Source organism: Acomys russatus, chromosome 24, assembly GCF_903995435.1.
Source record: "Acomys russatus chromosome 24, mAcoRus1.1, whole genome shotgun sequence".
Taxonomy (NCBI): Eukaryota; Metazoa; Chordata; class Mammalia; order Rodentia; family Muridae; genus Acomys; species Acomys russatus.
The window spans coordinates 15,328,666-15,400,754 of record NC_067160.1 but is presented as its reverse complement, the minus strand read 5'-3'; the positions used below and the strand labels follow the sequence as shown (position 1 = coordinate 15,400,754).

Sequence of the window (72,089 nt, the reverse complement as noted above, 5' to 3'; positions counted from 1 at the left end):
GGACGGTACTTCCTCTGAACTGGAAAGGGAAACCAAGCAATATAACCGTTGACTTTATGCCACATCTACTAGCAATACAGCAGCAGCCACCAAACTGCATATCCCGAGAGCCTCAAGAGTGGAGCAACAGGAGACATAAAACACCCAAATTAATAGCCGGGCCTAGCAGCCTTTCTTGTGGAAAGCAGTAACGGCTCAACGTCATCTCAGCGAACCATTCATCATCCAACCTAAACCTTGAGAGCCGCCACAAAAAAAAAAAAAAAACCACACCGGGCACTTTCGACCATCCCGCAACCTGTCACGCAAATGTCAAGCAGAGCCCTGCGCTGTACTGAGGCCCCAAATAATGACAACACCCACCCCCTCCCCCACCGCGGATGCCCTGGGTATCCCCGGCTTTCCTGTCCACTTGCTCTCAGTCCCTCTCCGATGCTCTCCAACTCTGTGCTCGCAATCCCATGTACCTAGGGCAAAACACTGCTCTTTTCCTCCTCCCATCAGTGGTCCTCCCGAGCCCCACCAACTCCCAATCCCTCCTCCTTCCCCTCCCCCAGCCGGGCATCCTCTTCGCTCCGGTCCAAGCCCCGCAAAGCTCTTCACCCGCAATCTAGAGCCCCGGGACGCGCTGGCTTAAGGACCAGGCAAAGAAAGCAACGGAAAGAGGCAGGGGGCTGCACTAGGGGCCCTTGGAACGTCTCTTATGCAATAAAGGCAGCAGCAGAGAGTTGGAGTCACCTTGACCGCCATGCTGTGCTGGGAAGCCGGGAACGAGCGAGTGAGCGAGCAAGGCCGAGCTGTCAGGGCGCGCGCGCGCCACGGCCCGGGGCCGCGCCCGCGCTCCCTCCTGTCGCGGCGCCGCTCCCGTCTATATGCAAATGAGCTAGAGCGCCGCGGGGTGCACCGAGAGGCTTCGCCGGGTCCATTTGAGGGCCAGCGGGACGGTCGCACCTCTCGCCGGGGACACCAGAGTTCCAGTCACTGGATGCCGACGCGCCGCGTGAGCAGAGGCGCCTCCGGGCCAGCCCCAAGTCCCAAGGCCTGGCGGTGGGTGTGGCTTTGGGCACTGGCTTCAGCCAAAGTCGGTTCCCTCTAGGGGCTTAAAGGAACACTTGGGGCCTCAGTTGAGCAAGATTTGGAAGCATCTGAAAGCTTGTCCCATTAATAATGAGTTAATGACCACTAGTGACAAATACTGACAAGAAAAATGATAAGGAACTGCCTACTTAGGTTTTTTGTTTTGTTTGTTTTAAAAAAGAAAACCTAAGTAAACTTCAGAAATACGCTCCTAAATTGGCATTCCTTGGGGGTACCTTTAATAGTTTATTAATAGACTCGCTTCACTTTTTTAACAACCCAAACCCTTTGTGCGACGTATATAGAAAACAATTTTATTTATCTTGAAGCTGGCACTATGCTGCCTCACACTCTTACACAAACCCAGAACAGTTCTTCATTGAATCCCCAGCTCTGCCTAAAGCCAAAATAATGTCTCTAAAACTGAGTCTTGCCATTAAGATATCTGAGGGCCAGGCAAGTCGCCTTAGTTGGTGGAGTACCTGCCCAACATGCACGAAGCCCCGGGTTCCATCCCAAGCAGTACATAAACTCAAGCCCAGCATAGTAGTAGAAGGGAGGTAGCAATACGCCTGTAATCTCAGCACTGGGAAATGGAGGCACGATGATCAGAATGGCACTCTCGGCGCACGTCTTTAATTACAGCACTCCGGAGGCAGAGGCAGGCAGATCTCTGTGAGTTCAAAGCCAGCCTGGCCCACAAAGGGAAAAAAAAAATCCTATCAGGTCACATATTGATAATCACTCAAATATTTATGGAAATCCTCCTTATGGTAGACACGGGCCTATTTGTAAAGTGTGTATATAAATATACACATATACATACAAAGTGTGTGTCTAAGCAGTTTATTGCAAGGACTTTCTTTTTTTTTTAAAGATTTATTTATTATGTATACGGTATGCATCAGATCACATTATAGATGGTTGTGAGCCACCATGTGGTTGCTGGGAATTGAACTCAGGATCTCTGGAAGAGGAGTCAGTGCTCTTAACCGCTGAGCCATCTCTCCAGCCCCTGCAAGGACTTTCTTTGCCACCATTATCAGAACCTGTTATGAAACTAAATAGCAGTCCTAAACACTGTAGCTATCTGCCTTGTTCAGCCATCCTGAAGTGTTGCAATATTTGATTATCCACTGGGTTGTTGCAGGAGGACGTGTAAGGAACGGATGGTGTCTGCTATAGCAGGATATTGCCTGTTCTCCTGTGAGCTAGTCATGGATTCCTTCCTAATATCTTTGAAGCCGGGCAAGTGTATAAGTTTTTTTAAAAGAAACACGGTTTACTTGCTCAAAACCGATCATTAATGGACTTGACATCGGTTTTGTGAGTGGGAAGCAAATGAGATTTTAATTGGTTCTTCTCATTATAGTGTTAAAATTAATCTACTTAATTCATAAAGTCATATTCATGCCCCCCGAATACTTACATCTATCAATAAATATGTGATATTTGAAAATATAGAGCCAAGTAAAAGCCAGACACTTAGAGAACGTGTTTTCCCAGAATCTCAACCATGTAAGGGATTTTTTTGTTGGTGGTGGTTGTTTGATTTTTGTTTCGTGAGGGTTTGGTGGCTTTTGTTTGTTTTTGCTTTTTGCGAGGGGGTTGGGGGTAAGACAGGGTCTTTTTAGCTCAGGCTGGCCTAAAGCCAATCAAAATCTTTCTGCCTCAGCCTCCAGAGTACTGAGATTATGAGCATCCGCCACCACACCTAGCTTATGTATTCATCTTTCTAGAACTATTTTTTAAAAGACTGGGTGCACTCCTTTATCTCAGCACTTGCGAGGCACAGACATGAAGGTGTCTTTGAGTCTGAGACCAAACTAGTCCACATAGAGAGTTCCAGGAACTATGTAGTGAGACCATGTCTCCAAAAAAAGTTACAAATAATGTAAAGGTCCAAAAATCGCTGAAGGAAGACCCAGACTCAAATAGCGTGTAGAAACAAAGAGTGGTTAATTCTTCAGAGACAGCCTGCATGCAGAGGTCAACCAACCATCCATACAAAATGGTGGTGACCATGAGGAGAAGCTCAAAGGCTCTTTTAAAGGCTTCTAGGGTGTCGCAAGTCGAGGGAAGAACCTCAAGGAGAAGGTATTGAGATTTTTACAGATGCTTTATTAGTCACACACTGGTCACACTTCACTCAGACATGCCGATACGTCTTCTAGTCTTCTGAGTCCAGCTGTAGTCTGGTTGATGGCTTCACATGTAAGGCTATCTGTCTGTCCTGGTGCACTGAATGGTCCACAGCGGGCTTCCTTCTCTGCGTCCGGGCCCCAGTCTGGTCCGGTCTCTGACTGGTCTTTGGATTTGCGGAAGTGTATCCAACTTGATCAGCACAGTGGCAGGTCTTAGTTGGTAAACATCATGGCCAGCCTGAAGTGCTCTTATTTTATTTTTTTATTTTTTGGGTTTTGTTTTTTGTTTTTGTTTTGTTTTGTTTTGTTTTTGAGACAGGGTTTTTCTTGTAGTCCTGGCTGTCCCGGACTCTTTTTGTAGACCGGGCTGGCCTCGAATTCACAGAGATCTACCTGCTTCTGCCTCCCTAGTGCTAGGATTAAAGGCGTGCGCCACCATGCACAGCTCTGAAGTGGTCGTGTACTCAGCTTTTATGCCCTGTCTATGTTGGAAGGAGTTGTACCCTCTTTTAGCCAATGAGATATTGGGTTATGTCACTCGTTTTACGTTATGTTCAGGTGGATAACTTATGTCATTTCTTAATCATAGGAAGCACACTGTTTCACTTTATCACTACCAACATTGGGGTTTTTTTGTTTGTTTGTTTGTTTTACTATCTCCTCTTTGTTTTACATGTTCTCTTCATAGGGGAATCCTATTTGTGGCTAGTGACTGCATTGAGATTGGCTAATGCTAAGAGAGGCTACATGGCTCCAGCTGGGATTGGCTGGTGCCAGTGACAGCTACATGACTCTAGTCATGGGCCTTTAAGCAATGTCTGACTCTCTCATTGCCCCCTCAAGACTGTTCCATCTCAAATCCTTGAGTGAGGTTTAAGAGCTGATGTGGGGATTGAACATAGGGATCTGATTGTACTCACTCAGGCCCTTCATTAATATAATTTTTTAAAGATTTTTTTTGTGCCATATATATGTGTGTGCATGCCATATGTGTGTGTGTGTACACATTATACATATATGGGTCTGAGCAGGCCAGAAGAGAGCATTGAACCTCTGGAGCTGGAGTTATAGGTGCCTATGAACTACCCACCATGGGTGCTGAACTCAGGACCTCTAGAAGAGCAGTGAGCGATCTTAACCATTGAGCTGTCTCTCCGGTCATAATAAATCTTAAAGAGCTGGAGAGATGGTCCAGGGGTCAGCCCTTGCTGCTCTGGCAGAACATTGCTGTTCAGTTCCCAGAACCCATAGTCTGTGCCTCATGATTGCCTGTAATTCCAGCTTCAGGGGACCTGATGCTCTCCCACATCATCTGTCATCCCCAGGCATTAGCCCACGTGCACCGCCACCACCATTTAAAATCATATAATTTGTAAAAACCCTTCGTCTTGTGTCAGGGGGAAGGCAGCTGTAGGTAACAATGGAGTAGGGCTAGGATGTTGCTCCATGGTAGAGTGTGGGGCTTAGCATGTGCAGGGCCTCGGGTAGAGGCTCAGACACACAACATATGTGCAAGCAGTGGAGTAAATAGTCTCAGTCTAGGAAAAAAATAATATAGCTGGCAGAACAAACATCCTCTTCAGTCCTTCTACCACCTACCCGCTCCTACTCCTGGGAATTTACTTGGATGCTGTTTTTACTCTCTTCTTGCAAGAGACCGGTGTAGAAGATGCTTTAGAGCTGATTCAAACTAAAGAAAAAAGTGTCACTTGAAAAATCGTATGTGGGCAGGAGAGATGACTCGGCAGTTAGGAGCCCTGGCTGCTCTTGTAGAGGACCTGGATTCAACCCAGCTACCTGTAACTCTCAGTTCCAGGGGACCCAGTGCCCTTTTCTGGCCTCCCTGCACACCAGACACACACGGTGCACAGACGTATATTTAGGGAAAACCACCCATCCCCACAAAAATAAATAATAAAATCTTACAAACAAACACAATTTAGTCAGGCAGTGGTGGTGCACACCATTAATCCCAGCACTCAGGAGGCAAAGGAAGACAGATCTCTGTGAGTTCCAGGCCAGCCTGGTCTATAAAGTGAGTACTAGGATAGCCAGGGCTACACAGAGAAACCCTGTATTGAAAAAACCAAAACCAAAACCAAAACTAAATATATTTAATCAAGAAAATCCCAGCACTTGGGAGGTACAGGCAAGCATATCGCTGTGAGTTTGAGGCCGGCCTGGTCTACAAAGTGAGTTCAGGACAGCCAAGCCTAAAGCACAGAGACCTTGTCTCAAAAAAAAAAAAAAAAAAAAATGTCCATTAAGAGACCTGCACCAGCTGGGTATGGTGGTGCACGCCTTTAATCCCAGTACTCGGGAGGCAGAGGCAGGTAATCTCTGAGCTCAAGGCTAGCCTGGTCTGCAAATCAAATCCAGGACAGCTAAGGCTACACAGAGAAACCCTGTCTCAAAAAAGCAAAATTTTAAAAAAGTGAGAGACCTGCATCTGCTAAGTGTGGTCATACATGAATGATGAACCCCAGCACTTTCAAATCTGAGCCAGGAAGACAGTGAGTTTAAGGCCAACCTGGGATCACATAGTAAATCTGAAGATAGCATAAACTGTGAAGTGAAATCCTATTTCAAAAAAAAATTTTAAAGACCTGTACAAGAATGTTTGTAAAAAGTGGAAATAGCCCAGATGCCTAAGTATGGTATATTTACAGAATGAAATATTATCCAGAAATTTAAAAAAAGAAGCAGATATTTTGTTTGTTTTTTTGTTTTTCTAGACAGGGTCTGTCTGTGTATCCTTGGCTATTCTGGATTCGATTTGTAGACCAGGCTGGCCTCAAACTCACAGTGATCTTCCTGCCTCTGCCTCCCAAGTGCAGGAAGCAGATTTTTGATAACACACAACAAGGATGAGGAAAAACCATGTCAGGTGATGACAAAGGTTTTACATGGCATCATAATGTACAAAAGAGCTAACACCAAATGTCATTTATGTAAGGCTCTAAAGATTTATTTATGTATTATTATGTATGCAGCCGTCTGTCTGCATGTATGCTTGCACACCAGAAGAGGACGTCAGATCACATTATAGATGGTTGTGAGCCACCATGTGGTAGCTGGAAATTGAACTCAAGATCTCTGGAAGAGCAGTCACTGCTCTTAATCTCTGAGCCATCTCTAGGCCCTATGGAAGGCTCTAAGACAATCAGAACTAAAGTATGATGGAAAAATGAGCCAGAACTGTGATTGCCAGGACAGAGGAATAGACAGGGAAAAGGCAGGTAACATGTGTCTGGGTGATGATCACACTCTTTGCTTTGCAAGGGGTTGAGTACAGTTTTCTTTTCTTTTTCTTTTTTTGAGACTGGGTTTCTTTGTTATCTTGGATGTCCTGAACTCACTTTGTAGACCAGGCTGGCCTCAAACTCACAGAGATCTGCCTGCCTCTGCCTTCCGCGTGCTGGGATTAAAGGCGTGCACCACCACACCCAGCAGCCTCCCACTTTTAAATTGGTTTTTTAAGACAGGGTTTCTCTTGTAATCCTGGCTGTCCTGGAGGCCAGACTGACCTCAAACACAGAGATCCACCAACCTCTGCCTCCTAAGTGCTGGGACTAAAGGTGTGCTCCCCACACTCAGCACTAGCATAGCAATTCTATGAAGTTGTATCTTACGTTTATTTATTTATTGAGACAGAGTGTCCCTATATTAATTACCTTGGCTGACATGGGACACACTGTATAGACTAGGCTTGCCTCTACCTCCCAAGTGATGGGATTAAAAGCATGTGCCACTGCATCCGGCTTAAATGTATTTTGAAATGCATTGAAGAAATGAGAAATATTTATGAATGAGCAGAGAGAGATATATGGGGGCATATCTACTATGAAGCATATAGGAGCTTACTGAAATATTTGTTCTATTTTTCCAACTTCCTGGAAAATCTCACAAGAGTGTCAGGGGAAATTGTGCCAAGTTTTTACATGACTAGTGGCAACATATTCCTGTTAGCTGGGAATGGTAATGAAACCTCTTTCTTTTTTTACATTTTTTAGTTATGTGTATGTCTGTGTGTGGGGTATGTACATGTGTACATGCAGGTGCCCCTGAGTCCAGAATACCCTGGAGCTGAAGTTACAGGCAGTTGTCAACTGCTTAACATGGGTTGTGGGGATCGAACTCGGGTCCTCTGCAAGAGTAGTATGTGATGTTAACCACAGAGCTATTACTCCAGCTCAGAGACCTACGTCTTAACCACCGACAGATTTCTTACTTTGCTGGAGCAGAGGGAAATAAAACTGAAATTACCTGGCAAACAACACACCTCGGGGACAGGGGAATCTGTAAAGATTCTATTGCACTGAGTGGGGAGGGGTGTGGTTTCGTTCGCACAGATTCAGACAATTATTGTATGCCATTGGGCAGCGGCAATGCTCGGGCAGCTGTGTGTGTTTAATCTAACCACGACCTATGGGGAAAACCCAAGTGAGCTTGTAGAATCTTATTTCCATAGCCAGTGGAGGAACCAGGTGCGCTGTCTGAAGCCTAAATTGGAACGCTCCTGTTGGACTGCCAGGGTGTAATTCTAGAGGAAGAAACTCAGGCTTTGGTAGGCAAGACTCTGCAAAGGGGCATTGTGACCTTGGGTTGCTAAGCCAGGAGAAAGATGATAGATGAAACCAACTCCTTTGAGTAAGAAGTTTCCAAAAGGGGAGGCAGGCTTGTCCCTGGAAATGCGACCGTCTTCCAGAGGGAAAAAGAGAAGGTGTTTCACTTCTTTGTTGAGAGATAAATGTCATGGAGCAGAGACCATGGAGGAGTGCTGCTTCCTGGCTTGCTCCCAGCTACCTTTTTCATACAACCCAAGACCACCTTGCCTAGGGATGGCACCGCCCACAGTGGGCTTGGCCTTCCTCTATTGATTAGCAATCAAGAAAATACCCAAGACACCCCCACAGGCCAATCTATTGGAAGCAAGTCCTTAACTGAGGGTCCAGCTTCCCAGACACACACACACACACACACACACACACACACACACAGAGTGGTGGAGCCAGTTTTCAGAAAAGGAAGTAGGAATAACTACACTACAAAGAAATTCTTAAAAAATGAAGTCATGAGTGTGTGTGTGTGTGTGTGTGTGTGTGTGTGTGTGTGTTTAGGGGACAACCTGGAGGACTGGTCTCCTTCAACCATGTGAATCCCAGGGATTCAACTCAGGTCGCCAAGCTTGGCAACAAGCACATTTATCTGCTGAGCCATCTCACAGGACCAGAAATTCTTTCTAAAATACGACGTTAGAAGAATGGGTGCAGTGTTGTGTCATATGCCTACAATCCTAGTACTCGGGACATAGGAGCAGGAGGAGCAGAAGTTCAAGGTCATCCTGGGTACCATGAGACCCTGCCTCAAAAAAAAAGAAAATGTTGGAACAATAATATAGTCCCTATCGATTTATACTGATCCAAACAGGATGCGCAGCATGTGCCTATAATCCTAGCTTTTTGGAAATTCAACCAAAAGCATTAGGAGTTTAAGGCCAAGGCTAGTCTCGGGTAGTGGGACGTCAACTCAGAAAAAGGAAACAAAACAAATTGTACTAATCAGAATAATAGCAAGAGCATTGAAATTAGAATGTTCTGCAGAAGCAGAATGAAGCAGGTGAAAAGTGGTAATTGGACCTGCTGGTTATGGGAGCCAAGGGAACAGGTCTGTGGAGCGTTTAATTTTTTCTTCTTTTTTTTTTTCCCTCAAGACAGGGTTTCTCTCTGTGCAGCCTTGGCTGTCCTGGACTCGCTTTGTAGACCAGGCTGGCCTCGAACTCAGAGATTTGCCTGCCTGTGCCTCCCGAGTGCTATGATTAAAAGTGTGTGCCACCGCGCCTGGCTCAAGTTAATGTTTTTTATCCAGAAAGAAGGGAAGCTGAGAACAAAGGACAAACTTGACTGAAATTAGAGGTCTCAGTCAAAGCTGCTCTCCCTATGTTTCGTTTCCAGCTGTCCTGACAATATGATTCCATCTAAGGTCAATGGCGCTATATAAGAAAAAGTATGCCAGGTGTGGTGGCACCTTTAATCCCAGCACTCGAGAGGCAGAGGTGGGTGGATCGCTGGGAGTTCGAGGCCAGCCTGGTCTACAAAGCAAGTCCAGGACAGCCAAGGCTACACAGAGAAGCCATGTCTCAAACACCCCCCTTTAAAAAAAAAAAGAAATCAAAATCATGTATTCATGGCAAGAATAAGCGTACCCACTAATCTGAATATTTTAGACAAAGCAGAGTCCAGATAATTGAATTATCTCTAAATCACAATTTCATGTGAGGTGAGAACTGACCAGATACCTAAACAAACTATTTTACTTCTTTCTGTTATTTATTTAAGGTTTACAATAAGCTCAGTTGATGATTGCTTTTTGTAAACCTACCTTGGATGATGGATTCTTGGCTACACTCTGTGACCATATAAATTGTGGGGGTTTTTTTGTTTGTTTGTTTTGTTTTTTGGTCACTTTTTCAAAGATTAACACTCGAGTGTTTCAAAGAGGTAGACTAAATAGTATTTCCTCAGTTCTTCCCCGTTCCACCAGAAATTGAATATTATGCTTGGCTTTTCCCATTATTAGCAGTCATTGCAGTTTGCAGGGAGCCCATACATGTAATTGTTAATATTACAGGTATTTCAGAGAACGGGTCTTTGAACAATCCAGCAAAGATTCTTGTGGCCCACCTGATGTGAAATCATCTATCCCAAACTGTTCTATTTCCAACACCAATTTGTGTGCGTGTGTTCATGTGTGTGTGTGTGTGTGTGTGTGTGTGTGTGTGTGTGTGTGTGTTGTGTAGGTGTAGGTGCGTGTGCCTGCAGAAACCAGAAAAGCATATTAGGTATTCTGTTCTATCACTCTCCACCTTCTTTACTTGAGACGGGATCTCTCATTGAACCTGAAGTTTGCTATTTTGTCTAGATCGGCTGCCAGTGAGTTCTGGCTATCCACCTACCTCCACCCTTCTATGATAAGGTTATGTGCATACATGGCCATGCTGGCCTTTGTTTTTTGTTCTTGGGTTTTTGTTCTTTGTTTGTTTGGTTTTGGGGTTTTTTGTTTTGTTTTATTTTTGTTGTTTTTGTTTTGTTTTGTTTTTTGTTTTTTCAATCCAGGGTCTCTCTGTGTTAGCCTTGGCTGTCCTGGACTCACTTTGTAGACCAGGCTGGCCATGAACTCACATCTATCCACCTGCCTCTGCCTCCCGAGTGCTGGGATTAAAGGCGTGTGCCACCACGCCTGGCTTGTTTTTTTGTTTTTTGTTTTTTTAAAACATGAATTCTAGGAATTAAACTCAGGGTGTCATGCTTAAGCAACAAACATTTGGAGCTGGCTCCACAGCCCTTCCAATTCCAATTTTTAAAAAGATTTATTTATTTATTATTTATACAATATTCCTCCCACATGTGTGCTTACATGTCAAAAGAGGGCACCAGGTCTCATTGTAGATGGTTGTGATCCACCGTGTGGTTGCTGGGAATTGAACTCAGGACTTTTGGAAAAACAGACAGTGCTCTTAACCTCTAAGCCATCTCTCCAGCCCCACCCCCCATTCCAATTTTAAAAAAACTTTTAAATTATACTATTTTTTGTTTACATAAACATTTATATTATTACACGTACATAAAATAAAGTACATACAGCAAGAAGAACTACGAAACACTCAGGAATTATATAAATGTTACAGTCATAGTGATTTGGCTATTTGTATTTGGCAAACTTGAAGAAAACATCCTTCCTAGCTTGGTGAGTCTAAAATTCTGAATGAAAATCAATATCATATCTCTAGCAACTTAGGACATCTATACTTTTATAATCTTTGCACTTGAGGGGTAGAGTCAGAAGGATCAGACATTCAAGATAATCTTTGGCTGCTTAGTGAATGAAGTTTCATGGAGCCAGCTCGGGCTGGCTGAACACTGAACTAACTGATGCCAGATGGCAGGATCTTATGGCATAGGAACAGTAAAATGATGAAATCATATATTGTGAACAAGACAGACAAGACTCCTTTACTGAGATATGGACTTGAGCTGCCAACTTCAGCTTGGGCCAAAGGGAGACAGCATTGAGCCAGAGTGGGATGTGCTGCTATTGCTTGCTGAACGAAAGAGACTGACCACCAGTCACCGGCATAGTTTAAAAGATGGTTTCTGCTGGGCAGTGGTGGCACATAGCTTTAATCCTAGTGCTGGGGTGGCAGAGGCAGACAGATGTCTGAGTTCAAGGCCAGCCTGGTCTACAGAGCAAGTTCCAGGACAGCCAGGCTACACAGAGAAACTCTGGACGGGGGGGGGGGGGGGGGGGGGGGGGGGGGGGGGGGGAAGATGAGAGGAGAGAAGAGGAAGGTTTTTTGTTCATGAGCACCCTTGGCTTCGTATTTGGTACACTGAAAAGCAAACTATTCGGTAACTGTTAAGTTACAGATGGGATCATCGACTTGCGTATTTCTGGCTTTATGATAGGGCTAGAAGCCTTCTCTTCTTGGCTACTGAGAAAGCACATGGCAGGTTAGAAGGGACACATATCTGCTTTGATGGACAACTGGCCAAGTTAACATCGTATTATAGCTGTTGTCAAAACCTTCTCAGGAGATCAACATGGCTTTATGAACAGCTGACTAGAGTCTGACTCAAGGCTGAGGCAGTGAAGAGGATGGGCAGTCTCAACATGGAGATGGAGAAGCAAGCCTTTCCTCCCACTGTAGCCACCTGTCAGATAACTTTCAGCTCTAATAAAGAGTCAGTGCTTGCCAGGCAGGGTGGCGCACGCCGTTAATCCCAGCACTTGGGAGGCAGAGGCAGGCGGATCGCTGTGAGTTCGAGGCCAGCCTGGTCTACAAGGCGAGTCCAGGACAGCCAAGGCTAACACAGAGAAATCCTGTCTCAAAAAACCAAAAAGAAAGGGGGAGAGAGAGAGAGAGAGAGAGAGAGAGAGAGAGAGAGAGAGAGAGAGAGAGAGAGAGAGAAGGAGTTAGTGCTTACAGCAAAAGTAGCGAAGGAGTACAAGGCTTGTGCAAAATACCCTAGGCAGTTGCCGTGATAACACATGTCATAGGCCTGTCTACAGGGTTGAGCTATAAGATCTCCAGAAATGGTTATCTCAAGCCGGGCATGGTGGCACATGCCTTGCGGATCTCTGTGAGTTCGAGTCCAGGACAGCCAAGACAACAGAGAAACTCTGTCTTGAAACAAAACAAAACAAAACAACCAACCAAACAAAAGAATTGGTTATCTCCAAGCCCTGTAGGAATGCGTGACTCTAGAGGGTTCACGGAGGCTTCTCTTTGGTCACAGTCCCCTCTTATCTTTGTCATTTGTGCAGTCATCTGGGACCCTGTTACTTTTAGCTTGATTTAGTCATAAGGGGCTTCTACTCTGTAAACATTCTGGCCTGGTGTCTCATTAGGTGTTTTATAACAAAGCTGTTGAAAACACACATCACAAAACAAAACACACATCACACCTTTTTTTTTCCAGGCAGGGTTTCTCTGTGTAGCTTTGGCTGTCCTGGACTCACTTTGTCCTGTCACTGCCAGGCCACACGTCACACTTTTAACTGGCAACAGGCAGGGATGTGGAGGCAGGAGAATCAGAAGCACAAGGTGCTATTCAGCCATGTAGCCAATATATGAGACCTTTTGTCGAAAAACTTAATAAAAAGAAAGAAAGAAGGGGCTGGACAACTGGCTCAGCAGTGAAAAGCATGTACTGTGTGCAGCTCCTTTAATACCAGCTCCAGTAGGGCGGGGAGCTGGCACCGTGGGTTGCCTAGTCCACTAGGACCAATGTTCTGGCACCATGGGTTGCCTAGTCCACTAGGACCAATGTTCTCTTTCTCTCTCACACACACACACAGACACTAGATTTAAACAGTAAAAGTATAATCTTAAACCAGGCATGGTGGCGCACACCTTTAATCCCAGCACTAGGTAGGCAGAGGCAGGCGGATCGCTGTGAGTACGTGGCCAGCCTGGTCTACAGAGCAGGGCGAGTTCCATTAGAGAACCCTGTCTTGAGAAGAAAGAAAGAAAGAAAGAAAGAAAGAAAGAAAGAAAGAAAGAAAGAAAGAAAGAAAGAAAGAAAGAAAGAAAGAAAGAAAGAAAAAGGTGGTTCATTAGAATGACAGATTTTGAGACAGGCCAATGGCACTTGGCTGTCATTCCAGCTCTCAGGGAGGTAGAGGAAGAAGAATCAGGACACAGTGAATTTGAAGCTTGCCTGACCTGCATGAGACTCTGTCTGAAAACCAAAACAAGAAAATGACATATCTCTGGAAAAATACTGTCACTCATTCCCTGACACCCTGTAGTATTAATAATTTATTAAAATTACAATTTTAAACAAAGTTTTGATCACAATTTTCACTCGTTAGTCTTTTGTTTTGTTTTGTTTTGAGACAGGATTTCTCTGTGTTGCCTTAGCTATCCTGAACTCCCTTTATGGATCAGGCTGCCCTTGAACTCACAGAGATCCGCCTGCCTCTGCCTCACTGAGTGCAGGGATTTATTTATTTTATGTATATAAGTCCTCTACCTGCATGTACCCCTGCAGGCCAGAAGAGGGCATCAGATCATTATTACAGATGGTTGTGAGCCACCATGTGGTTGCTGGCAATTGAACTCAGGACCTCTAAAGGAGCAGGCAGTGCTCTTAACTGCTGAGCCATCTCTCTAGCCCCATGTCAATATTTTTTTTAATGACGGTGTTGAGGCAAGTAACTAATATAGGCCTTTTCTTACATTAGGATGGAGGCAGAGGTGGGAAAATCTCTGAGTTCAAGACCAGCCCACTCTACATAGCAAATTTCAGGCCAGTTAGGGATCTGTATCTCAGACAAGCTAACAAATGGCAAAGTAGTAGGCCATGAGCCTGCATATGTGAGGCCGGGGGCGGGGGGGGGGGGGGGGGGAGCCAGCTAAACAAACAAGAAACAGAACATTTAAATGTCAGTGATTTATAATGCCTGTAAGCTTTTCCTTTTACAGTATTTGTATACTTTTTCTTCTCTCACAGTAGTGTGCAGTATGCGCTGGTCTGTTTCTTCTTTCCCATTTAGAAGTCATCTATGTGGAAAGGGTTCCTGAATAATTGTTCTCAAACCGATACTTGTACCTTCTGCCCTTAAGTCCTCATGGCTGCTGCTGCTTCTTCTTCTTCTTCTTCTTCTCCTTCTTCTTTTTTCCCTTTTTTTTTTTTTTTTTTTTTTAATGGTTTTTCAAAACAGGGTTTCTCTGTTTAGCCCTGGCTGTCCTAGACTTACTTTGCAGACCAGGCTGGTAAGCGAACTCACAGAGATCCACCTGCCTCTGCCTCCCTGAGTGCTGGGATTACAGGTGTGCGCCACCGCCCCCAAACATTATTACCCACTGAGCCATCTCTTCAGCCCATCCTTTTTTTTAGGTGTGTGTGTGTGTGTGTGTGTGTGTGTGTACAGGTGCATATATGTGTGGGTGCTCATGTACAGGTGTGCATGAACGCGAAGAACAAAATGCTAAGCCCAGCATGCCTTGGTCCTAGAAACAAGACTAGAGACATCAAGAGAATAAAGAAAGGACAGACAGCTATACACAAAAGCTGGGATCAGGTGGGCCGTGGGTACTCTGATAGAGTGGCATTGACTTCTACTGTACACATCCAGGAACCTCGGTGTGTTTGTTATGTCGGGAGCACAGTGAGGAGGGGTTAGCTACTTGTAGAAGGCGTAGAAGGCTTTACCAATTATCTGTGATCCAAGGCCCCGGTCCTTGACATGGCCATGTCAATGTCACCAGCACACATTTCACTCAGGATTTCATTTGCTCTTTACACATTCGCTCAAGGCTTGCTAGGCTCCCCGTATTAAAAGACAGCTTTGGAGTTGATGTGACGTCATGTAGTCAAGCCACGAGGACCTCAGGCAAGCCCAACTCAATCAAGCCACTTGAGGTGATGTTAGTAACCATTTTGATGAGCTAAATGGTTGACTAGACAATTTAAGAGCAAAAGCAGGTATTTTTCTAAATTTTAGTTTTACTAGTTGAACATGCAAGCTTGTGTTCTAACTTTCGGGAGTCTTCCATCTTGGGGTCCTGAGTTCTTTAATATGACACTATTTTTCATATTGAAAACATACATGGAGTTTATAATGGATTAGTGGCAGAGTGTTTTGTCCAGCATAAGCCGGAATCTGAGTTGGATACACAGCTCCATAATATAAATAAAAGTCACAGAGGGAAAAAAAAATTTTTTTAATGGATTATGGCAAAGTGGAAACATGTAAAAAGTTTAAAATTTCGGTATGGAGCCTGGCGTGGTGGCGCACGCCTTTAATCCCAGCACTCAGGAGGCAGAGGCAGGCGGATCGCTGTAAGTTCGAGGCCAGCCTGGTCTACAAAGTGAGTCTAGGATGGCCAAGGCTACACAGAGAAACCCTGTCTCGAAAAAACCAAAAAAAAAATTTTTTTTTCGGTATGAAGCCCCCACATAAAAACTTGCGTTCGGGCCAAAAGGGAGAATTTTTACTCTCTAGGAGGGTGGGAGGAAAAGAAAGTCTCTAGCTGCCAGCAACCACGAAGACCAGCGAGGCGGTTAACTGCACTAGCGGTGGCTAGGCAACCACCCGCGCCTTCTCACAGTACTAGCCCCGCCTCCTGGAGCACTTCCGCCGCCGCGCTCCTGAAACGTCCTCATTGGCTCGTGTCCCGCCGTAGATGGGCGGGGAAATACATCACAGTTGAGGTCATTTCCGGCCCGGGAGCGCGCGGGTTGATTTGTCCTTCCTCAGCCGCAGGCGCTCGCAGCTCGAAAATGGCGGGTAAGTTCCCGGGAAAAGTTTAGCAAGGGGAGGAGGCAGGTTGTTCTGGGGAAGAACGTTGAGGCGGTGATGACAGTGGCCTCCTGGAACCTTCGAGCTCTAGCCGAGGTTCCAGAAGGCCTCTCCCTTCCCGCGAGGCACGGAGGGTCGGCCGCTGGCTCTTGGTGGGCCGCGCTCCGCAACGCCGCCCCCAGTGCTCGCGCCCTGCGCCCCCCGTTGGCCGGCGAGCCCCGGGCCGAATGCGCGATTTCGTCTGGTGAAGGGCGGCCAGCCTCGGGGCCTGTTTGTTCTCGCTTCTCCTTTGCCCACTGCTGCCCTAATGTAGTTCATCGGGTCCGGTTCCCGCCAGCTCATCTCCAGGGCTCTGCCCACCTTCCCCGCAGCCAGGTTCTGAGCGAGCGCGGTGCTGCCTTGGTTCAGGGCACACTCCGGGTTCCTTAACCCTTCAGGATTTTTGAAATCATCTTTAAGATGTCCGTTGAGAACGACCATTCTATACTGCCAAACTTTTCTTTTAGAGTGAGACTTCTGTACTGTATGTGGTAGAAATCTCTTTTTCTGCTTTATTCATTCGTTCGAGATAACTAGCCTTGAACATTTAAGAACGTTTCAATTGCTATTACTCTGGGCTTGTTTTAAGAATGTTTTGATGTATTTTTTTTTTTTTAAGTTACTTATCTTTTGACGTTCTGGGCAGTTTTCTGTCATTTTCTCCCTAGTGCCTTCACATTAGTATCATTACATGGTACACACTCCACTTTTATAGATATGCTGGATTAACAAGCTATGTATTTGAAGTTTGCACATATTTAAGAAATGGTTTTTCTATTAGATGGAGCTATCAAGTAGGAAGTGGAGTACCTTGGTATCATAAAAGGAATGAGAGTTACATTAAAGTTCATACCGGAGTCCCACCCCTTCGAATCTGCTGCCCTTCAATTAAGCGTGTTCCTTAGCCGGAGTTAATGAGTGAGAACTGGGGTTGATGCAGTACAGACTTAAAAGTAATTTCTATAACAGAAATCTTTGAACTAGGTTCTGTAATCTCATATGCAGGGCAGGCTGCCCTCCACCTTAGATATTGTCTTCTCAGCCTCCTGAATGATGGAATTACAGGCCTGTCTCAAGTGGTTGTATTTTTGAGACAAGTTTCTCTGTGTAGCCTTGGCTGTCCTGGACTTTGTAGACCACCCTGGCCTGGAACTCACAGTGATTGCCTGCCTTTGCCTCCAGAGTGCTAGGATTAAAGGCGTGCATGACCCTTAGCTTACTTCTGATAAAAATCCTACTTATAGGTATTTAAATTACAACCAACCTTTTAAAACCTCTTCCAGGATTTGGTGCAATGGAAAAATTTCTGGTAGAGTATAAGAGTGCGGTGGAGAAGAAGCTAGCTGAGTACAAATGTAACACCAACACAGCAATCGAGCTGAAATTAGGTATGTATGTCATTTCAGAATGATTTCATGTGTACACCTGAGTGTGTATATAACGTAGCCTTTTACATTTTGAAATAAAATTTTATGTTAAGAATGATGATGTTATTGGAAAAGGTAGGAATGATTTTGCTTCAGTCTGCCTACCTGTGATGTCATTGCCTACCTGCCACAGGGGTGTGGCCCTGCCCAGGGCTGTATATAAGGACAGTCCTACCTCAGCCCTCCTTCTTCCTCTGTCTCTGTGTCTGTGTCTCTGTCTGTCAGTCTGTCTCTCTCTCCTCTCCCCATGCTCATTTAATGAACCTCATATATTCTTGGTATTTCTGCATTTGTTGAATATTGAGATTTTATGCAGTCATGAGTTATGTTGTGGAATGGGTAGGTGAAAGATACTGTGGCAAAAAGTCACAGGCATTTGTGATCTCAGCTTCTTTTTTGTTTTGTTTTGTTTTATTTTTCAAGACAAGGTTTCTCTGTGTTAGCCTTGCCCGTCTTGCACTCACTTTGTAGACCAGGCTGGCCTCGAACTCACAGTGATCCACCTGCCACTGCTTCCCAAGTGCTGTTTAAAGGAGTGTGCCACCACACCCAGCTGTGATTTCAGCTTCTTAAAAGTATTTACTTTTTGCTTTTGAAAATGACAGACAAGAGCTGGGCAAAAGTGGCACACCTTTATTCCCAGCACTTGGGAAACAGAGACAGGCAGATCTCTGTGAGTTTGAGACCAGCCTGTTATACATAGAAAATGATAGGCTGGGCAGTGGTGGCACACGCCTTTAATCCCAGCACTCGGGAGGCAGAGGCAAAGGCAGTGGAATCGCTGTGAGTTCGAGGCCAGCCTGGTCTACAAAGTGAGTCCAGGACAGGCAAAACTATACAGAGGGACCCTGTATTGAAAAACTGAAAAAGAAGAACTTAAAAAAAAAAAAAAAAGAAAAAAGAAAAAATGAAAATGATAGATAGTAACAGGAGTTGGTTAGGATGTGAAAAAAAAAATCATGTATTGCTGGTGGGTATCTAAAATGATAACTTTAAACTCAGGTAAAACACCAGTGGGTAAACAGATAAAGTATGTTATAGCTGTTCAGTGGAATACTATCTGACAATAAAAAGAAACGTAGTTCTGATACTTGTCACACACACAATGTGGAGAAACCTCAAAAACATGCTAAATGAAAGAAGCCAGGCAAAGCCACCATAGTATATGATTCTATTTGTTTGGAATGGTGAGAAAGCTGGGCCAGGTGGCACAAGCCTGTAATTCCAGCACTCAGGAGGCAGAGGCTGGCAGATTTCTGAGTTCAAGGCTACCCTGGTCTACAAGGTGAGTCCAGGACATACAAGTCTACACAGAGAAACCCTGTCTAAAAAAAAAAGAAAGAAAGAAAGAAAGAAAGAAAAGAAAAACATTTAGAAAAGACATCTGTAAAGAACTATTACCCCAGGCCAAATGTAGGAACAGGGTAGGCTTGGATTTGTTTGTTTTGTTTTTAGTTTTGATTTTTCGATACAGGCTTTCTCTGTGTAGCCTTGACTGTCTTGGAACTTGCTCTGTAGACTAGGGTAGCCTTGAACTCACAGAGATCCACTTGCTTCTGCCTTCTAAGTGCTGGGATTAAAGGCATGTGCTACCACTTGAGATTTCTTTTTGTACACAATAGAATGAATGTTTTAAAATTAGTTTGTGGCAGCACTAAGTTTACTACATTGTGTGCTTAAGTAGAAAAGCATAAATACATGTTTGTGAATCCTGCTTACTTTGCTTTCCGTACCGTAGTTTCTTCTTATTAAAATGTAGTTAGTAGTACTCAACTTGAATTATGAAGTTCAGTGCAAATATACTTGATGTAGAAAATGTCTAGTAATTACTAGCTGCTGTTATTGAAAGAAACATTGCCTTAGCTTAAACTTTGACACAGCCTAGCATCACCTAAGAAGGACCCTTAATTTAAGGATTTGTCCTGTGGGCATGTCTATGGGGGATTGTCTTGATTGTTGTAAGAGGGCCCACTCTTGTGTCTGCAGGTGATTCTAGGCTACATAAGGAAGCTAGCTGAGGATGAGCTTGGGCTAGCTGTCAAGCAACATCCTCCACAGTTTCTGCTGTACTTTCTTGACTGAGTCCATAGTTAGAGATAATGTAGGCTTGTCTTTGAGTTGCTGTCCTCAATGATGGGCCTGAAACCATAAGCCTAATAATAAATCCTTCCCTAAGTTGTTTTTGGTCAATGTTTTATTACAACACCAGAAATGAAACCAGAACCAATATAACAAATACAAAGAAAGTGACAGAAAGTAATAGTTTACTGAGCCCTAACTACACAGAGACTTCTAATCTAAATCATATTCTTTGTGCATACGTTATTTTTCTAAAACTGGCATTGTTTTGTATAGGCCACTTTCTTTTGAAAATATCCACGTGTGGCGTGTGCACATAAGTTTGTGGGTGTGCACATTTGTGCATACATATGCAGAAGTCAGTGGAAGACATCTGTTACCTTCCTCTATCACTCTCCACTGTATTCCTCGACACAGGGTCTCTAGCTGAACTAGAAGCTGGCCATTTTTGCTAGGATGGCAGTGAACTCTTGGGGTCCACATATTTCTGCTACTCAGTGCTGAGGTTTACAGATATGCATAGCCATGTTCAGCAGTGTCATGTGGGTGTTGGAGATGGGAACTCAGGTCTTCATGTTTGCAGGTCAAGTGCTCTTACCTACTGAGCCATCTCTCTAGCCCTCTTAACGATATCTGGAAGTGCCTTGTAAGTTGCCTTAAAGAAATTGTCTCAAAAGCCTAATGACCAAGTTTGATCCATGGAACCCACAGTGGAAGGAGAAAGCTGACCCAGAAAGTTATCCTCTGACCTCCACACATACATACATGGTGTCATGTGCCTGTCTGCAGTCACACATACACAGGAACACACTGTAATGCTATCTAGAGGATTATTCCCTTCTCTCACATATCATCTGTCTTTTTGTTTGTTCATTTGTTTGTTTTTTTCGAGACAGGGTTTCTCTGCGTCCTGGACTCATTTTATAGACCAGGCTAGCCTCAAACCCACAGAGACCTGCCTCTGTCTCCCAAGTGCTGAGATTAAAGGAGTGTGCCACCACATCCTTACATCTGTCTCTTACCTTACATACCCATGACTGTGTTATGATTCAGTTTAGTTGCTTCTCTTTTGCTATTACTTTTTTATGCCAGTCGTGGTGGTATGTACCTATAGTCCCAACACTTGGAACAGGGAGACAGGTGAACCAGGAGTTGAACGTCAGCTGCAGCTGCCTAGAGAGTTCACAGTGGAAGGGAACGGGATACACCATCCTTTAGTAGTCACTGACCTTGCCGCCCACAGAAGGATCTATACTAATACCAACATTTTGTTGTTGTCATAACCTGTTTTCATGGTTAACATAATTTGTTGTTTGTTACTTTCTTTTTTAAGACTGGGTCTCTTGTAGCTGAGGATGGCCTTAACTACCCCCAACTTCTACTTCCCAAGAGCTGCACTACCGTACCAGCTCTTTTCTTTTTTGAATCATGTATATGTTATCTTTGCATTAACTGTTTCTGTACATGTGTTTTTAAAAAAGCATATAGTATAAAATCTACTACCTTTACTATTTTGTTGGTTTTTTGAGATGGGATTGTGCTGTAAAACCCTGGCTTAATCTCAACTCTTACGTTCAAGTAATCCCTCTACCTCAGCCTCCTGGATAGTTGAGACTACAGGTGTGCATTAGTATACAGTAGCATTTGGTCATTACCATTTTTTTTTATGGGTAGATCTACAGAACATTTTCATCTTGTTAGACTGAACCTGTGTTTGCTGCTTGGCCACACTGGCCCATAGGGTATGGCACTACTAGGCATTGTTGGAGGAAATGTGTTGCTATGTGGGTGAGATCAAGTTATGTCCAGTGTGGCAGTTTCCTTCTGCTGCCTGGGGCAAGACATAGAACTCAAGTCCATCTCCAGCACCATGTCTGCCTGCACACTGCCATGTTTCCCACCACAGTAATTGATAGTTACAAGCCTATGAGGGCCAGACTTTAGTTGGCCCCCCACAGGCTCATAGGGAGTGGCACTGCTAGGAGGTGTGACCTTGTTGGAGGAATGTATCAGTGTGGGGTGGGCTTTGAGGTCTCCTGTGCTCAAGCTATGGAGAACAGTGCTTCCCACCATGATGATAATGGACTAAACCTCTGAAATTATAAGCCAGCCCCAATTGAATGTGTTTCTTTATAAGAGTTGCTGTGGTCAACTATACCTCCTCCCTCCCTCTCCCTTTTCCTCTCCCCTTCTGTCTCTGTCTCTTTCTGGGATATCCCTTTCCCCCTTTCCTTCTCCCCTCCCCCCCACTCATTTAATAAACTCCTCTAAACATTAAAAAAAAAAGTTGCTGTGGTCATGGTGTCTCTTTATGGCAATAAAACTCAAACTAAGACAATGCCTATTAAATATCCATTTCTCCCAGACTCTAGCCACCATCATTTTATTTTCTGTTCCTAGAATTTGTCTGAGATGTCTCATAAATGAAATCATACGGTATTTGCTTTATGTGACTAGTTTTTCATTAACATGCTATCAAGTTTCATTCACATTATAGTATATGATATAATTTCTTCTTTCAGAGATGAATTACTAGCATCCATTTGTATGTGTGTGTGTCTGTCTGCCTGTCTGTCAGTCCTCCCATTCACGTGTCCATGTGTGTCCATCCATCCATAAGATTTACTTATTTTATGGTTTGAGTTTTGCCTATATGTGTGTGCCTTACATGTGTGCCTGGTGGTGTCCTTGGAGGTCAGACAAGAGGGTTAGAGCTCCTGAAATAGATGGTTGAAAGCTACCATGTGGGTGCTGTGAACTGAATCTAGGTCCTCTGCAAGAGCAGCAAATATTCTTAGCTGCTTAGCATCTCTCCAGCCCCATGATAATTTTTTTTAAAAGATTTATTTATTTATTTATTTATTTATTTATTACATATACAGCATGTACTCCTGCCCCCCAGAAGAGGGCACCAGATCTCATTGTAGATGGTTGTGAGCCACCTTGTGATTGCTGGGAATTGAACTCAGGATATTTGGAAGAACAGACAGTGCTCTTAACTTCTGAGCCATCTCTTCAGTCCCCTCATGATAATTTTTTTAAAAAATTTATTTATTAATTATTATGTATATAGTACTCTGCCTGCTTGTACCCTTGCAGGCCAGAAGAAGGCATCAGATCACATCATAGATGGTTGTGAGGCACCATGTGGTTTCTGGGGATTGAACTCAGGACCTCTGGAAGAGCAGTCAGTGTTCTTAACCGCTGAGCCATCTCTCCAGCCCCCATGATACTTTCTTAATAATTTGCATCTCTATTACTGACCTACATCCTCTAGTCTAGTCCTTAGATTAAGACTTGTGTCTTTTTTTAAAACATCGACTTAAAATTTATTTTGTTTTTGAGATGGGTTTTATTTGGCCTAGGCTGGTCTTAGACATGATATGTAGCTCAGGATGACCTCGAACTTTTGACTCTCCTTCCTCCATCTCTTGAGTGTTAGAATTATAAGCATGTGAATCCATGTCCAGTTTCTGTGGTACTAGGAATCAAACCTAGGGCCTTGTGCATCCTAGGCAAGCAGTATAAAGTATTTATCCTCTCTGATAATAAGGACATCTAGTCATCTCTGTCACTTCTTTAACTACTCATCTTGCTTTATATGATGTCTATTTTATCAGATACAAATTTTATTGTAAGATTTTTATTTTACTTTAATTTTGGTTTTTTTGAGACAGGGTTTCTCTTGTGGTCCTGCCTGTCCTGGACTTGCTTTATAGACCCTACTAGCCTTGAACTCACAGAGATCCACCTGCCTCTGCCTCTTAAGTGCTATGATTAAAGGTGTGTGCCACCATGCCTGGCTGATCATTTTTAAAAGACTTTATTTTTATTTATGTGTATCTCTGTCAGTGTCTGTGCAGATGGAGGCTAGAAAACGGTTTGGGATTCCCTGGAGCTGGATTTATAAGCAGTTATGAGTAGCCTGATATGGGAGCCTATCTGCTCAAGAGCAGTAAACACTTTTTTTTTTTTTTTAAAGATTTATTTATTATGTATACAGTGCTCTGCCTGCATATATACCTGCAGGCCAGAAGAGGGCATCGGATCACATTATAGATGATTGTGAGCCATCATGTGGTTGCTGGGGATTGAACTCATGACCTCTGGCAGAGCAGTCAGTGCTCTTAACCGGGGAGCCATCTCTCCAGCTCCCAAGAGCCGTAAACACTTTTAACCACTGGGCCATCTCATTTTAATTGGGACAAAATGAAAAAGCTGGGCGGTGGGGGGAAACAATAGCATGTTCATATGTTGATGCAAGGAATATCAGATAAGGAAAAATTATTGGGGAGAAAAGGGGTATTTATAGATTTGATATATTTGAGAATATGATAGGGGAAAGTACTCTATTGTTGATTAGCCTTAAGTAGTGTCTTAGTTACTATTCTTATGCTGTGAAGAGACACCATGACCAAGGCATTTTGTAATAGAGAGCATTTAATTAGGGGCTTGCTTATACTTTCATAGGGTGAGACCATGGTCATCATGTTGGGAAGCATGGCAGCAGGCAGGCAAACATGGCACTGGAGCAGTAGCTGAGAGCTTACATTTGATCTACAAGCAAGAGGAGAGGGAAAGAGAGAAAGACAGACAGACAGACAGACAGACAGACACACACAGAGACTAGGCCTAGGCCTAGCATGACCTTTTAAAACCCCAAGGCCCACCCGTAGTGCCATAACCTACTCCAACAAGATCACACCTAAGCCTTCTTAAATACTCCCTGCACTTGGAACCAAACATTCAAATAAATGAGCCGATGGGAACGGTTCTCATTCAAACCACCACATTCCACTCCTGGCCCCCATAGGCTTGTAGCCATATCATAATACAAAATGCACTCAGTCCCCATAGTCCTTTACAGCCTCAACACTTAAAAAGAAGTCCCTAAGTTCAAAGTCTTCTGAGACTCAATTAATTATAGCCCCTGTAAAATTAAAAATAAAAAAAAGCCAATTCCACATTTTCAATGTACAGCATGACACAGAATATGCATCACAAAAGGTAGTATTGGTTACAGTGGAAATACTGGACCAAAGCAAAACTGAAGCCCAGCAGACAGGGCAAACTTCAGATCCTAACAACATGTCTGATGTCAAAGGGCTCTTCAATTTCCCACTCCTTCCAGCTTTGTTGACTGCAACAAATTAAGTGCACTCTCTCACCAGATAACTCTGTTAGCTCCAACACAATCCAAGCTTCACTTTCGTAGCTTTACACAGTGACCCTCTGGGCCTCCATGAAGGGACTCCCTTGCCATAAGCCTGACATCAGCAGCTTTCTTTGACCTCAGAGGAAGCCCCTTTCCATACTCTTGTATCCCTGAGGAAGCCAGGACCCTTCCAAAAAATGCCTGCTTGGTCTGGAACCTGGCCTCCTCCCTGAATTACAATATTTTCATTTGTTGAATAACAAATTGGAAACTTAGATGAGAGGGGTCTTGGCTTGAGGGTACCACTCCCTTTATTCCATTTCTCCCTAAACTTCTCATCTGGTTGAGTACAGGGTTTGGCTCCAACATTAGATTTCCTGGTGTTCTTTTTCTCCTCAAACTGTACATCTTGGTTTTTTTGTTTGCTTTTGTTTTTTTCTTTTTCATTGTAGATATGCATGATCATTAATAACCATGTGACATAGCCAATACTAAGCTATCTTAATCTCTGTCAACACTATTAATCCAAAAACTGTTGGATTTAGCCTCCAGCAGATTCTTAGGACAAGGGCAAAATGCAGCCACATTTCTTTGTCAAAATATTAAAAGAATGGTCTCTAACAAAGTTGCTGATGTTGGTCTCCTGAAACCTCCTTAGTTCACATTGCTGTCAGCACTGCTATCTTCCACGCTAATACTAGGATGGTCCATTTATCCCTGATCACAGCATTCAACAGCTTTCCTAGTTTAAAGGCCCAGAGTCCACATTCTTCGAACAAGCAGCATGGTCAGTCAGGCCCTTCATAACAATATTTTAGTTGCTGGTACCGACTTCTTAGTTTCTTTTCTATTGCTTTGAAGAAACACTATGACCAATGCTAGACTATTAAAAGGTAGCTGACCTTAGGTGGGACCATGTTTATTCACAGTGAGGAGACACTTTGTTACTCATATGTATGGATGGCCAAGATGCCTGTAGAATAAGATGGGGTGTGACTCTTCATAAGGGTGGAAATGACTTCTGTAGTCTGCAAGGGAAGCTGGAAATGTAGTCTTTCAGCAAGAAACTAACATTCGTAACTCTTGAAGATCTTAAAAATGCAGAACTGTTTTCTGCTGAGGAAGGTCTTTGTCAGGAGGGGGATACATTTAGGGTCATTTAAGAGGGGGTACTTTGGCCATGTATGGCGGTGAGGGTGTGTGTTCATATACCAGGGGAGATTCTTGGTGGGTTGCAGTGGATCAGGTGATTGGCATCCTGTGTTCGTGAAGAAACTTGGAAAATAATTATTAGAGGCCTGTAAACAGATGATTTAATTACAGAGTAGAACTGAGATTTCCCAGGAAAGTTGAGAGATAGGGAGGAACAAAGATGGCAGAAAGTGGGCATAGAATTGGTTCAGGGTGACAGTGACTGGTTCCGTTGCCAAGGCTGTTGCACCAAAATGAGGTACCTGAAGTAGCAGGGAGCTACAAGGGAACAAAGGAAGGGAACAGGAGAAAATAGGGGAGTAATGTAAAGAGTTATATCTGGCTGAGGGTGAAAGGGATGAAGGTCCCTTTTAACCAAGTTTCTCCATAGCATGTAAAAGATCTTTTTGCTGATGTGTTGGGAGCAAATGGAACTGTTATGGGGTGCCAGCTATTGGCAGAGCTTGCAGGAAACATTATTTGGGTATACGGTGAAGTTCAATAAGTAAAACATTTTAAAAGACGGGAAAACATAAGCATAAGGATAGTGAGGAGGAAAGAGTGATGAAGGCAATGAGCCAGATCGGGAGGGGCCAAAAGCCCATACAGAGGATGTGCTGGGGAGAAGATGTCTCCATAATACCCAGCTGTAAGCCATTTTCTTCATTAGTGATTATGGGGGACGGCCCAGCCCATTGTGGGTGGTGCCATCCCTGGACTGGTGGTCCTTGGTTCTATAAGAAAGCAGGGTGAACTGGGTATGGTGGCGCACACCTTTAATCCCAGCACTCAGGAGGCAGAGGCAGGCAGATCGCTGTGAGTTCGAGGCCAGCCTGGTCTACAAAGCGAGTCCAGGACAGCCAAGGCTATACAGAGAGACCCTGTCTTGAAAAACCAAAAAGAAAGCAGGATGATCAAGCTAGGGGAAGAAAGCAGCACCCTTCCATGTCCTCTGCATCAGCTCCTGCCTCCAGGGTTATGCCTTGTTCCGGTCCTGTCCTGACTTTCTTTAATGATTAGCAATGCTGTGGAAGTATAAGCCAGATAAACTTTTTTCTCCTCAACTTACTTTTTGGTTATGGTTTTTGTTGCAGCATTAGAAACCCTAAGACATAGAGGAGGCTTATTGTTGAAATTTTTCTGGTCCCTGTCTGTAGGCCCCGTTTCAAACTGGTTAGGATTTGTTGGCCTGGAAGCAGTATGTTCACAAAGGAGAGCACAAATCCCATTTCACTAGTCAGATATAGTCCCTTTTAATTTTAGAGTACCGCAGCAATCCAGGACAGCCAGGACTACACAGAGGAACCCTGTCTTGAAAAGCCAAAAAGAACAAACAAACAAAATTAAATGAGTTAAATGCACTAGTAGTACTGGCTGGACTAGACTTCTGTAGGATAAGGTAACTGTAATTAGCTTTTTGTTTACATCAGACTCCTGGAAGCTTTGTAAAAGAAGTCAGCCTCTAAGGAATGAGTCTAAACATGAAGCATCTAAGTGATATTGCTTGCTTTTACATACAATGTACTTCTTTTATATACAATGTTCTTATATATTTGTTTTTGGTTTTTTGTTTTTGGTTTTCGAGACAGGGTCTCTCTGTATAGCCTTGGCTGTCTGGACTCACTTTGTAGACCAGGCTGGCCTTGAACTCACATCGGTCCACCAGCCTCTGCCTCCTGAGTGCTGGGATTAAAGGCGCGCGCCACCACGCCCAGCTATATATTTGTTTTAAATAGTAACAGTACCAGCTGCTATTAATGAACAAAACCATTATCAAGTAAAACAAAATCTTTGCTTAGAAACAATTCAGTAAGGTAAAGTTTTTAAAAAATTGGATTACCTTAAATGATCATATATACTATTTGAAAATACAGGACATATTTTTGTTAACATTAAATTGTTAAACCTATATTCTAAGAGACAATGTAAGTTCTATTTCCCAAAAAAGATATTATTTTTAATTTTCAATATAAAAAGTATACTTCCAGGTACTTTGCCTTGTTAAGACTAAATGATTCACTTTACAAAGTTTTCAAAAATTATTGCTACTAACAAGACCTTGTAAAAAGTTTTACAGTTTTGAGCAGGGTGGTGGTGGTGCACACCTTTAATCACAGCACTTGGGAGGCAGAGGCAGGTAGATCTCTTGAGTTCGAGGCCAGCCTGGTCTACAGAATGAGTTCCAGAACAGTCAAGGCTACACAGAGAAACCCTATCTGGGGTGGGGGTGAATTTACATTTTCATTCTCTATACTCAACCAACAGATGAAAGGTGAAAACAGTCATGTCAAATCTGTAGTAAATAATTTATATCATAGACTGAATTAACAAGGCTAAACCTCCTTCTGCGGTCACCATGTACTGACAGCAGTAAGCACATTTCTTAACATCATTCTGTTTAAAAATAGGTTGGTTGTTTAGAGGCATAATTTATAAAGCAAGATAACCAAATTCAATAAGCTTTAACAAATATTGGCCTTGGGAATTTTTTAGAAAAGTATGCTAAAGCCTGCATACTTCTTGTAAGAAATGCAGGCAAGAGTGCAGGCACTGGAGCTCATTATCTCGGTAGATGCTAGCTTATAGTCTCACACCACAAGTGAGCCCAGGTTGGAGAGAATCTCCTTCATCTAAGTCATCTCCTGAAGAATATAAGAGCTAGCAAATCACTTAATAGAATCATTTGTTGACTACAGATAAAAGAGTATCAAAGGTACCATTTGGGTATTCTGAATAATTTTTCAAAGCTGTGAGTTTGATGACAGAATATCTGGCATCCTCCTTTAATGAAGGAACATGGGTAGTTAGGGTTTGGACCCTGGAATTAATTTTTGCTGAGAGGAAGAATTGAATGCAAGGGTGAAGGGCATGACCACCTAAACTAGCATGCAAATCTCATCCCAGTCAGGTGGGATAGGCTTACATGTACAAGGTACAGAATCCTCATATGTCAGTTCCAGAGACATTGAGGGCAGAAGAATTGTTATTTGCCTCTAAGTTTGAGATATTTAGGATGTGGGTATAGACTTTGAGATCCTCCATTAGGCAAGAATTCATCCTCCTGTTATGAGAGACATGAGAATTAATTCATCTTTACATATGGAGGAGGTTTTTTCTTGTTTGGCTTATATATCCAGAGCTGGTCAGACCCATGCTGCTGGAGGCAGAAGACTTCTGGCAGGTCTTATTTTCCAAGCATCCTTGTTGTGTAAGGAGACTAGCCCACAACTTAACTATGGTGGGATAGTGCCCGGTCCAGGGGAACTACTTGAGCCTGAACGTTTCCTCCCATTGCAAGTGTATTATAAATTTAGCCCATTTTACTTCAGCCAGTCAATCTTTTATAACCAATTTTAAAAAACCAAACCTGTTTTTTAATATTATTTTACATTAAAAATCCCTTAAATTTAAATTTGTTTTGACTTGTTTCAGGTTTAACTTTGACAACATGTACAGAATACTGTATGGTGGGCTATAACAAGACTATAAGATAGGAAATTAAAAAAATTGGTCTCGGCTGGAGAGATGGCACAGAGGTTAAGAGCACTGGCTGCTCTTCCAAAGATCCTGAGTTCAATTCCCAGCAGCCACCTGGCTCATAACCAGCTATAATGAGATCTTGTGCCCTCTTCTGTTGTGCGGGTATATATGCAGGCAGAATACTGTATACATAATAAAATCTTTTTTTAAAAAATGGTCTTTTCTCCCAAGCTTGTCTTTATAAGTAAATTACGTTTGTACATTCTATGACCACAAACATAGTTCTGAGCATATTAAAGAATTCAGTCATTTAGAAGGTGATTGAGCATTAACTTGCACATCTTAATTATCTTTAACAGTTTACAAACAAGTTGGTATATTTTAAATTTTTTTCCTATTAAGTTTGAGTCTTTTTTTTCCCCTCCCCCTCCCTCCTCCCCCCCTTAAGTTTGAGTCTTAATTTTTTTTTGAAATAAACATCATTTAGTATCAAAATAAACTTTAAACCGTAAGTAGAGTCCACAGGGAAACTGGGAACCTCATTTTCCTGATCCTTTTATAAGTACTTTTACAAAATGCCAATTTTTATATGACTCAGTTTCAAAACAAACTTGGTAGCTTGGTGATGCTTCCTTAGTCTAATAGAAAGGAATACAATGAAAAGGAGAGAACATAGTGGGTCTGCTTGTGTTATGGGTACTGCCTTATTTGATTTATACCAGGTGGTCATCTTAACCAAGATGTGATAATATGGCATGCCCTTTTTTAACCTTAGAGAAGGTGGTGACTGAGTCACATGGATGCCAAGATTGCAGCAAGCTACATCGTTACACTCCAAGGTGGTTATCAGCCACGCAGTACTCAAAAGTGAAGCCATCAGGCACACTTTTCATAAACAGATGTTGAATTTAAGTTACATACATGGTCTGTCACAGCAAATTAAGATTATACAGTCCTTTAAAGTTACACTCTATGAACTTAAAAATTCTAAAATACTAAAAAAAGGTTTCAGCATAAGCTCTAAAGATCATTAACAAAACAAACAAAGGGGGATGGTGGGTGTGAGAATTAAGAGTTAAACACCTTGCCAGTTATAATCTCTATAGGAATTAGGTTACTTCTTAGTTGTTCTCAAGCACAAAGTGTCTTTCCGTGGAGTGTTCTGCTTTTCTCTCCTTTTCCCTGTCAGAGTGAGCTAGGTGGCTTTCCTGACTTAGGATGGAGACTTTGGAGGAAACTTAAACATGCCTGAGTCTGGGGCAGATTGGCCAAAATCCAAATCTAGAGCCCACGTTCTCAGCAGAGTAAGACAGCCTGAAACAAATTTAATATGGCCCATAGTCAAAGGACATTTGGATCACTGTAGGCTGAACTGGGTGATCTACATATGCATAACCAGTTTGTGTGTGTCTGCAGTTGGGACACACAACTTGAAATGCTTTTACTTCTTGGCTGTTAAAGGTACAAGTACACCAAAAGCCTAAGGCAAAAAGAGTTCTATGAAGATACTGGTTTGGGGGCCCAGTAGATACAGTGTCAGGCATTCTGGCTCTGGGTGTGGTTGCAAGCTAGAGCCTTGAGAAAGATTAGTGAACTGTAAAGTGTGTGGGCGAGGGGCCTTGGACCAAGCTATCATTCCATCTTACGGAGTTAACTAAATCAGTTTAGGTAATCAAAAATTCTGAACTGGGGCCATTAGTGGCCATTTATCCAATATATATTGAAGCTAAGTTTGCATTGAAAGGCTAAATTCTAATTGGCGCTACTTTAACTTAGCCCTCAAACAGGCAGAGGAGTTTGTTTTGGTACAGGATATTTGGAACCCATGGCTGGGCTCAGGACCAAGGTACAAACAGGATTCCAATATCCAGTTGCTCAGCTCATCCTCTACATTTGGAAATGACCAAATGCACCTGGAAAGTAAGGGGGTGTCCAACCTATATAGTGACAGGGTTAGGCCACTGCAGAGCCAGTGGAAGGTAGTCAACTCTTGATTGAGGGGTAGGCCAGTGGAGAATTTAGAATTCAGTCAAACTTTGTTCCAGCTGGTGGAAAGCCTTTGACTGATAAAAGCTCCCATGAGCCCCTAGCAGGGTACCCCTGAGTTAGGTCTGTGATTACCCTGACCCAGTGTTTGCTATTTGTGTGTGTTTTGGCTAACTGCATGTAGACTGACCTAGAACTCAATATGTATCAAGTCTAGCCTTGAACTACTAATCCTCTGCCTCCATCTCTCAATGATGTGCCACCATTCCCAGTTTAACTTTCCTGTAGCTAAAATAAGACAGGATAAACTATATCTTTTCTGTATTTTTTCTAAAAATTGCAGAAGTGATTTTGTGTACTAGGAATTGAAGAAGCTACATGTTTATAAACAGTGGGACAATCGGCACAAGTCACAGTCAAAGGAGAGAACCTACTGCACAGTTAGTTGTCCTCTGACCACACACATACACACACACACACACACACACACACACACAGAGTGATAACATCTCTCCTTGTCCCCCCACCTCCTTCTCTCCCTCTCTCCCTCCTCCCCTCTTATTAATGATGGCATGTTAGAGACATCATCAACTTATTATCCTTGTTAGAATGTTTTGTACAGTATTGTTTTCATTTCCTATATGCTGTAGTTTTTTGTATCTCAAAGTATCCTGTTTTGGGTTTGTTTTCTCCTTTCACTGTGTATAAAATATAGGAAAGTAAAAAATAAATCACATTCCCTCTGGCATACTGAGTTTCTCAATTTTAGAATAAGATTTTGATGCTGAAGTTTAGTATAGTCTACTTTTCAGGGTTTATCAGTCTCATGAAAATCTAGTGTAATCATACAAGGAGAAGAAACATTTTTAAATAAGAAAAATATTGGCAACAGCTGTAGTGGAATTCTTGAAATAGAAATGTCTGTCACCTTTAATGTCTATATGTTTTATTCTTTTAAACAGTTCGTTTTCCTGAAGATCTTGAGAATGACATTAGAACTTTCTTTCCTGAATATACCCATCAGCTCTTTGGGGATGAGTAAGTAACATATTTGCCAAATTAATATGGCAAAAAACCCAAAAACCTATTCTTTTCTTTTAGGATTTGAAAGTCAGACTATATATATAATCTTAAATTTTATATTAGCATATTAAAATTCATATTAGCACTTTGTATGTTTAGTGTTGCAAACATGTATATTTTAATTCTCAATGCAGTTTTAACCATTGCATTTGCTGCTTTGTACATTTGTGGAATTGAGTAGTTGCCTAAGAACATGTAAGTGGCTGGAGTTCAGATTCAGACAATCTAGAGTTCATATTTATTATTACTAATTTTTAGTTCTGCCTACCTCTTGTCATACTTTCAATATAACAGAACCCCTAAAGTTACACTCAATAATTAAATAAGCAATTCAAGAAGTGTGTGTGTGTGTGTGCGCACACACATGTACCCTGTGTATGTAATAGTGCATAGAAAGCAGAGGAGTGTGTTGGTGTCCTGCTCTCTCACACTCATTCCTTTGAGACAGGGTCCCAACTAACCCTGGAGCTAGGGCAGTGGCAGCAATCTCCAACTATTATCTTTTTCCACTCCCCACAGCACTGGAGTTATGGGTCGATGCATGGCTTTTTGTTTTGTTTTGTTTTTTGAGACAGGGTTTCTCTGTGTAGCCTTGGATGCCCTGCAACTTCCTCTGTTGACCAGAATGGCCTTGAACTCACAGCGCACATATATTATTTTTAGTTATGTGTATGTGTGTGGGTATGAACACATGAATGCAGTGCTCATGGAGGACAGAAGAGGGCATCTGATCCTTGGAGCTGGAGTTGTAGGTTCAGTCTGAGAACCGAACTCTGGTCCTCTGGAAGAGCATTGTGTGCGCTTAACAATTGAGCGATCTCTCCAGCCTCTTGATCCTGAATTTTGAGACTTAGCTTAAAAAAATAACCATGGTGAGATTATTTAACATTGATAGAGTACTGTTTTCTAATATACAGTGTGTATGGTTCTTTTATTATTATTATTTTATTTTTTTTTTTTTTTCAGTTTTTCCCAAGACAGAGTCTCTCTGTGTAGCCTTGGCTGTCCTGGACTCACTTTGTAGACCAGGCTGGCCTCGAACTCGCAGCGATCCGCCTACCTCTGCCTCCCGTGTGCTGGGATTAAAGGCGTGCACCACCACCGCCCCCCGTATTTTTTTTATTTATTTTTTTTGAGACAGAGTTTCTCTGTGTAGCTTTGGCTATTCTGGACTCACTTTATAGACTAGGCTGGCCTAGTACTAGGATTAGTTGCAGTATTTCCTCATCCTCCTTTCAACTGAAGTGGATTTTTAGCCTTTGTGTAGACATCTTTGTGTAGACACATTTTACCGAACCCTCAGTTTGAATTTGTTTCTCAAAAATTCAGATAGTGCCTGTTTTTTCAGTTGTACGACCAAGGTAGTATTGTATCTGTAATGTCACACCAGGAGGTCCATATGTAGTTTGTTTCATTGTTGGTTGAAGTAGCCTGGCTAATTTAGAGGAGTCTGGAAATTTTCTTCACTATACAGGTAAAGTTTTTTTTCCTTTTGTAAATTGTAAGTAGTTTATAGGGAGATGATCTGAAGACTGAAGATGTCTGTCCATGTGTGGTGGTTTGTGTTTTTGATCTCAACTGGGGAGGCACAAGTGCAGATCCATAGGTGAATCTCTGTGAGTTCAAGGCCAGCCCTGTCTACATAGTGAGTTCCAAGACAGTCTCAAAACAACAACAACAACGAAAGATTGAAGATGTCCTTGCAGTAGTTCTAGCACCCATTAATCTAATCAAAATTTTAGTATGATAAGGTGGGGATTTCTAATTCAGTGCCTTCTACATTTATTATTTGACATTAGCATAAAGATGAACTTCCAAGTATTCCTTTGTTAATATTAGAGTCAATTCATGGATTGTTTTGTTTTGCTTTTTGAGACAGGATTTTACTTTGTAGCCCTAGCTGGCCTGGGATTTGCTATGTAGACTAAGCTAACCTTGAACTCAGCAGAGATCCACCTGCCTCTGCCTTCCCAGCACAGGGATTAAAGGTGTGCAGGTCACACCTGGTAAAGATTTTTTTCTTTTTCTTTCTTTCTTTCTTTCTTTTTTTTTTTTTTTTTTTTGTTTGTTTGTTTGTTTTTGTTTATCAAGACAGGGTTTCCCTGTGTAGCTTGGCTGTCCTGGACTCGTTTTGTAGACCAGGCTGTCCTCGAACGATCCACCTGCCTCTGCCTCCTGAGTGTTGGGATTAAAGGTGTGTGCCACCACTGCCTGGCTTAAAGATTCATTTTTAAAAAACATTTAAGACATTTTAAAACATTTTTAAAAAACATTTTATTTGTTTGGGTGAACAAATTGAGTGTAAAGAACAGTTTGCAGAGTTTGGTTTATTTTTTCTACTTCACTCACAGGGCACTCAGTGGCTTCTTGGGATACTGTTCTCACAGGATACTCATATGCCTGTGGGACACACGTAATTAAAAATATAGCAGATTTTAAAAATGGAAGAATTCATTTTAAAAATAAAAACAAAACCCAGCTTTACTGAGATAAATTGCATCTATATAATCAATTTTAGAATGTTTTTATTACTCTGGCCAAAAAGCCCCATTCTGAGTCTCTTCAGTCCTAGGCATTCAGTAACCTACTTTCTGTCTCTATAGAGTCATCTGAGCCAGGTATTTTAGAATTTGTCTCCCTTTCCCAAGATTCTATGTGATCTAGAAAAGGGAATATCAGTGCTTTATGCTAGTAGAGAACAGAGTTGGAATTCACAGAAGAGTTGGGTGATTTAATGCTTTGAACAGTATGGATGCTAGTGATGAAAGCAAGTGGTAAACTGAAAGAACCTGCGTACGGCTACCTGTTTGCCTACCCTTGTTGGAAACACCTTCTAGTAATAGTAGCAGCAGCAGCAGCAGGCATAGTAACAGTGGTAGTAATGTCAGCAGTTAGTGAGTACTCATAGTGTGCCAGTTACTTAACATACTCATTGACCCCAAACAGCTTTCCTAAGTTAGGTGCCTTGATTCTCTTTCCTTCTCCCTCCCTCCCTCCCTCCCTCCCTCCTTCCCTCCCTCCCTCTACTTTCCTTCCCCCTTGGCTTTTTGAGACAAGAGTTTTTCTGTGTAGCCTTGGCTGTCCTGGATTTCGATCGATCTGTAGACTAGGCTGGCCTCAAACTCAGAGATCTGATTGCCTCTGTCTTAAGAGCCCTGGGATTAAACGTGGGTACCACCACTGCCTGCTTGGTTCTCTTTTTTACATGAAGCTGAATACAGTTTTATTGTGAGTGTTCATTTTCTTTAATTTTTTAAACAAGTAAAATAATTTAACTTCACTGGCAACCTTAAGATTTTACTTTTTGTGTGCGTGTGTGCGTGTGTGTGTGTGTGTGTGTGTGTGTGTGTGTGTGTGTGTGTGTGTATTAGTATTTTTGATGACTTGGCAAAATTCATTTGGGCTGTTTTTTTATTTTTGCTTTTCATCTCAGTGAAACTGCTTTTGGTTACAAGGGTCTGAAGATCCTGTTGTACTACATCGCCGGTAGCCTGTCAACAATGTTCCGTGTTGAGTATGCATCTAAAGTTGATGAGAACTTTGACTGTGTGGAGGTAAGAACAGAAAGAAGTACATATATTTTAACTTAGCTACTTGAATGATCTTAAATGTTAAGGTTCTAAGAGGAGAAATCAAGATGTCATAGCTTCAGAATCAGTCTTTCAGGTATACGTGATGTGTCTTTTTTCTAGTTCTGTGCTCATGATCCTGAGTCTGTATCTCCTGGGTGAGCCTTCTCTATGAAAACTGCACTTGGATGATCAGAGCTTTACTTACTGACTTATTTTTATTGTAGACATGGAAGATACCAATCCCAGCACCTTTGGGAGGCAGAGGCAGGCAGATCGCTTTGAGTTTAAGGCCAACCTGGTCTACTAATTGAGTCCAGGACAGCCAAGGCTACACAGAGAAACCCTTGTCTCAAAACAAAACAAAACAAAACAAAAAAAAAAAAAAAAAAGAAAGAAAGAAAGAAAGAAAGAAAGAAAGAAAGAAAGAAAGAAAAAGTATTCTGGGGGGCTGCAGAGATGGCTCAGCTGTCAAGAGCACTGACTGTTCTTCCAAAAGACCTGAGTTCAAATCCTAGCACCTACAAGGCTATTCACACTGTCTGTAATTTCCAGTTCCAGGGGATCTAACACCTTCTCACAGATATACATGGAGGTAGAATACCAAAGTAAACAATTTTTTAAAAAAAGGACATACCAGATAGTTTGTTATGTTTAATGAAGTGACAGATAATGTACATATAACATGAAAGAAGCCTTAAATACTCTTAGTTTTAGAAAAATTTTTGTTGGGCACATAATGTTGAATTAAAGTTTTTTCTATGCCCACTCTAGCTCCCAAATGATGAAACAAAGACCTATTTTATATATGTAATAAGCTTTAAAGTGCTCTCTCTCTCTCTCTTTAAAGTGCGCGTTCTCTCTCTCTCTCTCTTTCTCTTTTTCTCTCTTTTCCCTCCCTTCCTCCATCTCTCCTTCTCTCCTCTCCCTATGGGAATGGAAGTTCTGCCTCTGTCTCCTTTGCCCAGTCATAGGCTCTTTAGCCTATGGGGAGTAAATCTTACACAACATTAAGATTGGAGATTCAATAGCAATGACAATACCAAAATCTGTTATCATTCAACTCACTGCAGGTTTGACGGTTAACAGCGACACACCTAAATACAACGTAAATGAAGGTCACCTCTACACATCGTAGCTTTATATATTTATGGGTACAGCATTGTACTGCATTCAATACATGCATACAGTGTGTAATGTTCAGTGCAGAGAAACATGTATCTTTTACCTCAGATATTTATCAAGAAATAGTCTCAGGTTAGACATGTGGCTTAGCAGTTAAGACTACTGGCTGCTATTGCAGAAGACCAGGGTTGTATTCCCAGCACCCTCAAGGTAGCTAGCTCATAATGGTCTATAACTCTATAGTTTCAGATCTGACACGCTTTTCTGATCTCGGTGAGCAAAACACACACACATACACACACACACACAGTGTACAGACATAAACGCAAGTAAAACGCCCATACACAGAAAATAGTAAAATATTTTTAAAAAGAAAAAGTCTCATATTCAATATTAGTGTTAGAAATATTTTGAGTACTATTTACTTTTTTAAAATTTCTCAATCATATTTAAAATGATCAAGCTTGACAGATAAATGATATGTAATTGTACTTAATATATGTTTTATCTAGTAGTTTGTAGCTCTTAATTTTTCTTTTAATTTTGCTGATGGAAAGGTGATTGTGAATAGTGCTGTAGCTAAAATAAGTGAACGTTTGCAACTAAATTCCATCTAAGCCAGCACTGCCTAAATTACTAAAATAGAGGTTTTCAGTAGATGTTTCTTATTAGATATGGTTAAATTTCTCCAGAATCCAGATATTTCATACTAATTATTTTGATTTCAAATACAGCTAATGTGCAGTACAAAATTCACTGTCATTTGGAATATCTATATATGTGAGTGAGTGATTTAATGCTGTAGCTGATAGTGCTAAATTGATTTCTTCCAAAGGAACTATTGACTTAGTTATTGATAAATCTTTCAAATACTGTGTGTAGTGAAAATAGCTATTTGCACTAACTTCTAATTGTTTTGTTTCTGAAAACCAGGGTTTTCCATTTAGAAGTACTATGTTAAGTATAAGAAATCAATCAACCTTGTATAGTTTTTTTTTTTTTTTTTGGTAGGGTTACTTATTTGCTTCACAGTCGAAGGCCATTTGTTTAGTATTAAGGAAAATTTCCCTTTAGTTTGTTTATTTTTAAAAGAATGGTATTTAATATGGATATAGCAGACTGGCCTCTTCTGTTTTAGTTTGCAGCTGGCGCTAGAGTTAGAGGCAGTTGTGAATCGCCCAGTGTGGGTACTGGGAACTGAACTCAGGTCCTCTTGCTTTTAACATTGGAGCCATCTCTTCAGCCTGGCCTCCTTTACTCTTGATGTCAGGAATATAATAAATAAAATATTCTCTGCTCTTATAGAACTTATCATAAACAAATTGTAAACTTAGAGGGTTAGAAATATTTTGCTGGGATGGTTGAAGAGGATGGCAAATCTAGAAAATGCAGAGCCTTGGGACTTTCTGTGCCAAGGTAAGGGGCAAGACTAGTTAGTGGCCTTTATAGGTTTTAAGCAGTTATACAATATAATTCACATTTTAAAAAGCTAATTTTAGGGTGGTATGTATACATATTTGTAATCTCATTATCCTGCGGAATGGGAGTGTAGGAAGATCAGGAGTTAAACACCAGATTTTTAAAAAAAAAAAGCTTTTTATTGATTCTTTTGAATTTCACATCATGTACTCCAATGGTGAACTTTCCATTTTTCCATGTCAGTCCTCTACCCTTGCAGCCTACCCACAAGATAAAGCAGAAAATAAAAAGAAAGAGAAAGACAAAAATTTAAAAACAAACGGAAAAACTCTTGGGCTGGGTCGCCTTTAATCCCAGCACTCAGGAGGCAGACAGAGGCAGATCACTGAGTTCAAGGCCATCCTGATCTACAGAGCGAGTCCAGGACAGCCAAGGGTACACAGAGAAATCCTGTCTTGAAAAACAAACAAACAAAAAAACCAAACCAACCAAACCTCGCTGTGGAAACTATAGTGTGTCCCAGTGAGTCACGCAGTATGCCCCTTTGCCCAATCAGCTTTACTTGCAAATGTTCATTGCAATAAATCATTGGTCTGGTTTGAGGCCTCTGGCTTCTGCTACACTCTCAATACTGGATTCTCTAGGAATTATATCAAATATCCTGTTACTGCCCTGTGTCTTGGAGACTCTTCAGCTTTGCTTCAAGTGCTCCAGGAATTCATAGAGGAGGTAGATGTTTGTGCAGGCCAAAAGCCTTGGATCTGGACCATGGGAGGTGGCTGAGTTGTTAAGCCTGCCAGATCTCCTGTGCCCACATCACCAGGGCCAGGTCTCCCACTTTGCTCAGGGACCAGCCGGGCCTAGCTTTTTTGTTATGCAGCTTGCAAGAGGCAGGACTGGCTCTCCTTGTTCAAGTAGATCTGATGGTTGAGGGAGAAGAACAAAAAGAGAAGAAAAACAAACATATCCATTGCTTCAGAAATAGTGACTCCCCCAGGTACACTACCTGGCCTATATACTTAGGCCAGCCAGAGTTACATGGTGAGACCTTGTCTCAAGAAAAAGCAAGCATATTTTTAAGGCACGAGTAGCATATCACAAAAGTTAATTGCACTTAATTGCATTTTTGCTGTTACATTAAAAGTATTTTTTTTCTTTTTTTGAGACAGAGTTTCTCTGTGCAACAGATCCCTGGCTGTCCTGGACTCTCTTTGTAGACCGGGCTGGCTTCGAACTCGAAGAGATCCGCCTGCCTCTGCCTCCTGAGTGCTGGGATTAAAGGCGTGCGCCACCATGCCTGAGGAGAGTTTACTCTTTTCCTCCTACTGTGTGGGTTCTGGGAATTGGACTCCAGTTGTCTGGCTTGGTAGCTGCACCCTAACCTGTTGAACCATCTCACTGCCTCCATTACATTAATCTTATCATCTCTTTTTTTAAAGCTAAATTCCACAGTTGTACCTAAGATTCTATAGCACAGGTAAAATGTCCAGGAAATCTCTTTACTAGCCATTGATAGTAAACTTGATTACTGGTTTGCTCATCTGTGCTTATCCTTTGTTTTTTTAATTCCTCTGCCTTCTCTTGAGAAATTTCATTGCTTTTTAATGAAGGAGTATATAAACTAAGTCTGCTCATTTTTCTAGTTGCATTTCTGGGAGAGGTTTGATAGAGAACATTGAGATGCACGGGTAGGTTGTATTATCAATGAAATTTCAATTATTTTATTGTCTCTTAATGAGGATTAAATTTGACAGATGAAAGCAAAAAAAAAAAAATTTTTTTTTTTTTCTGGAACTTTTAACCTCTTCATAGGAAAATAACTTTTCCCAGTACTGCGTATCAAGTCTAGAGCCATACATACCTGGACAAGCACTTTGCCACTGAGCTGTATCCCCTACTCACTTCCCCAAGGTTTATATAGTCCTTATGACCCCCCAATAAAGAAGAGCAGTTTCACCGAATACTGTCTCAGGAAAGGCTCTCTTACCCCTCACTGCCTGAGTAAGGTCTTGCCATCCCACCCTTCAGGCTAAGCTTCTCCCTTCCAGTCTAGCCCCGAAGACAGAAGCAGAACCCAACATGGCAGTAGGCTAGGTTTGCTGGCTAGCAAGCCCACAGATCTCTATTTTTGCCTCTACAATATTGTGGTTTCAAATACATGTCACTAAGCCTGGCTTTTATATATGAGTGTTAGGGACTGAATTGAGCTACCTAACTAGTCTAATGCAGTCTAATATTAAAAAAATACAAAATCATAAAAAGTTGTGAAATTACATGTTGACAGCTTCATCTTGCTTATCTGAGTAGTAAACCACTAATGCAGTGTCAGTAAACAAATGAACTTGTTGTTTGTTTGCTTGTTTGTTTCTCAATGTAGCCTTGGTTGTCCTGGACTTGCTTTGTAGACCAGGCTGCCCTTGAACTCATTGTTGATTGACCTGCCTCTGCCTCCCTGAGTCCTGGGATTAAAGGTGTGCAGCACCACATAGGGCAGGAACATTTTCTTATTTACGAGACAAAGCATAGAGCAATAGAACTCTAAATGGCCATGATGACGAAGTATGTCCTTTAAAATACTTTAAGGGGTGGGTAGAAGGGTCAGTGTCCAAGGGTGCTGGCTGTTTTTATAGAGGACCCAAGTTCCATTTCCAGGTCCAGCATAGTGACTGACAACCACTAGTAACTCCATTTCCAGGGCATCTGATTCCCTCTTATGGCCTCCATGGGTACCAGGTGCACACATGGTACACAGATAAACACGCAGGCCAAAACTGAGCCATCTGTCCAGCCCTTTCTTTCTGAAATCTTTAAGGACATACTTTCTCATCGTTGTCTTTAGAGTTACAGTGTTCTATGCTTTATTACATAAAATAAATAATTGAGAATGAAAAAAAAAAATCTCAGGCGTACACCTGTAATCCTAGAACTTGGTGGAAACAGGAAGATTGGAAGTTGAGCTCCAGCCTCAGCTGCATAGTAAATTTGAGGCCGGTCTTGGCTACATGAAACATGGAAAATACTTTTTAAATACAATAATTTCTCCTTTTATCTGTGTGGGCACCAGGCTTGCATATAAACAAAACACTCGTACACATAAAATAATAAATATTTTAAAAGGTTTAATCTAGTATACATTTTAGAAGAGTACAGCTCTGTAAGACTGAGTTGTAGAGTGCTTTTTGTTGATGTTGTTTTTATTTTGTTTTGTTTAAGATAGGATTTCTCTGTATAGCCTTGGCTTTCCTGGAAGTAACTCTGTAGGCCAGGCTGGCCTCAAATTCAGAGATTTGCCTGCCTCTGCCTCCCAAGTTCTGGGCATGTGTCACCACCACCCAGCTTATGCTTTTATTTTTATTTTCATATATATATGAGTGTTTTGCCTAAAAGTTTATGTACATGCCCTGCATATGTGCCCATGGAGAGCAGAAGAAGGCTTCCTTCAGATCCTCTTAACTGAGTTACAAACAGTTGTGAGCCACTGTGTAGGTGCTGGGAATTGAACACAGGTCTTCTTGAAGAGCTGTCAGTGCTCTTAACCACTGAGCCATCTCTCCAGCCCATTAAAGAACTTTAAAAATTGTTTTTAATCTAATATGAATAAATCGGATACTTATTTACATATATACATTCTTTTAAATTCAAGCTCTTCCCTCATAAGAGTTCTTAAAATATATAGATTTGCTCAGAGCAAAAGATTTTATTTAAAGATGTTTATTACAGCAAATATCTTTGATGACTGAAAGTTATATTCTTTCAATTTGTTTAAGCTCAGATTTGAGATTTGAAACCTAGCAGTTCCAGAGACTTTTGAAGTCAGTTTCTAGATGTAAGATGGTTAAAGTGACTCACCGTGCATCTGTACTGCCGTGCTTAGGAGATATGACATAAGGAAAGTTAAAGATTAAAATCACAATGTTGAGATTGCCCTGTAGTAGTTTTTTTTTTAATTGTTTTTTTTCTCCCTGACATTAAAAAAAAAAAAAAGTCAGAACTACAATTATACTGTGCTATTTTACCTATTACTACTTAAAAAAAAAATACTACAGAACAAATCTATTGCAATAATCCCTCTTTTTAACTACTTCCTCATGCAACTCTTGAAAATTGGGCTGGAGAGATGGCTCAGAGACTAAGAGCACTGACTGCTTCCAGAGGTCCTGAGTTCAATTCCCAGCAACCACATGGTGGCTCACAACCATCTATAATCTTATGCCCTCTTCTGGCCTGCAGGTATACACGCAGCAGAGCACTGTATACATAATAAAATGTTTAATTAAAAAAAAAAAAGGGGGCATCTTTTTACATTCACAGCTTCAGGGAAAATATCAAATTGTGTGTGTGTAATAGTATATATATATTTTTTTTTTTTTTTAAATAGGTTTATCAGATTTAGTTTATTTGCAATTGAGGATATCTTGCAAGTAAGTACTGGTATACAATATTAGAAATAAACTGTCAGGTAGAATGGTGAAAAGCCATATTTTAAGTAATAGCATATTTTTATGACCATAAACAAGTCATATATAAATGTTGGTATTAAAGCATTAGAAATAAAACTCATTTGTGATAAGCTTTATTTTTGTATCTCTATCCTAAAATGTAACTGAATGATAATAAAGTACTATTCATCTGCAGGTGCATTGCTCCTACTTAGTTAAAAGATGGTTGAAAGGACAGGAATTAGTAGCATGTTGTATTAGCCTTTTGTAGTGTATTTTGTCCTAAGCATCTTAATTTCCCTGTTTTGAATGCTAAGTAGCAAGGGTCTTGGTTTAGAACTAATACCCATCATGCATGTAAACGGTATGAAAGAGCTGCTTAGTAAGTTAACACAAAGTGTTCTTGTGTCAGTCCTTGTGGAAATAGATACAATACAAACATTACAGCTGAACTCACGGCAAACTCCATTAAGTAAAAACCTGGCCTCATTGTTCGGGAAAAAGTTTGAATAGAATGCAAGCTCATTTTGTTGAATGTAATGTCAGGCTTTTAGGGACTGTATTGAAGGATAAGGTTTTGTTAAGTTGAGACCAATTCATTAAGTTTTATTGCCTGGTGAGAAGCAGTAATACTTTATTGTAAGACTTCATCAAATATTCATGGTTAAAGAGAAGTAGTAAATGTATTCAATCAAGTGGTCTCTGCGGTTTTGAAAAGGATTATGAAGTCTGCTCAGCTGATAGTTTTCATTCATTGAGCTTGTTTAACAAGGGTAATTTTAATCTCTGAGTTTAATTTTGTTGTCCAGTCTTTTCTGTTTTACATGACCACAAATCTAAATCTATGAAAGTTGTCACATTGTGGAGATGAGCAGATAATATAACTATTCATATGACTTTTGTATTTCCTGAGTGAAGATATTTGAAAAAATTAACATCTTAGTTTAGCATATGAGGGTTTTTTCGCTCTACTATTCATTTGGTCAGACTCTAGCCTTTCCACTACAGCTAGTGATCTTCATGTCTTGAATAATATGGTTCCTCTGACATATGTAAAATAATAAGCCTTTATTCCTGTACTTGATATTAGTGCACTTGCCTGCTCATGTTAATGCTCATCTCAACTTTATGAGATAGTAGTTTGTTTATATAAAACTTACCCTTTTTCATTTCACTGCATTTTTCGCTTCTTTAGTTTATTGTGAAGTTTTGTAATACTTGCTGGTTTTGACCATTAAAAATTGTTCTGTTTTGAAACATGGAATCTCTCCCTGGCTGGCCTGGAACTTATGTAGACCAGACTGGCCTCAAACTCACAGAGATCCACCCGCCTCTGCTTCCTGCGTGTTGGTATTAATCACTACACCTAGGCTAATTTTGTCCATTTTAAAGAAATAGAACATTTTCAGCTAAAAAGTAAATTTGTCCATTTTTGTTCTTTGTTCTCTATTTCTCAGGCAGACGATGTTGAAGGCAAAATCAGACAAATCATTCCACCTGGGTTTTGCACAAACACAAATGATTTTCTTTCTTTACTGGAAAAGGAAGCCGATTTCAAGCCATTTGGAACCCTCCTCCATACATACTCAGTTCCTAGTCCAACAGGAGGAGAAAACTTTACGTTTCAGATATACAAGGTAAACAGAAATATTTCCCTTTGCCTGGAAGCTATTTGGGATTTTTATATTCAGTAATTCTAGGGTCAGATAAAAAAGATTTTTATTGGCACTAAAACATGATCTGTTTTGACTGTATGTTTGTATACATATTTAATCTGAGACTTCTAGACATTTTCCCACAGGATAGTTTTGTGTTCCGCAGACTTTCACTCACCTCTGTGATGAGTTTCACCTGACTTTTCCTGGCTTTTTCCCTAGGCTGACATGACATGTAGAGGCTTTCGAGAATATCATGAAAGGCTTCAGACCTTTTTGATGTGGTTTATTGAAACTGCTAGCTTTATTGACGTGGATGATGAAAGATGGCACTACTTTCTAGTGTGAGTACAGTTCTAAAGCAACAGTGGACCTTATTACCTCCACAAAGCCAGCATTTTAATTGTGGCAGCCCAATTATTGGGACAGTATAATGATATTTTTCCCAGGAAAGAAAAACCATTGTGTATGGGGCCTGAGTTTGCCTTCATTATGCTTTGGGGGACTTGAGAATAGAGCTGAATTAAATGCTGTTGTCCGCTAGGGCCCTGAATGTAGGCTTAAACAGTAAAGTGAGCTTTGCCTGTGTTTTCTTTTACTTGCCACCTATTCATCTTTATAATAGGCAAGTGCACTGAAGTGATGTAAAGAGGTCTGATTTATCCAAGTTGCTGCACACCAATTAAGTGAATTGTACATTCAGAACATAGCAGGTGTACCCATTGGGCCCTCACAGAGTAGCTTGCTGACACTGAAAATTCAGTCAGAGAATGGAAAAGAAAATGGACACTGCATGGGAGCGCGACTGTAATTGACCTGCTTGGCTTTCTGTTTTATCTGCAGATTTGAGAAGTATAATAAGGATGGAGCTACGCTCTTTGCGACCGTAGGCTACATGACAGTCTATAATTACTATGTGTACCCAGACAAAACCCGGCCACGTGTAAGGTAATTGGCAGTATAACACGTGCCTTGTCTTTTATTTCAGAAGGAACGGCTGAAGTTTCCAATACTTGTTATAGTAGTGTTGATTTGTTTAAAAAGAAAAAATCACCATTCATTGGCTACGTACTGATTTATTTTATTATTCTCTCTGATACTGTGTAGCAGAATAAACCAATTTTGAGTATGTTAGTACTTTTTCAGTTTCTTCAATTTGATTTTTTTTTAAGAAGCACCAAAATTCATACTATAGTAATTTGAAGTTTTTAAACGACATGATAGATGTTTTAATTTAGAATAATTTTTTTTTTTACTATAGTCAGATGCTGATACTTACTCCATTTCAAGGTCAGGGCCATGGTGCTCAACTTCTTGAAACAGTTCATAGATACTACATTGCATCTCCTTCAGTTCTTGATATCACAGGTATGTAAAATTTTATGTTGCTAAAAGAGCCTTCCTCAGATGTCTTAGTTTTATTTCTGTCTTAAGTGGCAGCATTCTTCTGGTGTTTTTAGGAGACTGTTTGATGATTGTTTTTAGGTTACATTTTAGACCATAAGCTTTTATGGAGATTGGGCTGCATCCTTAGCTGATGTGAGCAAATTAAAAACAGTGAGCCAAATATATTTGGGGAAATCTTGGTAAGATAAAAATGTATTGCAAATATGGTATAACCTATTCGTTTAGCTTGTTTGGCAAACATTTACATCATTTGGAAGATAACCATGCACTAATTTTAAATCATAGCGTGGAGAAAGGTGGAGTTCTTAATAGAAGACATTTTTTAAAAGATTTATTATTATTTTAATTATATGTAAATACCTGTGTCTCTGGGTGGATGTGGGTGTGCATGTGAATTCAGGCATCCACGGAAGCCAGAAGAGTGCTACTGATTTCTCTGTGGGTGGAATTAATAAAAGGTTGTTACTTCCTGACTTGGGTCCTGGGAACCGAACTTAGGTCCTCTGCAAAGCAGTGTGCATACTTAACTGCTTACCTATCTCTCCAGCCCAGAAGACATATTTTCTAAAGTGTGTTTTATATTTTTATAATGAAGTGTACTCTGTGGAAACACCTTTTCTCTTGGGAAACATCTTCCAGCGTGAATTAGCCATGGAAGTAGTAGTATGAAACAAATGCTTAGAACGAAGGAAACCAGCTTTTAGAAATAGGAAGGATCTGTGGAGTGTGGTCATTCATGCCTGCAGTCTCAGCCCTGGAGTAGCTGAGGTGGGAGGATTGCTGTGAGTTTTAAGCCAGCATGGTATTACTGGTCAGTTCTGGGGAAGCCTGGGCTGAACAGTGAAACTGTCTTTAAAACCAAAATAAATATCCCACCAAGCAGTGGTGTGCATATGCCCTTAACCCAGCACCTGGGAGGCAGAGGCAGGTGGATCTTGGAATTTGAGGCCAGCCTGGTCTACAGAGTGAGTTCCAGGACAACCAGGACTATATAGAGAAGCCTTGTCTCTAAAAACAAAATGAATAATAAAGCCAAAAGAAGACATCATTGGATAACTAAGTCTAGGTTGTTTTCTTAGTATGGACTAAACTGCCAAAACACAGTGTGCAAAGAACATGAATGTCATTTTCTTACCTGGAGTAAACTGTTCAGATTTGTTAATAAAGTTGCTAATTAAACTTAAAGTCACTGCCAGGTGTGGCGGCACATATACCTATAATCCCAGCACTCAAGAGGCTGAGAAGGGGATTGAGAGTTTGAGACCAACCTGGACTACATAGGGAGACTGTCTCAAAATAAGACAAAAATTAGCCGGGCGTGGTGGCGCACGCCTTTAATCCCAGCACTCGGGAGGCAGAGGCAGGCGGATCGCTGTGAGTTCGAAGCCAGCCTGGTCTACAAAGTGAGTCCAGGATGGCCAAGGCTACACGGAGAAACCCTGTCTCGAAAAACCAAAAAAAAAAAAAAAAAAAAAAGACAAAAATTAAAATCCTGGAAGTCACTTTTTCCTTATGATTAGTGTATAGAGTTGAGCATCCTCAATCTGAAACCAAGATTCAGTACTGTTTTAGTGTGTGTGTGTGTCCAGAAAGGCCCGAAAAGGCCATTGGATCCCCCGAACTAGAGTTTAGAGGTGGTTGTGAGTGTTTGACGTGAGTGCTGGGGTGAACTTGGTTGGAAGAGTAGTAAGCTCCTTGGCCACTGGTTTCTGCCCCCTCCCCGCCTCCGCCTCCTTTCCCAAGCTTTTTGTTTGGTTTACCAACATGATATTTTTTAGATTTTCAAGTTAAGGATTCCAGCTGGTAAAGCCTGTAAACATACTCCAAAACAACAAGAAAATATCCTCAAAACTCTGAAACATTTTTGGTCCCACATATTTCAGCTAAAGCTGTACCAGATATTCATACCAAGTTACATATGAACATTTATTTTACAAGGCTTGAATGGAGCTGTGGTAGAGTAGAGATCTAGGGATGCAAGAGGCCGGGGGGATTTGATCTCCAGTGCCTCAAAAATAAGTAAATCAAAGAATTTGAGTATATATATTTTGAACTAATTGTTTTGTTACCCAGATTGGCCTCCAGCTTATAAGCCTGAAAAGCCTTGGAATTTTACTGCCTCCTACCTCAGCCTCAGGTGCTGAGATTAAAGACCTACCTATACCATCACAACTGGCTTAAACACAGGTTTATTTCTAAAAATAATATTTTAATATGAACTAAAATGGTAACTTGTTTAAAAAAATTTTTTTTTCAAAATTTTGTGAAATTGTTTAAAGAAACAACAAAAGATTACGACTATGGTACTGGCGAGCTTATAAAATATGCTAATGGGCAAATTCTCTTTTCATATAGTATGCTGATTTTGCTTACTGAAGAAGAAAAAAATAGAGCTGTCAGAATAGTAAATGGCTTTTTTTTTTTTTTTTTTTTTTTTTTTTTTTTTTTTTTTTTTTTTTTTTTTTTTGGTGAATGGTCTTATAGTAAGAACTACTTACCTTTTTCCTTCGCTGTGGTCTAAAGAATTCTGTTTTATGGGAAAATTAATGCTGGGTACTCTTTAAATGCTTTAAATTAATAAACTAGAGGGAAAGCATGTTGGGGTTTTTGTTTTGTTTGTGCTGTGCTAAGAATCAAACCCAGGGCCTTCCTTGTACATGCTAGGCAAACATACCACTGAGCTATAACCCAGCTCAGCATTTAAAAAAGGGAGCTCCGCATTTATAGTACTAAATTATTTTTTTTCCTCTGACTCACTGCTGTTAAAAGGAGATGAAACTTCAGAGATAAAAAGCAGTTACTCAGCTTACTTTCTATCAGAAGTTATAAATGGATACACACCATCACTACCTTTTGTGACCTCTAATATTATCAAGACAGTACAGCCAGCGGTATCACTGGTTTGAGCTGAGCAGAAATTGCCAGCCTCTGTTCACTGACAGCTTGGGCTTGGTGTTACATGAGGGGACATTTTTGGTGATTTTAATCTGGAGTTCACATAAGTAGTCTTTGTCTGCTCTAGTGGGTAATGTGCCAGCAGGGGTTGTTTCTGTGAAGCCTCTTAACTACTTTTTTCTGTCTATTCTAGCCAATAAAGTCCTTGATACTTAGCACCAATTAGCAGATAAAGAATTTTCTTTCTTAAATCCAGTGAAGAGTCATTAATAATAGTACCCTTTATTCATTGCTATGATTCCTTAGAAACTGAAGTCTTTAAAGAGAAAGGCTAAACATGCTAAAAGGACATCTGAATTTGACAACTGAGCATCGACCTTTATTTTCAGCGCTAATATTTCTTGGCATTGCAAAATGTTAAGAATGCTTCATTAACTGCTCTCATTAATATATTTCTCTTAGACTTCATACTCAGTCCTTAAGACCATTTAAAAAAAACTTACTGAATTTTGTACCCTGGTCATTTGGTTGTCTATTTCTCCAATATTTTATGTGTATTTAATTTAATGGCTCCTCTGTAGGCTTTGGATCTCCCTTAGAAATCCAAGCTGTTAGCACTGAGGTGGCCTTTGCTTCCTTGACATATAGGCAGAAATAATATTTAATCATTAGTAGCTTAGGTTCTATCCTCAGTGGATATATGTTTGGAATTTAGTTTCCATCCACTTTGGGTGTTTTTTGTTGTTGTTGTTGTTGTTGCTTTTGTTTTTCAAGACAGGGTCTCTATATATGTAGTCTTGGCTGTCCTGGACTCACTTTGTAGACCAGGCTGGCCTCCAACTCACAGTGATCCGCCTGCTCCTGCCTCCCAAGTGCTGGGATTAAAGGCGTGTGCCACCACCCACTTTGGTTTTTTTTTAGCTGCAGTTTTATTGGCAGACAGTAAAACTTATTATATGCACTCTTTCTTTTGAGGCTGCCGGATTCTAGATGGATAGCGTTTGAGTACTTCTCAATATAGATAGAATCAACAATGTGTTTCATTGTACAGTAGAAATTGATTCTGGCTAGAGTGTATATATCAGCATTATTAATTTACCAATGGTATATTAATACATTTGTTCTTTAAAGCTCCATGTTCTGAGACAGATTTTTAATGTTAATGTGGATTTTTAGTATACTTAGGTGGTTTGTCTTATTTCATTTAAAAAAAAAAATATTTTAAACAATGTATGTCATTAGTACAAAGAGGCTTCCCCCCCCCCAAAGATTTATTTATTATGTGTACAGTGTTCTGTCTGCATGTAACCTGCATACCAGAGGACACCAGATCTCATACAGATGGTTGTGAGCCACCATGTGGTTGCTGGGAAGTGAACTCAGGACCTCTAGAAAAGAAGACCATGCTCTTATCTTAACCTCTAAGCCATCTCTCCAGCCTCAGAGAGGCTTTTTAACATATAGAACACTTAATTCTCTAAGCTGATTTTTTTAATAGTTTTTTTCTTTTCTTTTTTAAGATTTATTATCATGTATATAGTACTCTACCTACATGCACACCTGCAGGCCAGAAGAGGGCAACAGATCACATTATAGATGGCTGTGAGCCACCATGTGGTTGCTGGGAATTGATCTCAGGGCCTCTGGAGGAGCAGTCAGTACCCTTAACCTCTGAGCCATCTCTCCAGCCCTTTGTTTTTTTGAGACAGGGTTTCTCTATGTAGTCTTTGCTGTCCAGTTTTAGACGTTTTAATGCTCTCTTCTGGCCTCTGATGGCACCAGACATGAACACGATACATAGACACACATGCAGGCCAAACACATAAATTAAAAAATTTTTTTATTTTTTGTTTCATCAACCTGGATTTGTGCCTTGGTTTCCTTGGAGCTTGTGTACTACCCACCTTTGCGCCGCCGCCTCCCCCCCCCCCCCCCCCCCCCCGCTTTTCCTTTAGGTGTAAAGTTTGGGTTTGGGTTTTTTCGAGACAGGTTTTCTTCTCCATGTAGCCCTGGCTGTCCTAGACTCACTTTGTAGACACAGAGTAGCCTCTAACTCACAGATATCTGCCTGCCTCTGCCTCCTGAGTGCTGGTATTAAAGGTGTGCACCGCCATGCTCAGCTAGGTGTATTCTAGTGAGTTTTAGTAAAGTTTGCATTGAATAACCAATTTGAAGAGAATGGCCATTTTAATGTTGAGTCATGAAACATTTATTTATTTGGAGTTTTTAACATTTCTTTTGGGCAGGTTGTGGGTGTAGTGCAATAACCAAGCATGTTTCATTCACAAAGCCCAGGTTCCAATAACCAGTGCCCTACACCAAGTATTTCTTGGAAGTTTTGTAAAACTGCTTTTTATTTTATTTTATTTTATTTTATTGGTTTTTCGAGACAAGGTTTCTTTGTGTAGCCTTGGCTGTCCTGGACTCACTTTTTTTTTTTTTTTTTTTTTTTCGAGACAGGGTTTCTCTGTGTAGCCTTGGCCATCCTGGACTCACTTTGTAGACCAGGCTGGCCTCGAACTCACAGCGATCCGCCTGCCTCTGCCTCCCGAGTGCTGGGATTAAAGGCGTGCACCACCACGCCCGGCTGGACTCACTTTGTAGACCAGGCTGGCCTCGAACTCATAGCGATCCACCTGCCTCTGCCTCCCAAGTACTAGGATTAAAGGCATGGGCCACCACGCCCGGCTTTGTACTGCTTTTTAAAAATATATTATAGATAGTTTCTTCTTTTTAATGTTACTGTAAATAGGTTAGGTTGTTTGTTTTTGTATTTTGAGACAGGTTCTTTCATAATCCAGAGCAAACTTGGTTTGTAGTGAAGGATGACTTTGAATTTATGCTCATCCTGCCTACACCTCCCAACTGTTGGCCTAGAGGTTTGCACCATCACTCATAGCTTAATTGTTCTGTAAATTAGTCCTATATTCTGCATCCCTTCTGCACTTAACTTGTTCATTAGTAGTGATGGTTTTGGGTTAGTATGTTCTATATATAGTCATATCAACCACATATCTTTGTCTTTAGCTGTATTATGTATTTGCTTATCTTGCTTTATTATGTAGCGAAGAATCTTCCAATAAAAGTCTGACTATAAATAGGAGCAGATAGTACCTATGTGTTTCATCAGTATGAATGAATAATATAGGTGCCCATGGTCAGACTTGGAATCTGTCTTCTGTTAAGTGCCTGTCATGGTCCACACTTTCTTGCTGTAATGTTAAGGTTATAAAGAGATTACTCAGCTCCCAGTCCTCAGTTAATCCAAGTACTGTAGTATCAGAAACATACAAATAGGGTGAGCACTTGTGTAAAATTTCTATATTCAGCAAGATTACAGAGTAAAGACTAAGGAAGTCTATTGCTAGCAGATATGGTTTATAAGAAGCACTAGGGAAATTCTTTAGACCAAAAAAACTCTAGCACTGCAGATTTATGTGAACAGATTAAGAGCTAACCAGTCTCTATGATGGGTGCCTATAATCCCAGCACTCAGGAGGTTGACACAGAAGGATCATAACTTTGAGGACAGTTTGGGCCGCATAGAGAGACCCTGCCTCAACAAGCAAATCAAACAAAGGAAAAGAAAACTTGACTGTTACAAAGATAAAACAGCAATAGCACAAAGAAGAAGAGAAAGACTGGTTCATTCCAGAATTCAGTATTAATTTTTTTTCTCCTCTTTGTGCTATTTTTATTTTATCTTTTTAACAGTCAAGTCCCGCCCCCCATCTCGGTTTTTTTTTTTTTTTCTCTCCAATTTATTTAATTTTATTTTATGTGCATTGGCGTGGGGTTTCAGATCACTTGGAACTGGAGTTACAGACAGTTGTGAGCTGCCATGTGGGTGCTGGGAATTGAACCTGGGTCTTTCGAAAGGGCAAACAGTGCTCTTAACCACTGATCCATCTTTCGGAAAACTGGTGGTGCACATCTTTAATCCCAGCACTCAAGAGGCAGAGACAGGTGGATCTCTGTGCATTCGAGGCCAGCCTGGTCTACAAAGCAAGTCCAGGACAGCCAAGGCTATACAGAGAAACCCTGTCTGGGGGTTAGGGGGGAACCCAGACAGAATTCAGCATTAATCTGAAATATACTGCAGTTATAAAGTAAATATAATCTCCAGAGCCAACTCAGAGCCAACTACTGAAAATAATTTTCTCAAAAGAGGACTGAGAGCTGGGCGTGGTAGCACACGCCTTTAATCCCAGCACTCTGGAGGCAAAGGCAGGCAGATCACTGTGAGTTCAAGGCCAGCTTGGTCTATAAAGGGAGTCCAGGACACCAGGACAGCCAAGGCTACACAGAGAGACCCTGTCTTAGAAAACCAAAAAAGAAAAAAAGGACTAAGGAGATGCTTCAGATGTAGAATATTAGGGATTAAAGTGAGAAAACTCCAAAGAGTAAGAGAGGCTGCAACAGTGGACCACCACACTTCCCTCATTTTTATCTTCAGACTAAGGCATTGATGAGATTTCAGTTATTGCTTTAAAGCCATAGTCAGATAATATTTACCTATTAATTACATGGCTGTGATGTTAATAACCAAGTGCCACAGGCATGAGTAAGATACTCTGTACCTGTAGATTGAATGAATATAGATTGACCCCATCTTAAACCTTTATAAGCCTTATCAACACACCATATAATTCATTCATTTAATTTCCTGTGATATGACAGTATGTCTATACTTAATTTCTTTTTTATTACCAAGTAATATTCCACTGTTTGGATATTACATTTTATTCATCAGCTGGGGCATTCGGTTTTTCCAATTTTTGGCTCTTAGGAATAGTCCGAACGTTTGAGTCCAAGTTTTTTTGTTGCCATTTTGAGACAGTCTCACTGTGAAGTGCTGGCTGGGCTGGCAGTGCTGGGATTAAAGGTGTGTTTCACCATGCCTGGCAAGTGTGCATGTCTTTATATGGGCTTCTGTTTTATATATCTAATTATGGAAATTGTGAAAAACCTAATAACTGTGTCACTGGCTTGTGTTCCAAAGTGACTGCAGTGTTTTCCAGTTTTAGTGTCTGCACATCATGAGATTTGGTATTGCCTTTTTAGTTCTGTTTATCCTGGTAGATATGAAATAATATCTCATTGTTGTGATTTGTATTCCCCTGTGGCTAGTGATGTGTGTGTCTTTCCATGTGCTTATATTCCATTTATGGGTCTTCTTGATAAATAACTATTTTGGTCCTGTACACATTTTTATAGAAGACTTGCCTTTTACTTAATAATAAAAACTTTAGCATGGTAGGGGTGTCACAGGCCTGTAATCCCAGCACTCAGGGAGGCAGAGGCAGGCTGATCTTTGTGTTTAAGCCCAGTCTGGTCTACAAAGCTAGTCCAGGGAAACCAAGGCTACATAGAGAAACCCTGCCTAGAAAAAAAGAAAGAGAGAGAGAAACAAATAAGTAAATGCTTTAATAGTCTGAACATATGGTATTTATCCCATGTGTTTTGAGGATCTTGTCTTTTCTGGGTTTGTTTGTTTGTTTGTTTGTTTGTTTGTTTGTTTTTGAGACAGAGGCTTGGCTGTCCTGGATTCACTTTGTAGAGCAGGCTGTCCTCAAACTCAGAGATCTGCCTGCCTTTGCCTCCCAGAGTGTTGGGATTATAGGCATGCACCACTGTGCCCAGCTGTCTTTGTTTTCTTCTCTGTCTCTGTCTCTCTGTCTGTCTGTCTGTCTGTCTGTCTGTCTCTCTCTCTCTCTCTCTCTCTCTCTCTCCTTTTTGGGTTGAAACAGGGTTTCTCTCTGTCATAGCCTTAGCTGTCCTGGAGCTCTCTTTGTGTAGACCAGACTGGCCTTGAACTCACAGAGATCTGCTTGTCAGCAACCATGACTAGCTTGTTTTTGTTTGAAACACAATGGTAAGGTGTGCTAAAATGCAGCTGCTTCTTCTACTACTGCTACTGCTTCTACTTCTTCTTCTTCTTTCTCTTCTTCTTCTTCTTCTTCTTCTTCTTCTTCTTCTTCTTCTTTCTTCTTCTTCTTCTTCTTCTTCTTCTTCTTCTTCTTTTTTCAGGTTTCTCTATGTGGCCTGGACTCATTTTGTAGACTGGGCTGGCCTGGAACTCACAGCGATCACCTGCTTCTGCCTCCTGAGTGCTGGGAGGCACCTCACCTGGCAGTGCAGCTTATTTCCACTTGGGCTTTTGTTCCTATAAAGAATCATTACCTAAGCAAAAGTAAGGAAGGTTTATGTGCATGCTTGTTTTTAAGAGTTCTATGTTTTTTTACCTGTTAAGTGTTTGGTTTGAGGAAATGAAACTCCAGCTTTACTCTTTTGCTTGTAGAGACCCCATTTTCCAACCCCCATTTGATGAAAAGACTTCCTGTATTGAATTGTCTTGGCAACTTTGTCAGAAAATGACCATAATATATAGGTTTTCTTTGGATTCTCCATTTTTATCAAGCTATCTGTCCTTATGCCTGTGCTATTCTGTTAAATTGCTTGTGCTATACTGTTAAATTGTAGCTTTGAAGTGATATTAACAGCAGAAAGTCTTGTGAAAGGCTGGAGAGCTGGCTCAGCAGTAAAGAGCATTGACTGATTGACTGTTCTTCCAGAGGACCTAGGTTCAATTCCCAGCACCCACAAAGTGGCAACTCAAGTTCTAGGGGTTCTAATGGCCTCTTTGGGCACAGGCACAAATCGTACATAGACATTCAAGGAAGCAAATACTCGTACTTTTTAAATTACTCATCACTTGTGTGTGTACATGGACATGTGTTGAAGTCAGAAACTCTGTGGAGCTGCTTGTCTTAGCCTTTAGTGGATTCTAAGAATTGAACTCAGGTTGCCAGGCTTCCCACCGTCTCTTCAGCCTGGCATTCGTTATTTTAGCTTTTCAACTCATAAAGAAGTGGGGACACAGAAATGGAATAACTTCCCCATTTTTCTACATCTATGAATAATACAACCCTGGTCAGAATTATTTCTACCCATCTTGCTTTAATGTTAACTGGATTGTTACTTAATCTAATGTAGTTACCCTATAGGGAAACATAAAAGAAGACCTGTGATCTTCATAAATGATGAAGGAAGGGTCAAAATCATTTCCCTTATATTTTCTAAGAGTTATTATGGAGGACCAGAAAAGCTGTTGGATTAAAGAAGTTACTACATTTGGGGAATATGGGAAGAATTGGAGGGGAGAATAAAAGGGATGTGTGTGATCAAACACATTATATGCAGGTATGAAACTCTCAAGCAATAAATAAGTCTTTTAAAAGTAAGTTATAATTGACCTTGGATATAAAATGAGTTATTCTGCATATATTAATTTATATAGGAAATTATTATGGTAGCAGTTATTCATAAACCATCCATTTTCCAAATAAAAGACACAGAAACTTGTTAGGTTTATAATAAGTCTTAAAGTGCTAGAGCTGGGCAGACACACCCTCTAAGCTACCTTGTCTGCTTTCCATCCAGAATTGCAAATACTTGTCCATGTTCCATTTGGGCCTCTTTTCCTTCATCAGGCCAGTCCTCAGAGCAAGCTGCTTTTGGCCACATGGTGACCTTCTGTCTCATCTCCTTGTGGTCCTCCTGAGACTCCAAACCTGGGAACCTTAGCTTCACAGTCCAGGCTGTCAGCAACTTTATTAACCAATCAGGCATAATTGGGGAGCATTCCTTATATCACAGATAAGGAGGCAGTTCAACATTCATGACAATGCCCATGGCAGGGTGGTAACCAGATCTCAGGGCACTGAAAGCAACAACTGAGACACAGTGAACAAGACCCTCCTCCAACACTTGGAATTCCTAGCTACCAAAAAGTGAATGCATTTGAAATTGTTGTCTAAACCTGATTATTTCACTTATATGGCCAAATTGGTTACAGCTAAAATGAGATGCCTATGGCAACATTCCAGTCAAATGCAAAATGAGCAGTATTCATTTCATCAATAGTCTTTATCAAATGCCTTTGCTAACATTTTATTTGGTATAGTAGTTATCAGGAGTGATCTTTAATATTATAATTTTTGGCTATATAATTTTCAGAATTTTACCTTGTTGCCATGTTACTGAGATTACAAATGATAGTGGAATTGTGTTGGGTAAGGACAGTGTTGTTTTTCATTTCACTAGCGGAAGATCCATCCAAAAGCTATGTGAAACTGAGAGACTTTGTGCTTGTGAAGCTTTGTCAAGATTTGCCCTGTTTCTCCCGGGAAAGTTTAATGCAAGGATTCAATGAAGATATGGCGATACAAGCACAGCAGAAGTTCAAAATAAATAAGGTATTTTTATTATTTTTATTATTTTTATTTTGTAGGAGGAAAAGATTTAATTACTTTTTATAAAAATACTTAATTATGGTAAGGACATTAAGTCAGATTTCCAGGTTTAAGAACTTGGTTCTGTCATCTAGAGCAGTTTAGATTATGGCTTCATACCTCATTTTCCTTATTGGCAGAATAGCAAGGGAATACATATTACACTGTTTGTGCTCACTTTCCTTATTGACAGAGTGAGAAGCGAATGTATTTTATGTTGTACTAAGTAATAATAAGCAGATCAAAGATGAGTGAAAAAAATAAACTGTCCTGTCAGAATGGCTTAGTGGGTTGTTTGCTGCTAAGCCTAATGACTTGAGTTCAATCCCCAGGAGAAAGCCAACTTCAGAAAGTTGTCCTCTGATCTCTAACATGCTACTTGGCATGAGTGTTGTACCACCACCACCACCACCACCCCATAAGGAAATGCAGTATAATCTTTTTAAAATAAAGCTTTAGGGGGTGTAGATTTATATTATGTATATGGATATTTTACCTGCATGTATGTCTATGCACTGTGTGTGTGCCTGGTACCTGAGGACAACAGAAAACATCTGATCTCTTGGAACTGGAGTTATAGCTGTGAGCCACCGCATAGGTGCTGAGAATGGAACCTAGGTCTTCTAGAAGAGCAGCCAGTGCACTTAACTTCTGAATTATCTTTCCAGCCCTGTAACACTAAGCTGTAAGGTGGTTCTATTCCTGTAGACATAGGAAGGTCTAAGAAAATATGTAGGGCTGGAGAGACTGCTTAGAGGTTAAGAGCACTGTCTGTTCTTCCAGAGGTCCTGAGTTCAATTCCCAGCAACCACATGGTAGCTCACAAGCATCTATGAGATCTGGTGCCCTCTTCTGGTGTGTAGGCACAGATGCACACAAAACACTGTATGTATGTAGTTTGTGTGTGTGTGTGTGTGTGTGTGTGTGTGTGTGTGTGTGTGTATAAATAAATAAAAAGTTTAAAAAGTTTAACTTTTGATTTCTTTTTATGTTTGCTTGTTTTCTCAAGAAGGGTGTTTGCCTATTTTTTTAAAAATCGTTTTATTTAGGTTCTTATACGTCTACCTCCCTTCCAACCCCCCAACACTAAGTAGGAGAGAAAGAATGTTAGAGGGGAAAGGAGGCATAGACTTCTACAGGCTACTTCTTGCAGATTAAGGTATTGAGTTCCTTGGGGGCAAGTCCAGTGTTCCTTGTCAGAAATACCTAGCAGTCCAGCAATCTAGCAATAGCATATGCAGCAGCAGCCGGGGCAGCAACAAAGGTAGCAATAGCCACCTTTGGGCTCTCCCATTTATACCCTCTTCAGAGTTTCCAGAATTAAAACTATTTGCAGTTGGCAAAACACCCCTGCTAGTGCAAGTGGCAAATCATGGTCACCTGGTGTCAAGCGGGGTTGTTGTTGTTGTTGTTGTTTTGGTTTTTTTTAATGTATTTATTATGTATATAGTGTTTTGCCTGCAGGCCAGAAGGGAGCATCAGATCTCATAGATGGCTGTGAGCCACCATGTGGTTGCTGGGAATTGAACTCAGGACCTCTAGAAGAACAGACAGTGCTCTTAACCTCTGAGCCATCTCTCCAACCGTTAAGGAGTTTTTTGTTTTGTTTTGTTTTTTTGTTTTGTTTTTTAAAGATTTATTTATTATTTATACAGTGGTCTACATGTACACCTGAGGCCAGAAGAAGGCATCAGGTTACATATATAGACGGTTGTGAGCCACCATGTGGTTGCTGGGAATTGAACTCAGAACCTCTAGAAGAGCAGTCAGTGCTCTTAACCTCTAAGCCATCTCTCCAGCCCCAGAAGTTTTGTTTTGTTTTGTTTTTTGTTTTTTTAAAGAAACCAAAACTTTCACTACAACAGGGTTTCTCTGTGTACCCCTGGCTATCCTTAGACTTATAAGAGACTTCACTTGCCTCTGCCTCCCAAGTGATGGGTTTAAGGTGTGTGCCACCAGTGTTCAGCGAAATTTCCTACTTGATGCATTCAGCTTTTACACTTCTTTTCTAATTTGCCTTTAATAAAAACTAATTTGTCAAGATAGCCTTTAATAGAGATTCTTAAGAGTGGGTATGAATTTGTGGGCAAATGGATGGAACTAGAAATGACCATACTGAGTGAGTTAACCCAGACCCAGAAAGACTCACATGGTATATACTCACTTATAATTGAACACTAGCCCAAAAGGCATGTCCCATGAAAGTCTTCACTTACCAGGAGATTGGGATAGATGCGGGGACCTCCTATTGGGACTCTAGGTGAGAGAAGTATGGGAGAATGGGGAAATAGAAAGGTCCAGGGGGTCCTGGAAACCCACAAGAACATCATGATGGGCGGATCTGGACCCAGAGGGGTCTGCTCAAACTACTGCACCAAGTAAGGATAATACATGCAATAAAATTGAACCTCTACTCAGATCTAGCCAATGGTCAGGATGTTATCCACAGTTGTGTGGAGAGTGGGGACTAACTCTTAACATTAACTCTGGTGCCCCATATTTGACCACTTCCCCGTGGTGGGGAGCCCTGGTGGCACTCAAAGAATAGGCAAGCTACCAAGATGAGACTTGATAGGCTATACCATATGGTAGGGGAGGAGGTCCCCTTCTGTCACAGACCTAGGGGAGGGGAATAGGGCGAAAGAGGGAGGGAGGGAAGAATGGGAGAATACAAGTAAGAGGATAACAATTGGATTATAATCTGAATAAATTAATTTTTAAAAAGTTAGTTATAAATTGGATTATAAAAATGCATGGGCTTTAGAGTGGTCTTGATCAGGACAAGCCATTTGACACTGGTGGCCACCTTGGCTTTGAGAGCTGCACAGTTCCTGGATTCTGTGTACCATTTTAACCCTAATTGTAGCACTTCCCCTTAGCTTCTATTCTTTCTGGTGCTGATGCTGCTTCTTTTTTTGTTTTGTTTTTCGACACAGGTTTTCTCTGGCTGTCCTGGAACTCCCTCTAGTCCAGGCTAGCCTCGAACTCGTGGAGATCCACCTGCCTCTGCCTCCCAAGTGCTGGGATTAAAGGTGTGCACCACCACCGCCTGGCCTCTGATGCTTCTTAAAGTAACTCTTCTTCAGACTTATTCATATTCGTCTTTTTCTCATTCTACTTGGGGGGAAAAATTTTTTTTTGTTGTTAAGATTTATTTATTTATTACGTATACAATGTTCTGCCTGCATTTACACCTGAAGGTCAGAAGAGGGCACCAGAACTCATTGTAGATGGTTGTGAGCCACCATGTGGTTGCTGGGAATTGAACTCAGGACCTCAGGAAGAGCAGGTAGTGCTCTTAACCTCTGAGCCATCTCTCCAGCCCCCTACTTGGGAACTTTTATTTAAACCTTCAAATCTAGATTTTTCCCCCTTACTTTTCACGCACTACTATAGCCAAAAGCCTGATTACTTTCAACAATACAATGTGAAATAAATCTGTCTTCTGCCCTTTAATGGCTTCCTATCTAATTTATATCTACTTACTATGTTAAACCTATATTTATTCAGTAATTAATAGTTCAGCTTCTAAAGTATATATGAACATATTTTTTTTAACAAATGATGGTATAACAAAAAAAGGAAACTGCTAAGTAGGGCATGCTGAGCTCATTGTGTCTGGATCTGACACCTTGCTAATTTCAGCTCCCTTCCAACTTTGTGCATGCACTTGGCTTTGCTGAACTTCTTTGAATTTGTATGCCAAATCTTACTTCTCTATCCCTATATAAATAGTATTCCTTTTATCAGGAGCATTTCTTCATTTGCCTGGCCAGATAGTATTCTGTTTTTCAGACTCCACTCACAAACTCTTCCTGAAAGTCAAAATAGACTTGCTATAGCCAAGTTCTCTACCAAAATAAACTCAAAACGTTTTCTCTTTCTTTTCTTTCCATTCTCCACTGTCATCTGGAGATTGAACTGGAAGGCTAGGTTGATGCATTAGCACTTGGATTTATACCTCAGCCCTTCAGTCTGCCCTTGTATCTGTGCCTGAGCATAGTTAGGGTCTGTTACATATATGCTGATACTGTTGAAATCCTCAACCTTTAGACCGGAGTTAGATGTTCACCTGCCTCAAATAGAATCATTTCCTTGTCCCCAGTCACTCCTTATACATCTCTAGAGCTTGTCCCCTTAGTATTCTTATTCGTGTTGTTTTAGTTCATGTCTTCACTGTGTTTATTGTTTAGTTTTTTAAAGGCCAACTAATTTAATAGCTTAGCTTTAAAAAAAATTCTTTATTTTCCTTTTGCATGTATGTATATGTACCTGATCATATGTGTACCACATGTATATAGGAGCCTGCAGAGGTCAGAAGAGGCCATTTTATTTTCTGAAACTGGAGTTATAGATGTTTTTAGCCTCCATGTGGATACTGGGAATTGATCATAGGTCTTTTGCAAGAGCACTTTCCCTAGTCTCATAGCTTAACTTTTTAATTGTTTGTGGGAGCTCTCTTTCCCTCTCCCCTCCATCTGTCTCTGCCTCCACCCTCCCTTTTCCCTTAGGACTGCTGGGCTAGTGATCGATCCACCACTGAGCAGGTTCTACTGGTTGAATTGCTCTCTCTACCCTCACTTTGGCACCATTTGTGTGCAGCTAAAAAATTATTTACTTGAAACACAAATTTGTGCACATCACTTTTATTCCTGTTGAAAAACTTGACAGCGACTAGATTGGAGTCTGTTCTTTACTTCAATCCTATGTGTCCGTCTCCTTCACCAGTGTCTTCCTCCTGTTGCTTCTCCTTTTCCTTTTCTTTCTTTTTTAAAAATAATGATGTTCCTGCAGTAACAAGCAGCTCTATCTATGTGTATGTACAAAACTTTACATGCAGTGCCCCCTTGGGTTTTGAGTCCTTGGGTTAGATCTCCAGCTGCACTCAAGGGGAGGGACTATGAATGAGAGCGATCAGATTTTACTTTTCATTCTCATAAGAATCCTCTACAACCATTCCCCACCGTTCCAGGCTGTCTCCCCTCATGTCGCATAATAGTGGTTATTTGTTACCTTCAAGGCTACTGATTTCTATATTTTATTTCTCTTCTGTTAGCCATCATAATTCCTTGTCTATTATAGATATAAACTATGTTCTGTGTTCTTTTAGAAAAACTGTTGGGTTTTAATATGAACGTGTTCACATTTTTCTTGTTTGTTTAGCAACATGCTAGACGAGTTTATGAAATTCTTCGACTGTTGGTAACTGACATGAGTGATGCTGAACAATACAGAAGCTACAGACTGGATATTAAAAGAAGACTAATTAGCCCTTATAAGGTAAGACTTTCAAGACTCTTTAGGCATCGTGTGTGTGTGTGTGTGTGTGTGTGTGTGTGTGTGTGTGTGTGTTAGTTACTGATTTTACTTGTTCTTTTTACATTGCTTGCTCAATTTGTCAGATATTTTTATATGTGTATTCCTAATAGCCTCTTTAGAAGTTCTTCTTTACACATTCTTTAAAACATTGGTTTGTAAAGGATAGGGAACGGCTCAGTCAGTAAAGCCTTGCAAGCATAATAACTTCAGGACCCATGGGAAAAATGCTGTTAGGTGCTATGTGTTTAATAATAGAAGACCTAGGGGAACTGGAGACGAGGATTCCTGTGGCTGGCTGGCCATTCTAGCTTAATTAGTGAGCTCTAGGCCAGTGAGAGACTTGTCTCAAAGGAAGTGGATAAGCCCAGGTTATCCTTGGGAATCCTTGAATACAAGTGCTCACATAGATACACACTTTAAAAAAGAAAAGAGAAAAAGGAAAAAAAACTGAACTGGGTGGTGGCGATACATGCCTTTAATGTCAGCCCTCAGGAGGTGGAGGCTAGTCTAGTCTACAGAGTGAATTCTAGGACAGACAGAAATGGTCTAGAAAAAACAAACAAAACCAAACTTGATTTGTAAGCTGGGTGATTTCAGCACTTACGATGTGGAGTCAGGGTGGGTCAAGAGTTCAGGGTCTGGTTGGGGTGTAGCTCAGTTGGTAGAGTGCATGCAAAGTGTGTAGCCCTGGGTTTGCTCACCAGGACCACATAAATTGTGAGCAGTGGTGCATACTTGTAATCTAAGCATTCGGGTAGAAACGGGAGGATCAGAAATTCTTGGTAATCCTCAGTTAAGTAGTAAATTTGAGGTTAATCTGGCATCACTTTTGTTTTATGTGGGTGGGTGTGGTTATGCACAAGCCTGCTGGTGTTCAGGTGGAGGTATTGGATCCTGTTGAATAGGAGTTGCAGGCAGTTGTGAGCTGTCATATGGGTGCTTTTGAACCCAGGCCCCCTCTAAGCACAGTGAGTGCTTTTAACTGCTGAGCCATTTCTCTATCCCTGCTATTATTTTTTTTAATGCTTAAAACATACAGTTAACAGCTATATAAGCAAAAATGTTTTTTGTCTTAAAAAAATAATTGCTGCTTAGAAAAAGCAGAGAGATCTTGCCAAGATGAGGAAATGCCTGAGACCAGAAGAGCTGACCAATCAGATGAACCAGATAGAAATAAGTGTGCAACATGAGCAACTGGAAGAGCGATTTCAGGAGCTGGTGGAGGACTACCGGCGTGTCATTGAGCGACTCGCTCAAGAGTGAAGCCCCCAGGATACCTGCAGATTTCTGTGCACTGTGCTGTGAAACCTCTGAGGACCCTAAAGTTATCTATGTTCTCCTTAGTGGAATATTTCCTTTTGAGAGAGTGTATATTTTAAAATACTGTCTAGAGTTTATGAACATATATTGCATTAATAAAAGATGGCTTGTGAAATACCACTGTCCACTGCTTTCTTCTTAAATAGTATAATAAATGATTGGTTGTGGTATATTAAGGTAATGGGTGGTGCTTAAAGATTTAGGATAAATCTTTGGTTTTACTAAAACCTTGGATTTTAGTTGTGTTTGGTGGTGCACACTTGTAATCCAGCACTGAGGCTAAAGCAGGAGGATTTCCTGGAGTTCAGGGCCAGCATAGGTTTCCATGTAAGACCTTGTCTGAAACAAAACTTAAAAGAAGCTGGAAGGAGGGCTCAGAGACTAGGAATGCTTACCCAGCAGCCATGACATCAGCACCCAGGGAAGAAACTGTTTCTCTAGCTCACTCCTATGAACCCAGCAGCTCCGAGGGGAGCAGAGACAGGAGGACTGTTGGAGATTGCCAGCTTCCAGCCTAACCAAAAAAGCACGATCTTTGCCCCAGAAAATAGGCTGAAGATGACAGGGCCCACCTGGCACCTTGCTTTGGCCTTTGTGCACACCCATAGATAAATATCTAAAGCCAAAACACCTTACATTTTTTTAAGTTAAACTATTCCCTATCTTTAAAACATGTTTCTTTGGGGGCATCGTAGTAATCTTCACTTTCCTGTCTGGTAGTTAGTTTTTAAAAATTACCTTACAAAGTAAAGGGTTTCTCTATAGGATTAAATAAACGGACTATCTTTACTGTTCATTTTGGGTATGTGAATAAGAGAAGCAAGAGACTAGATGTAGCCAAAAACCTAAATGTTTAGCCTCAAATATTAATTGAAGATGAATATTAGCATGAAATATAAGTAATATAACATATAACAAATATTGTAAAAGTACAGTTGGAACCCAGGACATGGTACATATTTATCATTCTAGCACTGAGGAGGCAGAGATAGCAAGCCAGCCTGCGCTACATAGAAAATGCTTGTCTCAGAGGTTAAGAGCACTGCTTTCAAAGGTCCCAAGTTCAATTCCCAGCAACTGCATGGTGGCTCACCACCACCTGTAATGAGATCTGGTGCCCTCTTCTGTCATTGCAAGTGTGTATGCAGGCAGAACACTGTATACATAATAAGAAAATGCTTGTCACAAGAAACTTACCTTGTGTAATGTAAATGTGTTAAGAATTTTCTGTAAGGTGGCCATGGTGCTGAAACACATCAAGAAGACAAAGTAATGACAAATTGCTATTAATAGTAATTTCTAATGAAGTAGAATAAAATAAACTATACAGAACCATGATAAAGGGAAACCTGGTAAAATGTGCATCAGTAAACCAGGTGCTAACACAGGTGTAAGGGGCTGGAGAGACTCCTCAACAGTGAAGAGCACTTCTGCTTACAGAGGATTCCAGTTCATTCGTCACACCCATATGGCAGCTCCTAACTGTAGGGGATCTGATGCCCTCTTCTGACCTCCACGGGCACCAGGCAAGCATATAATTCACAGACATAGAAACAAGCAAAACACCCATACACAAAATTAAAACCTTTTAGAGGGGGCTTTCAAGACAGAGTTTCTCTGTGTAGCCTTGGCTGTCCTGGACTTGCTTTGTAGAGCAAGCTGGCCTTCAACTCATAGAGATCTGCCTGCCTCTGTCTCTCAAGTGCTGGGATTAAAAGTGTGCCTAACCATGCTAGGCCTCAAGACACTTTTTTACCTTTTTTTTTTTTTTTTTAAATGTATACAACATCCTGCCTGTATATACACCTGTCCACCAGAAGAGGGCACCAGATCTCACTATAGATGGTTGTGAGCTACCACGTGGTTGCTGGGAATTGAACTCTGGACCTTTGAAAGAGCAACCAGTGCTCTTAACCTCTGAGCCATCTCCCCAGTCCCACACTTTTTTACTTTTAAGATTTATTTTTTTCATTATGTATACAGTGCTCTGCCTGCATGTGTACCTGCAGGCCAGAAGAGGACATTAGATCACATTATGTGACCATGTGGTTGCTGGGAATTGAAATAGGGACTTCTTGAAGAGTAATCAGGGCTCTTTACCTCTGGGCTATCTCTCCAGCCCTCAAAACACTTTTTTTTAAAATTGACTCGTAAAATTACTCATAGCATGGAGTACAAAATGAAATATCCTAAATTTTTATGAGAAAAAAAAGTAACATGGGTGAGACTAATGGAATTTAACACTAGCCATATCAACCATACTGCATGTTTAAAAGGCAAGACAAAAATCTCCAAATTTAAGATGCAAAGTAATTTCAAGTTAATAAACCTGTATCTAAATTACCAGTCAAGACTGGGAGGGGAAAAAAAAGATTTTTAGAAATCTAAGAAACTAGAACACTTACCTCATGCTGATGTTATTCTGAGATTTACTGTAGCTGCATGAAGCCAAGATCTGAGAGACGAAGGATGAGAAGCTCAAGAATAGGGTGGGGCGGGACGGGGCTCAGAGGCAGCCTTGTACCTATCGAGTCAGTACCCAGTGCCGAAAGCTTTTAAAACTGTGAAGTGTTAAAAATAAAAAACAAATCCGATTCCAATAAGTGGCAAGTGGGAGGCGTGTCTGAGAAGGAAACCTGTCCAAACTCTAACTGGAACAAGAAACCAACTCCAGGAAGAAGAGTTCACGAAAGCCAAAGTATAACCAACACCATAAACTATAGTTGCATGGTGCTGAACAGTAACGAAAAAGAAATGGTTTTAAGTGGTTGAGTCAAGACTGGGAAAGCCATAGGACCGGAAATCATTGCTTTTAATGGTAAGCCTTGGGAGGTTATATGGGTCCATTAAAAAATATATACTATATACATGCTACTTTGATATTAAAAATAATTTTTTTGATACAGGATTACTTAGGTACCCCTGGCCGTCCCTGAATATAGATCAAACTTCCCTGGAACTCACAGAGTTTAGCCTGCTTCTGCTTCCTGAGTGCTTATTAAAGGTGTATACCACCACACATAAAACTTAGTCCAAGTATTACTATATTCTTCAGTAACTGATCTCTGTATGACTATCAAAAAATTATGTCCCAGAAAAACTCTAACACTTTTCTAAAGTAAATAAGTGGAGCCTTTAAGTGAGGGTGTACAATAAGACTTCCACAAACAAAGCAGAAACTAATTCACATGGCTTTCTTTAATCCTAGCATTTAGGAGGCAGAGGCAGACATCTCTGAGTTCACTGCCAGCTTGGTCTGCATTGTGAGTTCAGGCAAGCCAGGGATACATAGTGATAGCCTGTCTCAACAACAACAAATCAATAACAAAAAATCAAATAACACTAACGATCATTTTCTTTGATTCTCAAAGTAATCAGTTTATCATGCACTTTATTGGCAAACTTTAAAAAAAAAAAAAGATTTATTCATTATGTATACAGTATTCTGTCTGCATGTAACCTGCTCACCAGAGGAGGGCATCAGATCACAGTACAGATGGTTGTGAGCCACCATGTGGTTGCTGGGAATTGAACTCAGGACCGCTGGGAATTGAACTCAGGACCTCTGGAAGAGCAGTCAGTGCTCTTAACCTCTGAGCCCCATTGGCAAACATTTTAATGGGAATTTTTTTTCTCCTAAAGAAAAATTGTGGGTTGGTGAGATGGCTCAGTGGGTTAAGCTTGTCATGAAGCTGGACAGCCAGAGCACAGTAACAGGGACCCACACAACGGAAGGAGAAAACTGACTCCTTCAAGCTGTTTCCACAAGCAAGTAAGCTCGCAAGCACGCGTGAGCATACACATGCGCGCACACACACACATGCACCCACACATGCACGCACACACAGAAACATGGCTTCGTAGTTAAAGAGCACTGGCTGCTCTTTCAGAGGACCCAGATTTAAATTCCAACAATCACAGGGTGGCTCACAAACATCTATGACTCTAGTCCCAAGAGATCTGACACCTTTTGGTCTCCTCGGGCATCAGGCATGCATATGGTGCACAGACATACATGTAAACAAAACACCCATACACATAAATGAAAAATTAAAATTTAATTAAATTAAAAGAAAAACTTCAGGCTGGAGAGATGGTTCAGAGGTTAAGAGCACCATTTGTTCTTCCAAAGGCCTGGAGTTAAATTCCCAGCAACCACATGTGGCTCACAATCATCTGTACTGAGATCTGGTGTCTTCTTGTAGTGGGCAGGCACACATGTGGGCAGAATACTGTATAAATAATAAATAAATCTTTTTTTAAAAAAGAAAAGCTTTACATGCTTGACACCCTGGTGCTACCTATGAGCAGCAGACACTAGTGGTGCAGCTAAAGGTCTGAAAGTTAACATAATTTGACAGCTTTTCATGAACACTGGGGAAATAGCAATAGAAATGAAATGGAATCATAAATGTCTGATGAGCTACTTACTGTAAGAGACAAGGGAAGGAGTGCCTTATAGGCACAGTTATACTGTTTTTAAATTTCCAGTTTTGTTTACTGATGCACCATTTACTATAGCCAACATACAGAACTAGCCTACATGCCCAGCTTTAGGTGAACAAATCATGACATGTGGCAGATACACACGATCAAGTTTTATTCAGCCATAAAGAAAAATGAAATTGTTCCATTTGTGGAAAAATGAATGGAACTGAAGATCATCATGTTAGGTGAAATGAACTAGGCTCAGAAAGATAAATATTGCATGTTTTCTCCCATATCTGAATCTAGATTTTATATCTATATTTATTTACATGTGATAGGAATGGTCCAAAAGAAGGAAATAGAGAGTTTAATGGGTGAAAAGAAATAAATATTCTCTCGTATATGGAACCTAGATTTAACAATGTACACAAATGACATGAAAATAAAGGGAAAACTATTGAGGGATGGAGAAGGCATTGGGGGGGGGGATGAAGAGGAAGGATAATAGGAACAGTGTGTGAAAGTACAACCATACACGTGTATGAAAGTCATAATGAAACCCTTTACTTCATAGACTAAAAAGAGGAGTAATACTTTTAAAAAGAAAAGCATCTTCCAGTTTCTTCACAATGCACAGATTGGAAAAGGGCTGTCTTTGCTCCCGCCATCTCTCCAGCCCTGTGGTTTCCTTGGAATTAGGGTGGGGCTAGAGCTGGAGTCGGTGACCTTTTCAGCGACCTCCACGTTCTTCATCTGCACTCTCTTGTCCATCTTAGAGAGCCCAGTTGGAAATGTGCTCTGGTTAAGTCTTCGGGTCACCCTTTAAATGTACAATTAACATTTGGGCAGGTGACCGCGCGCTGAAGTCTTCAGCTGCTCAGCTTGTCTGCCGCCTTCGCTGAATCAGCCTTTGTGAAAGCTGGGGTGTACAGCAAGGCTTGTTTTCGCTCTGCTCCAGTGGCAGCTGCCACTTGTCTTCCTTTATTCTTTATCAAGCAAAAGAAAGTGTGAGTGCTTGTGCATCAGATGCAGAGAACACACGCACTCCAGACAGGGAACGCCTGAGGCTGAAGCTGCTGGGTGCAGAGGCGCTTGCAACACATTCCTTCTAGTTTGCATCCACAGTCTCAGACTTGAATATAGAACTGGCCAAAGGAGGGAGCAGCTCTTAAGTGCACCATACTGCTTAGTTTTGGAGCCTGTGTGTGTGAGAGCAGGGGTGGGGGTAGGAGTAGGGGCGAGTGGGGGTGGGAGTGTGTAGTTTTCTATTATTAAATCCTTATTTCAAACTCTCACATTGCAGCTCCCCGGCCCTTTGCTTTTTTGAGACAGGGTCTGCAGATTAGCCCAGCACTGGGATTAAAGGTGTATGCCGCCGCCACCACCTGACTAATTTTACAGTGTTTGTTGTTGTTTTTGTTTGTTTGTTTTGTTTTGTTTTGTTTGAGACAGGGTTTCTCTGTTGTAGCCTTGGTTGTGCTGGCCTCGAACTCACAGCAGTCCACCTGCCTCTGCCTCCTGAATGCTTGTTTTGTTTTGTTTTTTTCCAGACAGGGTTTCTCTGCATAATAGCCCCTGGCTGTCCTGGACTCACTCTGCAGTCAAGGCTGGCCTTGAACTCACAGAGCGATGGGATTAAAGGCAGACACCACCATGTCCGGCTCTTTACAGTGTTTTTTAAGAGAGCACATACAATACATGTGAACAGAGGCGGAGGTGGGGGGGGGATCCTCAAATCACTTTTTTACAAAATTCCAACAAGGAGATCAAGAGAACACGTTCCACTCTTCTTTTGCAAGTGTGGCTTAGGGACACTAAAGGAAGTGCTAGTGTCCTTTGTCTCCCCTTCATCTTTGCATGTGGTGAACGAGACCCAGCAGGTACAACTGTCTGCAACCTGTGCTTTTTAAGCTCTGACTTTTTCTCAGTTCTTCTCAGCCAGGGATGGCTACAATTTGTCACATCCTTACATCTGACTTTGCTCAATGGACTTTGCTTTTGTGATGGATGATCTAGTGGACTGGGACTCTCAGCTCTCCAGTGACATTAAGAAGAAAAACAATATTATACCTCGTTGGAGCCTAGAGTGGACACTTGTGCATTTAGTGAGCAATAACTAAATTTTCTTGGAAGTTCTCCCCCTACTATCAATGGAAATTTTCTTTCTCCAGAAATACATATATAAGTAGGTGCTACTTTCCCAAGAGTTATGAATTGGAGAATATGACAGACTCGAATTGTCCATACTTTTATTTAGATTTCATTGGACAAATGCATAGGATTTTGTCAGTCTGTCTGAGACAGGATCTCAGGTAGCCCAGGCTGGCCTTGAACTTGCTATGCAGCAGAGAATAACCTTAATTTTCAGGCCCTCCTGCCATGTTAGGATTATAAACCTGAACCAACATGGCTGGGTTTTTGTTGTTGTTGTTGTTTTTATTTGTTTGTTTTTTCGAGACAGGGTCTCTCTGTGTAGCCTTGGCTGTCCTGGACTTGCTTTGTAGACCAGGCTGGCCTCAAACTCACAGTGATCTGCCTGCCTCTGCCTCCTGAGTGCTGGGGTTAAAGGCGTGCGCCACCATGCCAGGCATGTGGCCGGGTTTATGAACCCAGGACTTCTTGCATGCTAGGCAAGTACCTCACCATCTGAGGTACACCCCCCCCCCCAGCTCTAGCTAAGGCACAGTGCTGCGTAAACCTCAGCAGTCTCAAGAGATGGGGAGAGTTAGGAAAGCCTTGTCTCTAGTGTACCTAGAGTTCCACAGGCAACCCTGATCAAAGACGGCAGAATTGCTAGTACTGACACACCTCTTAAAGTTCCCCATATTTCCAAGCTGATGTCTTGAACCAACAAGAAGGGAACACTGCTCTTAGCGTGTCTGTCACCAACTCCTTCCGGACAATGACCTGTGTGGTCCTTTGAATAGGAATGGTCGCTCATAGACTCATGTGTGGAACAGCATGGGGAACAGCACTATTAGGAGGTGTGGCCTTGTTGGAGGGAGTGTGTCACTATGGGGGTGAGGTTTGAGGTTTCCTATGCTCAAGCTATTTCCAGTGACACAGACAGTCCCTTATGCTGCCTGCAGATCAAGATGTAGAACTCTCAGCTCCTTCTCCAGCGCCATGTCTGCCTGAGCACAGCCATGTTTCCCGCCATGACGATAATGGACTAAACCCCTGAAACTGTAAACAGCCCCAACTAAACGCTTTCCTTTATTAGAGTTGCCATGGTCATGGTGTCTCTTCACAGCAATAGAACACTGACTAAGAGACCCCGTCTGGTTCCGTTCTGGTCTTCTTTTTCTAAAGAACGTTCAAGAGAAGGCAGCAAACAACATGCTGCTCTCCTGTGTATAAATGTCTAGAGTCTTAAACCGCTCTGAACTCCACTGTAGGGGTTGCTGAAGTAGAACCGGCTCCTGGGTTTCGTTTGCATAGAAATTCTAGGCCTGAGACAACGTTGTGAAAAATGAAGAGGGCAGGTGTGTCACTACAACTCCTCTCCTCTCTTGTCCCGGCACTCGGTCTTGGTCCTGTAGGACAAGCACAAACAACAAAGAGAAACCCACTTCACAACTGCCTCACACATGGCATTGCTTTCCTTAGGAAACGTGAGGAATTATCCTGTTTTCTCTGAAAGTACGTCTGCATGACTCAGTAACATACATATCATTATCTCAAATAGCTGGTAGAGGACACATGACATTCTGCCTACAAGTTTGTTAAGAGTGTCCCAGAGACCACCTGC

General features: G+C 41.2%; 2 protein-coding genes across 2 annotated transcripts in view; one reads left to right on the top strand and one right to left on the bottom strand.

Annotated features, from left to right (window-relative positions):
- Window positions 1-817, bottom strand: part of Slc25a12 (solute carrier family 25 member 12) — a 96,606-nt gene extending 95,789 nt beyond the window's left edge. The window contains exon 1 of the mRNA XM_051166107.1: window positions 739-817. Coding sequence (XP_051022064.1) covers window positions 739-750 — 12 coding nt within the window. The 5' untranslated portion in view covers window positions 751-817. The remainder of the gene's footprint in view (window positions 1-738) is intronic.
- Window positions 818-15,912: 15,095 nt separating this feature from the next.
- On the top strand, window positions 15,913-64,046 carry Hat1 (histone acetyltransferase 1). The gene is made up of 11 exons (XM_051166262.1): window positions 15,913-16,016; window positions 17,351-17,455; window positions 32,348-32,423; window positions 35,902-36,022; window positions 44,478-44,657; window positions 44,898-45,019; window positions 45,519-45,623; window positions 45,937-46,043; window positions 57,084-57,235; window positions 62,435-62,551; window positions 63,686-64,046. The coding sequence occupies exons 1-11, from the start codon at window positions 16,010-16,012 to the stop codon at window positions 63,851-63,853; spliced, it is 1,260 nt and encodes a 419-aa protein (XP_051022219.1). The 5' UTR covers window positions 15,913-16,009; the 3' UTR covers window positions 63,854-64,046.
- Window positions 64,047-72,089: the final 8,043 nt, after the last annotated feature.

Excerpts from the sequence above, each read along its gene's own strand:
- Hat1 (XM_051166262.1), top strand. Across the intron at positions 44,658-44,897 it reads TTACGTTTCAGATATACAAG|GCTGACATGACATGTAGAGG; the intron begins GTAAACAGAAAT and ends CTTTTTCCCTAG. Across the intron at positions 62,552-63,685 it reads GACTAATTAGCCCTTATAAG|AAAAAGCAGAGAGATCTTGC; the intron begins GTAAGACTTTCA and ends ATTGCTGCTTAG.